This window comes from Mauremys reevesii, linkage group 8 (genome assembly GCF_016161935.1).
Source record: "Mauremys reevesii isolate NIE-2019 linkage group 8, ASM1616193v1, whole genome shotgun sequence".
Taxonomy (NCBI): Eukaryota; Metazoa; Chordata; order Testudines; family Geoemydidae; genus Mauremys; species Mauremys reevesii.
The window spans coordinates 83,692,250-83,764,338 of NC_052630.1; positions in this window are offsets into that span (position 1 = coordinate 83,692,250).

A 72,089-nucleotide genomic window follows, 5' to 3' on the forward strand; every position below is an offset into this window, starting at 1 on the left:
CACGCCAGCCCATCCTCCTGGCATAGCTGAAGTGGTTTGGGCTGGCTGTATTGTCAGCCCAAATAGGAGCAGTGAGTGTATTTTAGTCTGGGTCTCCCAGTATTATGAATCCAAATGATAGCAGTGCATGTGTTTGGTCCTGGGCTGCAAGGCTGATCTGTGCAGAAATGGAGGGTACTTGTAAGGAGGCTGTAATGCATCTGTATTCTAAATCAGAATCTTATGTCACACTTTCCTGGCTGGTGATGCATGCAAGCTTCTCACAGAGCAGGAACTCTGTACATTCAGCTGAACTCCAGGACAGTGCAGGACACTGGGACTGCCTCTATAGCTCATGAGCCCCCTCCATTTGTTGATGTGTAGTTAGCCATCAGATGCGGAAAAAAATCTCGATAGCATAGATGGATGGCTCTCCTGGATGGCCTGGAATAGAATTCTTGCCTCCTCTAGAACGACAGTGTGCAGAACTTGCTCTGCCTGAAAGGACTGTAAAAGCATAGCTAGTAACAGGGTCCTTCATTACAACCACCTCCCCCAAGGGAAAAACTGTGGGGATTTATAAATTATTTTAATTGATTTTGGTATGTGAATCTCACCATGATGTGTGTTGGCTTGGAGCATAGCTTACGGGAGCTTCTGAACAGACCAGTGAATTTTGTGTGAATAAAATAAAACCAATGATATAAAATATCATCCTGCGACCTTGAAGTGATGTAGCTCCTGCAGAAGGGTAGAAATCTTTCTCATGGTCAGACAATAATGTGCTCTTTCATTTTCCTTGGAAGCCCCTTCCATTTCTGCTAGGCTAAAAATGAATCAGTACCATAGGTGAGTGGACACTCACCCTATGTGCAGGAAGGAAGATAGTGAAGAACAAAATGATACAGGGCAATTTGGCCAAGAGCTTGAATACCAGAGAGAGCGGGACACCCCTAGACATTTTTCCCATACTCAATCCCTGCTGAGGATGCTGGCCCAGCACCTTGCCAGCAAACTCAGTGGAATGGGAGGACTTGGGTTCCTTTACCAAAACCCGCCTCTTCATGTCGAAGGGCCTAACCCCCCTGTCCACAAAGTGACACTCCCCACAAGTGCTGACCATCACACCAGCTCTTTGTTCATTACCTTTAACAAGGGTTCCTCCCCTTCCATTCACCTATTCCTGTTAATTTCTTCTTGTGACATCCCCACAATCTCTTCATTAGCACTTGAATTTATATTCAAATAGCCTCCTATTGTAAGATACACTATACACAATGGACAGCCAAGGGGATATGTTTCTCTCACCTCCTGTCTGGTAGAAGTCGGCTTAAGGCATATCAGCTCTTTACCTCCCTTTGCCTACAAGGCCCTAAAATATAATTCCCTACACACACACACACACATACACATACACACATCTCCTTACATATCATCCACACATATCTTTCACAAAGATTATGATGACCAGTGACACCGGTTTTCAGTAGAGACCTTGCATGACACTCTTTGGTGACCTAGAATGTAAATGCCAGGCCCAGGGAGGGACCTTAGGGCAGTCCTTTCCTTTGCCCCCTTCTGGGAGTAACACTGCACCTGGGCAGGCCAGGCTGGAAGGTGGAGACTGAGCATGCCCTCAGCCACATTACTCTTTGGTGAACTAGAATGTAAAAACAAGACCCAGGGCACCTCTGTGCCCTCAGCCAGCTGGCATCCAGAGGTTTTAGGGTCACCACAGTGCTGATTGCCTCAAAAACCTCTACCGGTTGACTTGCCAACACCATACTGACTAGCCACATACCTATAGCAGTCAGGGGTAGCCAGCTTCCAGGTAGTTATAACAATCTGCTTCTGGAGAAGCATGGCCCCCTCATGCATATGATCCTGGAGGGTCAGGGCAAGCTGCTCGCACAGTTACAAAAACATCTCTGTCTTCATGCAAAAGGTCTGGAGCCACTGTTGGTCATTGTAGGTCTGCATGACTATGTGATCCTACTAGTCTGGGCTTGTGGCCCTGCTAGAGAAGCGCCAGTCTATATATGGGAATCTGCTTTGATGGCAACAGGCATAAGCTGCATCAGCCAGGTCATGGATGACATGGCTGCATTCTCCAAACGGTGCCTTCAGAAGGAGAAATACCACCACCAAAATGCCACCAGCATCTCACAAATGCTCTGTCTGACTCCCAAAATAGCAGTGAAAGTGAGAGCCAGAGAAGGTCTTCCACTGCTGCTGGATCCATGTTGCTGGCTTTGGTTGCAGGGACCATGCTCACACAATGGATCAGCTGGGTGTATTGGCAGTAAAGTGCCATAGGATGAACAGACAAGGTCTCCCACAGTACACCATGTACCAAGCCCTAGAGAAGCTACAGCAGGGTTTACAGGGTGTAAAGAACCCTGAGATAAGTCCCTATAAGCAACAGGGTCTGACTCGTGTCAGCATAGCACAGTATGGACATGTCAGCATGGTTATGGGGCTCTCATAGCAACGTAGTGTGGACAGTTCACACAGCAAAACAGAACAGTTCCGCAGGCGTGGGTTTTACTAGGCAGTGTAGACATACCCTCAGTAGCAAGGATGGGGTCTGTACCAGTATCCAAATTCAAACTGCCCCAATATCGGAGGTTGGATTCCAGCCACTTTTTATCTTATTATTCAGTGAGTTATATATTTTGTCCTCAGTATGTGCGAGTCCCTTGGCAGATCTAGTGGTTACGTGTGTGTTTTGAATGGGGAACCTAGACTCCCTAGTTGCTTTACAATTTCAAGTCATAATTATGTGTTGTTTGTTTTGTGGTCATGCCTAGGAATCTGTCTTGGAACAGGACCCCCTAGAGCTAGGCAATGTACAAACAGAATAAGAAGACAGTCCCTGCCCTAATGTCCTCTGCCTTTACTTGCTGGCCCTTAATGTAGCAGGTTGGGCTTTTTTGGAAGGTTTGTGTTCTCTGTTGCCATGAACACTTCTTTTCACATTAATAGATGGTCCTAGCCAGTAAAAAAATGTATATACATCCATCCATATATACAAGCCCCATTAGGGCAGGAATGCTGCTCACACATGAGGTTGGCCTTTTCAAGAAGAAAGTGCACATGGGCAGAAACTGAGCACAATCTGCAGAACACCTAGGATCAGCAGGACTTGCTCAGTGGTAGGGAATATGTAAATGAACTCTGTTCCTTGAGTATACTATACCTGATTCTTGACCCATCTTTCTCCTTCCTCCACTGGAACTAAGTAATCCTCAGAACCTTCTAGCCTTCAGTAGAGGGAAGAGTTTGCAGCCAGCTTTCTCTCCCATTTAAATTTTGAAAATGGAAAAACAGACTCCTGCAATTAGAGCTGGAGGCATCTCCCATCTCAAATCATAGAGCAGCAGGTCATTAAGATTCCATCCATCAACTGGCAATTAGTCCCATTTTGATTTGATGCTGTGCGGGACTGCCCCATCATCCCATCCTCCCTCCATCACATTGTCATTCATGGATGTAAACTTTCATCCATATGGCCGTTGTCTTTGCTCCATCACTGGGGTCCATTTGGAGACAGGGATTTGGGCTGTACAGTCAGCCAGAGAAGAATCTGCTCCCCTTGAAGACAATAGGGGATGAACTGTAATGCTGCCTTAAGTATCAGTCATTAGTACCTGCGAGGTAGAGTTACAGACTCCAACTGAATTTATATAGTTGCTTCCAAAAGTGAAGCACCTCCTCAAGACAGGCAATAATTCGCTGGATAGGTCCTTAAACAATCAGCAAAGCATTTAGGCACATGCCTTGCTGAATCAGGGCTGTCATCTATTTTTATTTTTTAAGAGTTCAGGGCCTTTTGATTCTACAAAAAAGGAATCAATCATAAATGAACATACTTTTTAAATATAAATATTTACAAGAATTAGAGCATTGCTTTTAGAAGGTATTTGTTAGGAAGGATTATTATGAGGAGCACAAACTTCAAAAATTTCACAAAGGTTTACAGAGATATAATCACTAAAGTTTAAAAAAGTTCCACCAATCTGGTTTTATGTTCTCTTATCCCCAGCTGTAAATAAACTTTAATAAAATGTGTCAATAATCTGAAACCCATTTTAACCTGTCTCCTTCACTACCCTGATGGCTATAGTAATAATCTTCCTCTGATTGATCACAGCTGATCAGGGTCATTCACTGATAAACACATTTCAGAGGATTTTCCCTTCTATCTCAGTTAGAAATTCTTATCCTATAATAGTGTTTCCTGGCAGAAAATGCTTTTGACTCCCAATTTTTCATTTCTTTGTAGTGCTACTGGTAACTTTCTGGTTTGAACACACAGGGGTACATTCTGCCTTCAGGTGCACACCTATAACCCCGTTAGCATCAGCATGCAAAAGAAGACAGATTTTGAGCCAAGATAGTTCTCTTTGGAGAGAGAGAAATTAAAGGTCATTTACCAGGGAAAGTAAATAGGGTTGGTGTCCTTCTTTGTGATGCATTAAAAAGGCCTGGAAGTTACTTTCCTCTGTTTGTATATATATATTAGGTCCTTAGGTCTTGTCTTCTTTGTTTATTGTTTATTTTGGGAAGACTCAATGGACAACTAGAGAACTGGCAGATAATGATGTGATTGGTGTCATGCCATTTTTTTATCAGAATGTTTAAATTTCTTTTTCTTTGTTCTAAGGAAAGTGCCTTTGTTAAAGTTTAAATAGTTCTACCCCTTGAGTGATCTCCCAATCCCTGGATAAGTCCTTCAAAAAAAACAAATTGAAGAACATAATACTGGGTCCGGCCATGGTCCATCCTGCCTATATTGTTGGCTTTGGTTGCCTGTCTCTGGCAGTGGCCCACACTGGAGATTCATGGGGAGTGTACAGAACAGGGAAATTATGGAGTGATGTATCCCTGTCTTCCATTTCCAACTTCTAGTAGTCAGAGGTTTAGGGTTGTCCCGAGTATGGGGCTGCATCCCTGAACATTTTGGCTAATAGCCAATAACGTCCCTGAACTTATCCAGTTCTTTTTTGAGCCCAGTTATACTTTTGGACATCACAACATCCCTTGGCAATGAAATCCACAGATTAACTGTGCGTTATGTGAAAAAGTGCATAAGAACATAAGAATGGCCATACTGGGTCAGACCAAAAGGCCATCTTGCCCAGTACTCTGTCTCTGACAATGTCAAGAACTTCCTCTTATTTGTATTAATCCTGTTACCTATTCATTTCATTGGGTAACCTCTGATTCTTGGATTGCAAGAAAGGGTAAATAATACTTCTCTATTCATTTTTTCCACACCATTCATGAATTCATAGACTTCTCTCATATCCCCCCCTTAGTCATTCCTTTTCTAAGCTGCACAGCCCTAATATTTTTAGTCTCTCCACAAAAAGAAGCTGTTCCATGCTCTTGATCATCTCTGTTGCCCTTCTCTGAACTTTTTCCAAGTCCATAATATCCATTTTGAAATGGGGAAGTCAAAAGAGGAATAGCATTCAAAGGGTGGACTCTTTCTTATTTTTTATTGCTTTGCTAATAGTTTCTAATATGTTATTAGCCTTGTTGACTTCTGCTGCACATTGAGTGGAAGTTTTAAGAGGATTAGCCACGGTGACTCCAAGATCTCTTTAGAAACCATCAATATATATGTATATTAGGGATTATTTTTTTCAGTGTGCTTTACTTTGCACTTATCAACATTGAACTTCCTCTGCCATTTTGTTGCCCAATCACCTGTTTTGTAAGATCTCTGTAACTTTTCACAGTGTACTTTGGATTTACCTTTCTTGAATAATTCCGTATTGTCTGCAAACTTTGCCACTTCACTATTCACCCCCTTTTCCAGATCATTACTGAATATCTTGAACAGTACTGGGTCCCAGGACAGATCCTGGGGTGGGGGGAGAAAGCCCACTGTTCACTTCTCTCCATGTGAAAACAGACCATTTATTCCTACCCTTTATTTCCTATCTTTCAACCAGTTAATTCATGGATGAAAGCCCATCCCCACTGAAGTTAATGGCAAAATGCCCATTGACTTTAACAAGGCCAGGATTTCACCCAACTTTTCTAATATTTTGAAGGTAAAACAGCAATAAACCTTTTAAAAAAGTCATACACCATAAATCCATTTATTTCTTCACAGGCCACCTTTAGTGACATTTTAATGTATTGCAAAATAATTTGCACCAAAGGATATTTATGGAGAATTCATTAATACAATTTAATGTCAGTAAATACTTGCAAACTGTTCGTATCCACTTCTGACTTTACTGTGTGTCACCAAAGTGTGCTTGAGTAATAACATATGACTGCTGCCCTCTGGGATGCTCACAGTATGAGATGTGTATCCTATGAGGCTCTCTCTGTGAGAAAAATATTTAAAATATAAATATTAGCCACAAAATGTCAACATACCTCATTCAGTTTATGCAAGTTCAGGGACTGAGTAAGGGAGCTATTGAAATTTTAGTAAAAAGGATGTAACTATTAAAGTGAACAGAGGTATTCTTGATTTGCACGGGTGTCACTGAGATCAGAATTTGGCCCTATGGGGGGGATGTAGGGGGTACGTGGGAAGAATGCTCATGGTGATTGGCTTGTAGCGTGAAGCTCTGGCTGTGAATGAGGAGAAAATGAGAAAACTAAAATCTACTTTTTTTAGGGCAAAACTTTTGGAGCAAAACCATGGCCCCAGGCTGGAGGGGATGTGGAAGAGGCTGTATTGCCGAATTCTCAGTGGTTGGAAAACCAGTAACCATTTTCATGGGACTTTTTTGAAAATTGTCAATGTTTCAACAGCTCCCCCTCAACTGATACCCCCCTCAACTGATACCAAATTTTAATTTAAAATCAGTTTTTCCCCATTAAAAATTGATTTTATACCCCGATTTTAAGTGAAAACTCAAAATGTAGACCAATTCTGCTCAGAAGCCTACAATAGTTATGCTACCTAAAAGGGTGTGCATGTATTTCCTTCCACTCTCAATCTCCATGCCCCTCACAACCAGCCCCTCACAGCCAGCTCTGCTGGCTAATGCAGAAGTCTGTGCTCACCTGAGCCCTTTCTGTGAGGCTAGCTCTGCTCTAGGCTAGCTCTAGGGCTGGTGCTGCTTTTACTCACTGATCATATTATGAGTGGCACAAGATGAGGCCTGAAGTTCCTTGTGACGTCTCCTGCCTGTCTTCTTCACCTGTTCAAGGCCAACCTCAATCTCACAGTGTTCTAGGTTTTCAATTTGAAGACATCTGGCCTTTTCAGGTTTTTCCAGTTTCATTTCAGCTGCATGGAACTTCTTCATCTCAGTTGCTGATAGCTGTCTGAATGTCACTAGTGGCAAGGATTTTCCATTCCATGTAACACAGAGTTTGCTTCAGTCATGCCACAGAAAGACATGACCAATAGTTTGAAAGTTTGGCGATACAGCAGGGGAAGCTGCAAAATGTTGCTGTGTCCCATAAGACCAGCCACATCATAGCCAGCATCTCGGATTTCCCATAACTGCATCTTGAAGCTTTAAAAGTTTCATTTTTGCCTTAAAATGCCTCTTCGAGCATTACCTGTGCCCAGAGGAACAGTTTAAAAATGAAAAACTGGATTTTATAGCTTCAGATGAGGCTGCAGGGGACCTGATACCCAGCCACTTATGCTTTGCTCGAGTTGTATACTTCTATTCTCTTGCAACATAAAGGCCTGATAATTCAAGTCCCTTTGCATGTGGGACTACCAGTGTTTGGCTATGGGAGTTCTGGGCATGAAGGGCTTTCAAGATTGTTTACTGCTACCATATTACATCAGTTACATGCAGTTTCTCTTTTCTTATATAAATATTCAAAACATTTATTAATTTAAACCGTTTCTCAAGTATTAAAATGCTTCTTTTAGTGCAGGCAACGAAACATGTAAAGTAAGCTTTTTAACCATTCAAAGCCTAGCTAAAAAGAGATGGGTATTAATAGTGTCCTTCCATACTGTTCATCCATAGATTTAACAAATCTATTTATCTCTGATTTGTTGCAAAATGTCATCATGTTTTGGATATTGTCTTGGGGTACTGAATAAGGGCAGGTCTACACTAAGAGCGGGGGTCGAACTAGGGTACGCAAGTTCAGCTACGTGAATAGCGTAGCTGAATTCGAAGTACCCTAGTTCGAACTATTCACCCGTCCAGACGCCGCGGAATCGAAGTCCGCAGCTCCAAGGTCGACTCCGCCACCGCCTTTTGCAGTGGTGGAGTACCGGAGTCGACCGCGGCGCTTCCGGAGTTCAAACTATCACGTCCAGATTAGACGCGATAGTTCGAACTCCGAGAAGTCGAACTCACCGCGTCGACCCGGCTGGTAAGTGTAGACTAGCCCTAAGCAACTTGTATGATCATTTAGGTGGTACCACCTCACCAACATATACCTGCATTGTTGTTGATGGGAAATAAACTTCCATAGTAGGTGAATGAGGCCCATATGAAGTAATTCTAGATCAGGCCCTCAGCAAATAATTCAGGTTATTACATTAACAATGCATTTGTAACTTGGCAGGAAGAATCAATATTTTAATATTGGATTATCTATAGCAATGGTTGAAAAGTTGTTCTCAGTCAGTTTTCCACTGATGCCATGCACTGAAACGTGAAGAAAATCATAACCCTGCCCATTGCAAAAGGATGTTTGCTTTTTCAAAGATGATCAGTGCATCAGAAGGGCAATTACATTCAAGAAATGAAACTTCCTACAATGCTGAAAGTACAGGGTCATTTATTATGCTCACTGTCGTCTCAGGAAGCGCCACTTGGAATGCAATACTTCCAAACTAAATGCTTACAATGGGACTACTCAGATGGGACAGGGCTGCAGGATGAAACTACCATATTAGTTTAATGGCTTAGTGGTTAAAATAAGAGACCTCTGTATATTAGCTGCACATTGTATGTAGGTGCATCTCTAGTCATGAAGACTGACAGGCCCATTGCATTCAGATTCCCATAAAAGGACTGACAGACTTCCTGCTCTCCCATGGGAATGTGCTCACTGCTTCTGTTCCATTTTCCTGGACCGGATTTTTCATTCATCAAAGTATTTTCTATTTCTCAGTGTTTCTAGGGGGAAAGGGCTAATTTAGGATTTCCCTAAAGCTTAAATATTTGTTGGTAGAAATTCAGGCTTGTCACTGTGGATGCACAATAACCTTGCTGGTAATTATATCTGACTATGCCACTGGCTCAGTGTTAGGGAGAATATCTGCACCATTAGCTTCTAGAAAGTCTCTGACCTCAGCTCTACCCCTTTGATAAATTCTTTTCCTTTATATTAAGAGAGAGAAGAGACAGCTCCAATTCAGACACTCTCAAAAGCTTCCTTTGCCTTTATCTCTGTCCTGAGATAATCCACAGGGGAACGCTTTGAAAAAGTGTGAGCTCAATTGGAACATGTATGTCACACACATTATGATGTTACAGAAGAACTCATGGTTAAGACGTTGTGGGGTTCTTTTCTCCTCAGAAACAATTATCCAACAGATTATCAACAGGCCTTTCTTACTGCCATCCTTGAAAATTCTCCAGGCCGTAAGTAACACAATGTTTGTTCTCAACAAGTTTCCAAAAGATGAGGTCACAATGGCCAAACAGAAATGTTTCTGATGTTGGAGGGAGACCAGAAACACAAACCCTGTTATCACAGCCCGCCTACTCATCACAACTTCCTCCTGCATTTCCTCACAGTGACTAGGCAAGACAACAGAGCTAAGGTAAGAGGGGAAGAAAGGCACAAATCAGTTTCTAGTCAATTATCAAAACATGTGAGAATATTATTTTGATTTACACTGTGTAGTCCACCACCAAGCAATTTTAGGATAGTGGGATTATTAATCCCTGTACAGATTTTAGCATTTGGCACTAGCATGAATATCATTGGGAAAGCAATGGGAAAATGTAATGCTACAATAAAGCACTGGTACATCTTTCTATTTGTAAAAGTAGGATGTTGCCTACTTCTCTTTTGTTAGAACTTCTCTAGCCACTTGGAATTAGCAAAGCATCTGTATAACAAAATATGTGGAGCAACTGTAAACATAAAAGAGCATGTTTTGTATGTGAGAGAAATGTTCATTTCTTGGATGATAATTGCCCTTTGGAGGACGCATTTCTGAAAACAAGTCTGTTTTTTAAACTATGAAGAAGCTTTGTTAAAATACTCAAAAGCATTTGTAGTGCTCAGTGAAAGAATGCCTGTGCTTGTCTTTCTATTGCATGCTCAACACTTCCACTTTCCTGACTACAGGCTGATGTTGATCTTCAGTCTGCTACATGTCATGCTCATCTGCAGCAGCATAAGGTATGAGGTAAGGCTGAAGGAGAGAGAGCTGCCCTAATGAAGGGTTTATCTAATTTATCAGCACAAATGTACTGTCTATCCTCATTCATATTTTCCTTTCTGGGGGCAAATGGTCCTGCCCACATGATATCAATGGAATTTTCTAACTTTAGTGGGAGAATGTTCTTCACATAGATCACCCATTTCTGCATATACAGCCTATGCACCTAGGGCTAGGAACAAGCTGAGAGTACTAGCCCCAGCAATCAGGAATACAGATCTGTGCAGTTCTTTCATTACTGGTATTTGCTTTGCTCTTGCAGCAGTTATTGTGGATTTTTCATATTATGCCACCCACACTGAATGATAATAGAATTTGTTCACTGAGGCATGTTTAAACTCTGGATAAAACACCACAAGTAACAACAAATGAGAGAACTTGTGTAACATTGTGGCATATTGAAAAAAATCCCTTGTTCTTGATGTGCATAATCATGTAAGAATTATTTCTGTATGTGTGGTGTCCTAAAATAATTTTAATTGGAAAAAGACTTTACGGATTCATAAAGTGTCTCCACATTTCAGTTTCATAATTAACTTGAATACAGGAGTCCATATGGCAGATGAGCAATATTTAATAAAAATAGCTGACTGGCTTGCCAGGAAAAAAACGAAGTGATGTTATTGTGGAAAGATTTGCACGTTACATAATTCATGATTTTTACAGAAGACATAGGGTTATGCCTGGGAACTGTTTTGTGTTTAGATTCTAACCAAGATATACCACAGTTTCAGTAATGAATAATGCAGATAACACAGTGCCCTCAGTGAACTATAGAGCAGAAAAAGCCGCTGACTATCTGAAACAGCTCATTAGGGGAAAAAAATGATAAATGTGAGCAATGCACATTACCTTGATGGAGAAACAGAAAAGACGCCTTTTACTTTCAGAACTAATTTGTAAAAACAAGCTTGCAAATTTCCTAGTTCCTAAAGCCTGTAGGCAAACGGAGAGCTAATTAAACACAAATGATCTTTATTCCCCTCTTTTCAAGATAACTGGTAAAATATTTCATCATGAAGGTTTATGTAGTGCAAATGTAGGCCATCAGCACTATACTTCTAAAAATGAAACCAGGCCTGTGAAAGACACAATGAGTCTGACTCATTATAGCATTGCTGTTTGCAACTCTAGGCTGTAGTTAAGACAGTGTCAGCACTTTTATTATATAACTTCCTATTTTTGGTTGTTTATAACTCAGCTATAAAAATTCACTTCAGGCTAAAATTCAGTGTACAAGGACTCAGGTTCTGTTTTGAAAAATAAGTTTGGATATTCTAAACTTTTACTGATTTTATGTATTGTTTTATCAAACTTAGACTTCATGAAAGGTGCTGAATTGACACCTGGAGACCAAGATTGCCTACGGAGTGGTGATGGCATTGATAGACTCAGTCTAAACTGTACTGCACAGCTGGGACCACTACTACTGTTGAGAAATATGTTACTGTTCCCCAGAACTAATCAGTCTTTTGTTCTAAGTGTGATGGCTGCCAGCTTGGCCATTACACCAGGGATTTAACCAGCAATTTCCAGTGCGAAAAACATGATCTTGAGCTAAAGAACCAAGCCTCTGTAGTCTGGGCTGAAATAGACCCATAGACTCTGTGGATCTGGCACAGAGGACCAGTAACACTCATGCAACAAGGGAAAGTGCTAATTATAATTATCTTTTTGGAGACATTGGGCAGTTTTTATCTTGCAACTGGATCACCAACTCATTTTACATAGGTCACTGAATAGTCATGGTGAACACTTCCAGGAATGACATAGAGCAGTTGAGCTAGTTTTGAAAGTGTTACCAAGAGCTGAAGGACTGTAACCAATTTACCATTTCCTGTCCTGTCTAGCCAGCCCCATTTTTTGAGTTTCATATGAATACTATATACAGAATAGAATTTTGTCTTCTGTAGTGCTTTTCAGTCAGCTTATAAAGAAATGATGTAAAGGCTGATTCATTAGACAGAAATTATGGCCATTATGGTGTAGTAACAGGTCAATATATAGACTTCAACACTGCAATCTGTTTTATTAAATGAACTAATGGTAGCTAAGATACCACATTATTTTCAAGAAGTGCAATAGGTCTTTCACTCCTGTCTGGGGTAGTATTTGTTGTTGTTATAATTTTTTAATTTGTTTTCTCGTAGTGCCTAGGAGCCCTAATCATGGATCAGAATATCATTGTGCTAGACATTCTACAAACACAACACAAAAAAGACAGTTCTTGCCCCTAAGAGCTTACAGTCTAAGTATAAACAAAAGACAACAGATGAATACAGACAGACTGACAGGTGAGTACAGGGAAACAATGAGACGATATTGGTCAGCAAGATAGGCAGTGGTATTAGCATACTGCTGCCTAATATTGTAGAGTGTTTTTGTAGGCATCACAGATTTGTACATCAGAGATTCAAATCCCTAAGGAGGGATCTGAAAGAGGATAGTGAGTGAGTTCTGCAGATATTTACAGGGAACTCCTCCCAAGTGTGAGGGGGAAGGATGGGAGAAAGCATGAAGGCTGTTTGTTAGTATGGCTTTGAAATCCCCTGAGTTGGTAGATAATGTACACTAGGGCCACTAGGGCCAAATGCTATTTTGACAAAATGGATTTTTTTTTTTTTTAGGAAATCCTATTGTTTTTGATGAAATTTCATTTAGAAAAAAATGAAAAAAAGGTTTGGCATGTTTTGACATTTTTGGAATGAAAAGTTTTGATTTTTCATTTAAAAATGAATTTTTGTATTGAAATATATTTCATATACTAAATATATTTAAAAGAGTATAACTCAAAATGAAATGTTTCAGATTTGCAAAGCAAAACATTTTGATTGATCCCAAATGCTTTATTTGCAGAATTTCATTTTGTGAAATATTGCGAAATTTTGGCTTATGACCAATTTGCGATGACATTTTTTCAAAATCTGTTTTTCACACATGAAAAAACCATTTTCTGATCAGCTCTACTAGTAACTACAGCACATCTAAACTTTTAACATTCAGTTGCATTCCCATTACTATAAAATATTAATGTATAAATTCTCATTCTACTGACAACTGGTGTCTTTTCCCCATCTATACAGCTACTAGGATTAACAGTGCAATGCAAATACTACCTTATTACAAATCTCAGGGAAAGGAAATATCACGGCATACTTTCACTTCTTCCCTTTTCACAGTTGAATATATTACCCAAGCTCCTTTTGAAACAATCCCTTTGGAAAGGCATACTTATTTATTAATCAGAGGACAAAGTCAGATAGTTTTCTGTCTTTGGGTGTTCTCATTCCCCTTTAAGGCCACAGAAGGGGAAAAGAATCAGATTCTCCCAACAAAAAGTTTATTCTCAAAATCCCCTATAATATAGGACTTACTTCCCCTTTGTAACTGCCTTCTTTGCTTGATTCTTAGCCTGAGCACCTGTATGGAGGAGTCACTATTCCTCATATGACCTCCATCCACTCCACCTGTCTCACTGTCCTGGCAGGCTGATTTTGATTCTTTATGGCTTCCACATCTAAACCCCTCTCTTCTCATCTTCAGTTTCCCATGTAGGGTGACCAGATGTCCTGATTTTATAGGGACAGTCCCGATATTTCTGGCTTTGTCTTAAATAGGCGCCTATTACCCCCGACCTCCTGTCCTGATTTTTCACACTTGCTGTCTGGTCACCCTATTCCCACATAATTAACTTATTCTCCCTTCTGCCATCCAAATGTCCCTTTTATCCCTCTGTCACATTTTGGGGTGCAGTCCAGACCAGTGGGTGGCTGTGTCACTACCTGCCTTGCAACCTTGGGTGCCTCACAACACTCTGCTGTTATGAGCTCCCAACCTGTGCTACTTGCAAACAGCAAACAGCATGCAAGTCACACCCTGAGTGTGTGTCTATAGCTACAGCCCTATTCCAGCACCTCAGCAGCCTGTTAGCAACACTCCAGTTGCATTCTGCCTCTCAGCAGCCTTGGCTACTATCTGCAGGGTGACCCCAACACACTCCCAGTTCTGAATTTTGTCCCAAAATGTCTGTTTTGATGGTCCAGCTGCCTCCTGGATAGCTCAGATATTAAAGATCCATTGCCCCGGTATGGGTCAATATACAATAGTTTGTTACTTCAATTAGAATTACCAAACAGTTCAGTTTAAACACAACACTGGATTAGTTTTGATTTAAAAATAAAACAAGTTTAGTTAATTGCAGAAAGAGATTTTAAGTTAGTACAACTATTAGGTATTAAAATCAGAAACAGTTAATTAGAGAAATAAAGACAAACCCCTTTCTAGTAATTAAAACTAGATTTGGTTCAAGGTAATATCCTTATCACATGCTCCCAGAAACTGATCAGAACCCCTCCCAAAGTTCAAAGGCTGGTTCCTTTGTCATCTTAGGTGAAAAAAAGTGAGAGAGAGGTAGGAGAGAAAGAAAGAGAGATCCTGAGGTGTTTTTGTCCCTACTTTTATAGTTCAGTCACCCTTTGAAATGCATTTTCCTGAGGGTGACCCCTACATAAAGTTCCTTCCTGCTGTGAAGATGAAGACATGGAGTCTCAAGGTGAAAGAGGTCCCATGTTATTGCTTGCTAAAATGCAGATCCATCCGTTGTTGTCCCCCTTCATTGCCAAAGAATGTCCACATGATAGGTGATGTCCAATCAACTTTGTTGACAGCTGGCTAGAGGCATCAGCTTGTCCTTTGTCTTTGAGGGACAGGTTTATTCACTCCCCAGATTTATCTGATAAACACACTTTAGTCATAATTTTAGCTTATGTTCATAAATTTACATATAATGTTGCTACACACATTTCACCATGATATTATTGATCAGTGAGTTATTAATTTTCAAATGATACCCCAGAAAGCGTATTTTGTACAAAGATTATTATGATAGTATATTGGGCGTGGATACAGGGATGCATTTGGTCACACCCCCTTCTCCATTCTGTCCCTCCCTATTTTGCTCTTTGTTCCATTCATTTATCACATTCCATCCTGCCAGATTCACTTCCATCAAGCCACATATGAACACTAAATTCTCCTAAATTTCCTGCACCCTAGACCCCAAGCCCACAGAAGCCAGGAAGAGAGAGGGAATCAAAAGGGCCAGTTTGTTGCAGCTGGGATCTTTCCCCCATTAAGTTTAGGAGGGGATTATGTGTATGGGTGTCTTGTCTTCTGTCCCCCACACCTCTTGGAGTTGTTGCTGTGTGAAGGAACAGTGCTTTGTGTAGAAGAGGCAGATGCACATATTTGTTTTGCTGTCAGCTACTGCTGCTCCACCTACTGGTAGAGAGCTCCAAAAGATCCCCAGCCAGGCATCAGCTCCTGCTCTCTTTCCCATTTCAGATTTCCCTGCCTAGTGAGTGAGGTGGGAAAAGGAAACTCTCTTCCCTAGGTTAGATATTAGGAAAAACTATTTCACTAGGAGGGTAGTGAAGCACTGGAATGGGTTACCTAGGGAGGTGGTGAAATCTCCTGTTAGGAATATTTAAAAGTTATTATGTTCCTGGTGTTGTCAACTTTCTTGTCTTTCAAATTACAATTTAGATTTTGGAGCACACTCGAACCATATGGCAAGAGGTGGATTACACAGCAAATTCCAGGGCAGTACGGACTCCACAATAGCTTGGTAACAGGCCACAACATTTTACAGTAAATATAATAATCAACATGGGCCAAAGTTGGTCCTCGTTGTATTTGTCAAATCACATTATAATCAGTGGGGTTACACAGGAGTAAAAGAATAGAAATAATTGTAAGGGTACTTTCCAAACCAAGATACATAAGAGAAAATCAGTGTTAAGAACCTGCTGCCTATCTCTACTTCTTATATCTTTGAATTTTCTAACTTTTGTCATTTTATCCTTCACCTTTTAGAGAGGGCTTTTTTTTTCTTTTTGTTGTCCATGTTGTTGTTCTCAATATATAACTGACTCATTTCCATGTAATTTTCATGTAATTTACTCAGGAAAAGTGTGAAATGGTTTTCTTCCTGCATTGTAGATATTTCTGATTTGCAATTCATTAAACCTTTCCCTCCCCAGACATCTCCCTAAAGGATGAGCAGATTCCAAGGAAGGTTGTGCAAAAGGCATCAAATGCAGCATGTTTAAACAAACTTTTAAAAGAGGATCAAAAAGAGAAGAGCTGAAGTCATGACATTCATAAGGGTATAAACTTCATGAAATATATCCTGGCCAAGATTTTCAAAGGCAACTAATGATTTTGGGTGCCCAACATCAGACCTCTTTTCTGAAAGTGGATGCTCAGCACTTTCTGAAAATCAAGCCCCTTAAATGAGTTGTTAGTAGGGCACTCAAATATCAAGGGACCCCATAATAGTTAATAGCACATGAAAACCTCTATGATCTATAATACTATGTTTTGTGCTAGAGATAAAGTAAATTATGCTGAAAAATATGTGGGTCTCTCTATGTATGACTGTCCAGAGGCCCCATAAATAGACTTTTGGGTTTGATCCCTCTCTGGTAAATCCTCAAAATAGGGTTTAGATTATACTTGTGGGATCATAGGCCTTCAGCAAGGAATGATTTTCACCAGAGTGAAAACATTCAGGTAACGTTTACCCTAGCATTTCTGTATCGATGTTGTCTGACATGTGGGTTCACCTGACACAGTGAGCAGAAATTTCATGTCATTTCCTGGGATGGGATTCAAACAGAAAATGTTGTGAGCATGACCTTGAGAGGATGCAAAGGAGTGGATCTTCCTGGGCACAGAGCTCACTGGCGTGGATGATTTATGGATTTCTGAGCAGGAAAACTGCCTGCTGTTCTCTCCACTGTGTTCCAGGAAACAGGACTTTGCGTACATTTCCCACTAGTGCCCACAGCCATAAGCATGTTATGCACATTGTATACCACTCCCAGGGACTCCAAGTCATCAGTATTGGGCCCACCCAATGGAAGCAGCAAGGAGTTGCTGCGCTAGCTACTCCACTCAGATTTGGTCCCATGGTTCCTCTGTCATGACAGAGGGACCAAATCTGAGTGGGCGGGGGGTGGCCAGTGCTGCTTCTCCTCACCACTACCATCTTCTGTACCAGGACTCCTCTCCAGCCTCACCTGCAAAGACCATGGGGTCTCAAACCAAGGCCTACAAAGCTAATAGGCAGCAGACATCTCCAGCAGCAGCTATAACCTGCTTGTATGCCACTACTCACAACCAGTTTTGGACACAGACTTCAGGAAGTCCCACCTCAAAAAGTCAGAAAGGCAGCAGCCTCATGGCTCCTGATTGGATCCCCACACTATATTCACCCAAAGGGCATTAACAGAAGTGTCCAAGTAAGAGTATAACTGCCACAACCATTTCTGCTCCCTGTTCTTAAACTCCTGACTTTGCCTCCTGATCTGGACCATGAAACCTGACTCAGATTCTGAGCTTTCGTAGGGACGCCCGCCTGAAACTTGAATATGAACTCTTCTGCTCTCTCGGTCTCTGACCCTGCTCTGACCCTTGTTCCTGCCTCCCTTCTCAGGTTACTGACATCAGCCTGCTTCCAGTAGCCTGTGTCCCCTCTGCTCTGCCCACAGAACTTGCTCAGCAACAGTCTCAAGAACTCCAGTGAGTACCAACATGGGCAACTGACCAGGAGGTGGGGAGCCCTGGGGTGAACCCTGTGAAAAATTTCTAGGGGTGCCCTGTCTCATCTAAATGGAAACAACATTAGATGGCCCCAAATGCTGGCTAAGTTCTTGGTTGCACTAGTATAGCTCTCTTTGGAACTAGTGCAGATATGTACCCAAAGGCCAAGGTTGTTCTGAGAAGGATTGTACCTCAAGTGATAACATTCCTCTTCCAAGCAAGAAGGCAAACCTGCAAGCTATACCATTTTTATTAGCACAAAAGTTGCTTCCAGATGACCAGCTCTGTGGGCCATTGTGGAGTTGTGATCTTTCATTGTTTAGCTATAAATATTCATTAATCCCTCACACCATATATTGGTCACCTAAATCACATGGTATGGCTTCTGTTCACTGACTGGATAACCTTTAAGCTTTTCTAAAGAGAGGATGCATGGAGGGAATAATATCTGTACTCCCTCAGCCACAGAAAGTGTTATTGTTCTTGGCCCATCCATGGAGCACATCAGGTGGGGGAAGGAAGGCACCTTTCTCCTGCTTCCTCCCTCCCGCCATGTACTTGTGTAAGGGACAATCTGGCCCTACAAGCTACTGATGAATTATGAGCAGTGCACTGTGCATGTTCCCCCCCACATATATAGATGGGAAGGAGAATTGACTGACTACATCAATTTTCCATGTTGTTTCTAGAAAAAGTGACTAGCAGAGATAAGATTTTCCTGTTTGTGCGGCTTTGCACGGATATCCTTGAGTAAGAAGGATGCAGGTTTGTTAAGGAAATCCTTCACTTAAGAAAAAGGATATTGAGGGGTTCCATTGTAAATTTGCCAGCTGGAGGTTCAGAATCACATTATTTAAAGTAAATCTCTCTCTAATTTGCCACCCACTTCACAAACACCTGGAAAAAACAGGAAGAACTCTTCTCTTTTTTTTATCTGTTATTTACAGCTGAGCAACTCTTAAGGGAAAGCTTCACGTACTGGACATCTACCACAGCAAAAAGTCTGATGCAACCCTGCAAGTAATAATTGTCAGGGGAAATGGTCAGGTCATTGCTGGTCCACATGCATTGCCATGCTAATTAGAATGGAGCTGGTGCTCCATCAAAAAAGTGGAGAGATTCATTAGGCAGTCCAGCAGATGCTAATGAAACTATGGGTTGTATTGCTCAAGGAACAACTGATGGTGTGAGAGACGCTTTTCTTTTCTCAAGTCACTGGTTTTAATCTGTCTAAATCTGAAGTGGTCAAATTTCATGACCATCTGAGGGCTGCTCAATTGCCTATGTGTGCTGATGTGTCTCAGCCTGGTTCCTAGAAGAGATTAAACATAACAGGATCCAGCTTCACAAATGACACACTTATAAGAAGTTCAGTCCTATTAGGCCAAGGCTGAAGAACATTTCCAAGGTATTGTGAGCACAACTGCCATGTTGAATCTGTTGTGTAGCTAGAGGATTTCAGTCTTCAGTGCTGTTAATGTGGCCAACTGTGAAGGCACCAGAGTAGGAAAAAAAACCCCTGCTGCCCTTTAATCTCCTCTCCTTATGTTTCTGTCATCCATTTTGTTGCAAGGATGGTAAATGTTAATGATAAAATGAATGTGACAAAACTGTCATTTTCCGGTAATTAAAACACGTTTCAATTACCTGACCAACATTACTGGAGACAGTTTAAAGATCTAGTGATCTACCGGATTTGAGTTACTTTGAAGTACCTAAAGGAACAAGCAGGTATTGCATATATTGACTTTTGTGTCTCTCTCATAAATAGTGCTTCTTAAAGTTTGCATCTTACAAAAGCTATGGCAAGCGTGAATCCTAAATTAAATGCAAATAGCTGGTTGAATGTTTGAATACTGCAAGGAAGTGGGTAGTGTTGAAATATTACCTCTCCCCATTTACTTAATGCCGCCCACTCAAATATGTACAAGCTGTGGGATTGTTCTGATAGAGTATACTTCTGAAGTTTTCTGAAGATCACTTTCCCCCTCAAACTCATAATAGTGTTTTTAAAGAAAGACTTTCCTATGGAATTACTCATTTTAAGTCCATCACATTAATTAATTGCGCTCATGATTTCATTTATTTAAATCACTCCAAAGCTTACTGTATTGAGTATAATTGTGATTTCCCAAGCAGGGAAGCAATTATATGAATTGCTGAAATTTGAGCACCAGCTCTTTTTAGGGAAAACTATATCATGCTAAGGGAAAAGCAGTGTCACTCAAAACTGCATTAAAAGTTGTTTTTTGTCCTTGGATAGCTGTGTAAGTCACCTATAGGCTAAGATTCATAACATTATTTTATCCTTAGTAGACAATGATTAAGGTAATTGGTTTGTCTGACTGTGTATCTGTTTCAAAAACATCAAAACAAAACACGTAATGGTGTTTGAAGGGGAAAAAAGACAGTACAAAATTATAGCTGATAATATACCCACTAGTTTATTTTTTTGCATGACAGGGTTAAAGTTCAAGGTCACAGCAAATAATGCATTGTGGAAGACTGTAATTCTCTGGAATATCTTCTGATTATTTTCTCTTTTTTTTTAATATACTATTTTGATGCACCATAGTTTATCCTGGGCTCTAGGAGATATTAACAGAAACGTGTCCTTTAGTATAAGTAATCTGTCCCACAAGGGGAGAATATATTCTTCAAAATAAGAAGAGCTGTTTCATTTTGTAATAGGTTGAAAACTCCTGAGAAATAGCTGTTCATTTTAGAAAGGTACTGTAGTGAATAAATTGCCTCTTCTACTTTAAAAATCTAGTTATTGCTATAAAGTCTTGTTTCTTTGATTCAAGGATTTCCTTAAGGAGTGAATTGAAGGATTGGAAGGGAAGAAAATTCTGTTCCTATCTTGTATGTAATAAGCAAATAATGAAAGGAAACAACATCAAAGGACCAAAAACTGTGGGTTTGGTTTTATTTTTTAACACAATCAGCCTATTAATAACAATCTTTCAGATCCCCTTAGAAGAATTATTTTCTTTGGAGCTGAATGAAAATAATTTCTCTTTCTCTAAACTTCTGCCTTAAAGCCTAGCAAGTATCTTCAAAACCAGTCCCCTCACTAAAAGGAAGTGTGTGTTGGGGTGGGAGGGGGGATGGAAGGGAGCAACCAGGTGCCCACTCTCAGACTTGTTTTCACACCCAGGTAACATTTCACCCTATGAAGAGTTTTGTGACTGATGTGAGGGAGAAGAAGTGTTTGCTCTCATTTTAACTGTAAAACAATTGTAGAAAAAATTATTTGAGTTATGGTATAATTCTTTCATGATTTTTACCCCCATTCTCTATCTGACGAATGCTACATTTTTCAAAACATGCAGATTCACACCAGTTTACACTGTGCATCAAAATGTGGGCAAGGAAAATCATACCAGAAAGTCTCCCCTTATTGATTGGCTCTCTGCCATTGATGCCACCATGTGGCAATGTAAATGTCATTTACCATCAGCAAGGCGTGGGAGCAAGGAATCTTTAAACCATTGTGAAGTGGGAGGAAAGCACTGCACTCCCTTTGCCCTGGTGGATACGACAACACATGCTGCAAACTAGTAGAGAATGAGGCCATTAGAGTTCATGCTCCTACAAGTAACCCATCTTAGTGCTCAGTTTACTGCTCTAGCACTTCAAGATGATAGAACCTGATGTGCTGAAATCCCTAACTGGCTGAGTTGTAAGCTACATTGCTTTATTAATCTCCAAAGGAACAGTGCTACCAATACTTCCAGTGCACTGTTAAGCTCTGACAAGTTATTCCGTACCTTCCACAGTTCTCAGTCCCCTTTGAGTCCTGAGCTAAAGTTTCTACTAACTAGGCAGTTTAGCAACTCCACTCCACAGGACTCTGGGGGGTACGGGAAGCTCCTGGCCCACTACCGTCTTAAAGTTTTAGGTTTGTAGAATTGTTTAGCATGAGTAGTTAACACATTTCAAGGGACCTTCAAGGTGAAGGCCCATTAACATTTCATAATAGCTGAGAGGGGAGTACAGATCGTTGTAATTAGCCATAAATCCAGAGTATCTATTCGTCCATAATTTTAGTATCTAGCAAAGTTATGAATTTAAGATCTCAGGCTCAACTTTTGAAGGTGTTTTTCAGGTTTCCTTAGAGGATGAGGTCTGAGAGGTCGTATATAGAGCAACCACTTTGTGAAAAGTGTTCATCCACTAGTATTGTTCTTCTGTGTGAGTTCATTCAAGAGCATAGTGATTACTTTTTTTCACCCTGTGATGGGATGTACTAGGCCTTTTCAGGCCCACTGCTGAAGGCCTTGCAGCCCTACCACATCCTGCCCCAGGGAAGGAGCAGTGAAAATGGGTCTTCCAGGCCTTCCTAGAAAGCTGCAGGGAAGCAGCCAATCAGAGTGCAGCAAGCTTAGTTAAAAGCAGCTTTAGGGCCTGTCTGTGACCAGAGGAACAAGGAAGGGTGCTCCTTGCTGGTCAATGGAGCCCAAAGGAGAACCAAAAGATGGGTTCTGGTGACATTCAGTGAGGAAGAAGAGGAGCTGAGAACTTCAGTCCTGAGGTAAGGGTGAAGATAAAGGGGCTATGTGGGAAGCATCCCAGGGAATGCAACAGCAGCAGCAACTATTAATGGAAGCAGTACATAACTGTTGTTTATATGGTCCCTGGGTTGGGACGTAGAGTAGTGCGTGAGCCTGGAAACCTCACTGGTGAAATGGCCAAATCTCCAAGATGGGGACAAGTTTCATCACTCTGGAAAGGGCCATCCATTTTTTGGACTTTTACCCTAGAAGGAGACTGAAGGTAAGGAGAAACCTGACTGGGACAGCTGGGACAGCAGAGAACTGCTGAGGGCAAAAAGTCTCCCGGGAGAAAGCTCTGGGGGCAGTTCTCCCTAATAGGGCAGGGATAGACTTAAAAGCTAGCCCAGAAGGGGCTGAGAACTGAGTCCAGAGGCAGGGCCATAGGCGCCAATGGTCATGGCAATAGTCCTCATTGGACCTTTGTCACCCTGGAAGGTTAATCTATTTGTCCATTTCAGACTTTGACTTAGTTGCAGGGCTGAGCCACTGAAGACCCACCTGATGAAGGTAACAGCTGGCAGGGGGCACTGGGAGCAGAAAGAAAGAGTGCAGGATCACACCCAGCCAACAAGAAGTGCTCACGAGAGGTGAGTACACCCCATCACACACCCTAGACCGAAACTCGGTGGTTAATTACTTTAATTATGTATATTCCGTATACATTCTGCCACTAGAGTTCACTATCATCTCTGCTTTTTATGGCCTTCTGGCTAAGAATGAAGTTGTTCATATATAATTCACTAGCATATAATGCTTACTAGATGTCCAAATATGATACAGTTTTTGTTGTTTAAGTAATACAGGACACTAAAATGTGTTGTACTAAATTAAAAATTGATTTTGAGGGGCACTGATTGAATTAACCTTAAGCCAAGCTGCATGATATGAAAAACAGACTGTAGCAGGGTGGACCCTGCTCCTGCTGTGAAGGGGTTTAAAAAGTGGCCTGGCAGGGCTTGAGAACAGTGGTTCTCAAGGCTAAGCTGATTGGGGAAGTGGCTGCAGCTGAGGGCCACACCCCAAACAGAGCAACAGGGCCTTATAAGAAGGCAGGGAGGCCAGAAGACAGTCTCTCTCTGCCTTCAGAAAGAGATGGGCCTGGCTGCTTAGTAGCTAAACAAGGTACCTAGGGTGAAGCAGGGCTGGGGAAAGGCTGGGGAAGCTCCAGCCTAGAAAACCCCAGGCTGCGGCCTAGCAGAGGGCTAAAGGTACTGGGAGTTGCAAGGGGCAACCTAGGGGTAAGCAAAGGCAGCAGGTCCAAACCCCCTTTGCCGATGATGAGTACTGGATACTGCAGTCTGCCCCAGAGTGTGGGACTAGATAATGACTGGCAGTAGCCACTACTGAGGCAAAGTGGGGATAGTGGGGTGGGGGTTCCCCTGGGAGAGGGAGACTCAGTCAAAGGGGCACCGGGGTCCTGGGAGGGACACGGGGCCAATAGTAAACAGGTGGATCACTGGCCTGCAGAGGGTGCTCCGGACTGGAACAGAGCTAATTCCCAGAGTCACCAGCAGGAGGCCCCTCAGGGGTGAGTACGACCCTGTTACACGTGGTGGAGAACGTGGGCATAGCAGTCCGCCCCTGATACAAGGGGCCAGGGCAAGGACTGTGGGACAGTTGCCCAGAAGCAGAGACTTGAGAGATGGTGGAGAAACTGAGGCAGGGGGTGATGGATCCCTGTTACACCGGGGGCTTCTTTGCGGAGACTCCAGGCATTGTCCATGGGTGGGGTTTGGAGTCAGCACCCCATTGGAAGGGGACTGATGACCCACAGGGACTGCGGGAGGCGCAATGGGCCCTCCAAGGACAGATGGCCCAGCTGGTGGAGGAACAGCGGGCCTTGCGGAAGCTCCTGCGGCAGGGGTTTGGGAGGAACCGCCAAGGGCCAAGGACTTGTTATGTCTGTGCCAGGAGCGGGCACATAAAACGAGACTGTCCCTATGGGGCTGGGGGCAGGGTGCCTCACCCTGGATTGGGACAACACCCAGTCCCTCGGACGGCGCGCTGGGTAAGGGAACCCTGGCGGCTGCGGGCATGTTGGGCCTGTGGGAGGCGGGGCCACCTTTGGCGGGACTGCCTGGCCCCAAGGAACACGACCCAGGGCAACCCAGGAAGGGTTGGCCCAGGGAGGGACAGTGGGAAAAAGCAGGAGGCCCGGGCAACATCGAGGCGGGGAGCCTGTTGGCATTGCCGGGAGCTGGGCCACCTGAGGAAAGACTGCCCCCTAGTGGGGAGGGCAATGCAGCTGGAGGCAGCCAAGAGAGTAGCTGACTGGCCAGTGGGCCACCCAGGGAAGGTGGTGAAGACCGCAACTGGGACGGTGGGGACCCTGCGAGAGGGTCAGACCCAGACCATCACCAGAGAGGTCATAGACAAGGAGACCCAAATGGACTGGGCCCAGCAGGAGGCCGGGACCCAGGTGGGGATGGACAAGATGACCGTGGGAACCCAGACCCTGGGGGCGAAGGGTCAGGAAGATTACCTGGGGGACCAGGATCTGCGGGTGCAGCTGGAAGCCACAGAGCAGGCTTGGAAGACAGCCCAAGCAGAGCTCCAAAAAGTCCGCCAGGAGAAGGAAGCCCTGGCCTGCAAACTGAAGGACAGTGAAGAGGTGCAGGCATGGCTGGCAGGACACCTCTGGGTCGCACAGGCCCGAAGGCCCCATGATCCCCTGGGGTAGAGGTTTTAAGCGGGGCGGGTGTTTGTAGCAGGGTAGACCCTGCTCCTGCTGTGAAGGGGTTTAAAAAGTGGCCTGGCAGGGCTTGAGAGCAGTGGCTCTCAAGGCTGAGCTGATTGGGGAAGTGGCTGCAGCTGGGGGCCATGCCCCAAACAGAGCAACAGGGCCTTATAAGAAGGCAGGGAAGCTAGAAGACAGACAGTCTCTCTCTGCCTTCAGAGAGAGATGGGCCTGGCTGCTTAGTAGCTAAACAAGGTACCTAGGGTGAAGCAGGGCTGGGGAAAGGCTGGGGAAGCTCCAGCCTAGAAAACCCCAGGCTGCGGCCTAGCAGAGGGCTAAAGGTACTGGGGGTTGCAAGGGGCAACCTAGGGGTAAGCAAAGGCAGCAGGTCCAAACCCCCTTTGCCGATGATGAGTACTGGATACTGCAGTCTGCCCCAGCGAACGGGGGCTAGATAGAGACTGGGCAGTAGCCACTACTGAGGCGAAGTGGGGATAGTAGGGTGGGGGGTTCCCGAGGCAGGGGAAACCCAGAGAGAAAAGGGGTTACTGCTGGGGGCAGCACCTCATGTGAAAGGGCACCAGGGTCCAGGGAGGGACTCGGGCCAGAGGACAGGCGGATCACCGGCCTGCAGAGGGCGCTCCGAATGCTGGACTGAGCTAATTCCCGGAGTCACCAGCAGGAGGCACCACGGGGGTGAGTCCAACCCGTTACACAGACCACTTACTGTATCTTAACTTTAAGTAAGGTTTGTTAGCAATGTAATAACTGCTTGTAATAGCACCAAAATTACATACGTATAATAATAAATTCTTATTTTAAGTCATTCCATGAATTACATAGGACTGGTAGAGACCTCCTGTGTCATGGGGTCCAGTCCCTTGCTGTTGCAGGCAACCCTGTCATATAATCCTATTCATAAATTTATCATGCTCGATCTTACTAGGAATACAGAGGATGAGAAAATGCAGAAGAACGATAAAACATACCCAGCTTAATCCTGCCCTAGTTAAGTTCATTGTGACATTTTTCTTCTAAATAAAATATAAGAGACTATTAAGGCCAAAAGAGAAGAGTTTGAAATTGAAAATTCAATCCAAATTAGGCAAACAGAACAGAAAATGGTCATTTCCAGACAAGTTGTGAGAATGAGAGAGAAAGAGAGGGCAAAGGGGAAATGTGAGCAAATAACTAAGCTATCAAGGAAAATAAGAAATTCTGCTCAGACACTAAGGGTTGCTGGGACAACAGGTGCAATTAAAGTTGATATGGAGGCTGAAGAGAGCAAAATGAATCTTAGCATCGGTCTTCATGATTGACGATGAGGGAGAAATTTCTATCTTGAGGTTACTTTTTCGCAAGTAATCAAGATATGGCACTATCCGCAATAGAAGTCTCTAAAGGAAAAGTGATGATGAATCACCTCAAGAAACTCAACAGCCATAAGTTACCAGGACCTGATAGCATTCATCTAAGAGTTTTGAAAGTAGAAAAAATGAAGTATCTTAACTACTAATGAAATTAGGTAATATACCATTCTAAACACCTATGTTCCTGAGCATTCAAGGGTGAGCCACTTGATGTCTGTCATTCTTTTTTAAATAGGGGCTAAAGATGTTATAGGCCAGAAATTATAGACCAGTGAGATGTAGTTTAGTGTCAATAAAATTAATTAGATAGTAACACAGCTATAAACTGATGAGGAGAAGCTAGCATAGCTTCTTTAGAAAGGAAGGGTATCTTGTGAATAAGACACTGGACTGTAACTCAGGAGATCTGGGTTTGATTCTTGCCTCTTTCTGTGTGATCGTACGCAAGCTACTTCATCGCTCTGTGCTTCAGTTCCCCATCTGCAAAATGGAAGTGATAAAACTTCCTTTCTCTCATCCCTTATCAGTTTTTTCCATTTAGATTATTATTATTTATGCATTGTTTGTATTACCATAGCACCTAGAAACCCTAGTCAAGGACCAAGACCCCATTGTGCTAAGTTCAGTACAAAGACAGGGGTTATTTCTTACTAAGTCTATGCATAGCAGCTAGTGCAAAGGGGGCAGAGATTTTGGTCAAGGCTGCTCGATATTATGGTAATAGCAATTGACATTCTTCAATGATTATTTATAAGTCTTTAGAAATCTTTGAGTAAAGCTAGTTTGAACTATCCTTCTTTAAGAAAGTCTCTCACAATAAATCCTATAGGTTGAGAGGTAAAATTCTATTGTGGATAACATAGGAGTAAAGAGTTTAAATGTTCATTTAGCTGCTTTCTACCCTGAGAACAGTAAGGGATCAGTATTGCATTGGGACCTGGTGGGGGTAAAAATTGGGAGACTGAGTAACAAGTCCAATTTAGGCTTTATCAATTTTCACCTGAATTTATACAATTTCACATAGAATTATTGTCACTTATAGTGTCTGGACATACATTTATGCCTGACAAATAAGACACAAGATAGAACTTGATAAATGGTCCCACGCTACCACATGCTGGGGCACTGGGAAGTACTTTCATCTTCCATGATAGTCATTGGCTTCTCTGATCCCTGGGTCTGGTCCTTCAGTCCCATTCCTCAGTTTCTGGTCTGATATTTCTCCAGTTTGGGCTCATGTTCACTTAGGTCTTTTATCTATTTCTACATTACTTAATCTTTATCCAACTGGTTTTTAGCACACCATCCTGTTGGATTTTACGTAACTCCTACATTATGCATGCAAGCTCCAATTACACAAATTCTGTATTTTTCCTGCTGGATTTGCAGTTTCTGGGTTAAGTTTGTGTCACCCTGCCATGTATTTTCTCAGAAAAAGGAGGTTTTTATTTATCATTACATGTTTATCTTTTACTTACATCTTCCACCACATGTTGTTGCTGACTGAATAAAGATAACATTTTAAGTAGACTAGCAATTCTCAGTACTAGAAGAATTAGCAAACTCATACTTATGCCAGCAAGGACTTGGCCTCAGTGTTACCCCATCTGTAGTCATTCACTATCCATAATTACAGATAATTAAAACATAATTAACAAAGCTTTTAATTTTACCATTTAGCAATCCTTCATTTTTGTAGTTCATTGTTATAAGTCATATGTGTAGTATCCTGTGCTACTCTTTAATCTGTTTGGGGCCAGGAGTTTGGAGAGCATGCAAGGAGTCTTTAATATCAACATTTCTTATCTTTGTTTTTCATTCAAAGTCCAGTTTTGTTTGTGAATCATTACAAAAACTTCACTAGAAAATGTTCGGTGAATGTATTTTGGGGGATGTCTCAATTTCAGGGTCTTTACATTTAGGTGATTTTAATGATACAACAAATATATATTATTCAAGATAATTAATTGTCAGACAAAAAAAACCAAACGGTTTTCAGATGGAACAAATGTTCAATGTAATATTTAACTTAAAATTCAACCCTTACCCCCCAAGCCTCAACATTGGAAAGTATGAAAATGCCCAGTTAAAATCACACCAACTTTTTGTATTCTATTGTGCCTCAGACAATCCAAACATTTGAGATAGGTGATCAGAAAAGAACACAGGCTTAGCTCATCAGTGATTTCCCTAAGCAAGGCTGCCCCTTAGCAATTGTACATTATTTTACATATAACGATTGCATACTGCCATATACTTGAAGCTAGGGTGACCAGATGTCCCGATTTTAAAGGAACAGTCACAATTTTTGGGTCTTTTTCTTATATAGGCTCCCATTACCCCGCACCCACGTCCCGATTTTTCATACATACTGTCTGGTCACCCTACTTTAAGTGCTTACATCACAAATACTCAGAAATCCTAGTGTCTTCAGAGCAATATGCCAGTGGCTACCGTACTGGCTAGGGATGTGGGATTGTTCTGCCTGATCTGGAACAGAGTTTTTCATCCCAAACAGACACAACCTGGAAGCACAGGAGTGTGGCCCTGACATAAAGCTAGTAGAGAGCTTTATTGGGTACAGAGTGCTGGCTGGAAAGGCAGTCTTGGAATCATGAACATATCTCCTGCTATTTGATTCTACTGTGTTACATGCCTTGTAAGTAAACAAGGTTGCACCAAAGAAAATACCAGACTCCATTGTCAGTGGCTCCGTGTGCCTCCTGGAAGTGGCCGGCATGTTCAGCTCCTAGACGCAGGAGTGGTCAGGAGCAGGGCCGCCCAGAGGATTCCGGGGGCCCGGGGTCTTCGGCGGCGGGGGGCCCCTTCCGTTCCAGGACCCGCCGCCAAAGTGCCCCGAAGACCCGCAGCGGGAACCCCCCGCCGCCGAATTACCGCCGAAGCGGGACCCGCCGCCAAAGCGCAGCTCGGTCTTCGGCGGTAATTCGGGCGCGGTGTCCCGCCGCGGGCCTTCGGGGCACTTTGGCGGCGGGTCCCGAACAGAAGGGCCCCGCGCCGGTCCGGCTGCGCCGGGCGGCGGAGGGTCCCGCTTCCCCCCCGCCCCAGCCTCTTACCCGAGCGCGTCTCCGGCGGGGCCAAAGCTCCGTCCCGCTCAGAGCCGCGTGGTGAGGGGGCGGGGCGGGGGGCTCAGCCCGGGGCTCCCAGCCCCGCCCCCTCACCACACGGCTCGGGGCGGGGCTCAGGGGCTCGGCCGGAGACTCGGCGCTTGATGCGCTGAGGCTCCAGGAGAGGGGCGGAGGCGGGAGCCTCCGCTCTTCTCTTGGGGGCCCCTGCGGAGCCCGGGGCCCAGGGCAAATTGCCCCCTTTGCCCCCCCCCTCTGGGCGGCCCTGGTCAGGAGGCTCCGAGCACTGCTGCTGCCTGTGGTGCAGGTGCCAACCTGAGCAATAGCTCTGCAGCTCTCATTGGCCGGGAGCTGCAGGGGCATCATCTGTGGATGGAGACAGCGTGCAGAGCCCCCTGGCTTCCCCTGTGCTTAGGAGCCAGAGGGACATGCCAGGCACTTCTGGGAGCCACTTGAGGTAAGCACTTCCTGGAGCCCACACCCTCACCCCCCTCCCGTGCCCCAACTTCCTGCCCCAGCCCTGAGCCCCCTCTTGCACCGAAACACCCCTCACTCACTCCCACACCCCAACCCTCTGCCTGAGCTTGAAACCCTCTCCCACATCCAAACGCCCTTCCGGAGCCTACACTGCACACCCCGTCCCATACCCCAACCCTCTGCCCCCAGCCTGGAGCCCCTCCCGCACTCCAGACCCTTCGGCCCCACCCCCTATCCCAGAGCCCCTCTTCCGCACCCCTTGCCCCAGCCCAGTGAAAATGAGCGATGTTGGGGGAGAACTAGTGATGGAGGAAGGGCCCCAGAAAAGGGATGAGACCTCAGGTAGGGGTGGGGTAGGGGGAGGGGCAAAGGTGTTTGGTTTTCTGAAATCAGAAAGTTGGTAACCCTACTAGCCCCCAACTATTCAAATATCATGGGTCATGAACTGCCCCCCCCAAATTCCAAGATTGGCTTAAAAATCATGAGATTTAAATATATACATATAATTATTTGTCTTCTGGTTTCTGAGCATTTAGGATTCATGTTTTCAAGCTCTGTCCTACAACCAGGATGGCTAGAAAAGTTTTTTTTCCCAAATAAAGCTGAAGTTCTCACATAATCACAGGACTACAAGAACAGGAATATCTGTATCTATATAACTGTGATGCAATAAAAGCACAAGAGTTGACAACACTAGAAAATATTGCAAAAAATGTAAGCACAATATAGGAGCAGACTGTAACAGGCCCTTGCAGTGCATTGCAGAACAAGCTGGAGGAATATACAGGCAGCATCTTCTGTATGGTGTACCCCTGTGAAGGGCCATTCAGAAGTGCAGCCTTTGTGCTGAAGAAAGCACCAGAACTGCTTGTTTGTTGAATCAGTTGAGTCTGCGCATCCCTCTAAAGAAAGCAGGGATTCCAGAGCCTAGCCTCACCCTCGTCAGCACTAGCCTGCAAAATGAGCCAGCAACACCAGGGGGAATAGTCTGCGTTATATCCACATCACCCGCAATGTGGGCCAGTGGCTATTTGCCAGTATCGAATACACGGTCATGCATTCTCCACTCCTCAATTACTGTAGCTCCACATTTTTTCATGGATTGATGCCTCAAAATTGAATGTTTTTAAAAGACTTCCTCAGAGCAGATGATTTCTTGCTGAATCAGCTGGCCTGGTGTAGACTCAATTTTTACAGCTGTCTCAGCCCTTCATTCTAGAGAAGCCTGAAAATATTTAGCAATGACTCAAGCTCTATGGTAAATTACTGTTGCATTTTTGCAGAAACAATATTGTTGCTACAGCAGTGATTCCAAATTCCATTTCAAAAATGTGTGTTACTTTTCTAGCTATATGAAAGTTGGCATTAGAATGGATCCATTTTTGTTAATTTATATTTTGTTCCATAGGAAATCTCTTTTTTTTTTTCAATTTAAAACCTATTGGATATTTTAAGAAAATCATTATCATATTAAAATGCACCACTTTTGTTTCCCAGAAAGCTTCTATACCAAAACAAAAAACTAATCCTTTCCATTTATTGGGAATCAATCTGTAATCCTGTTGAGTTGGTGTAGTTTTGTTTTTTATGCCTAGTACAAGTCATAAACATTTCGGAATGTCCATTTCAGAAGTGTAGGTTCTAAAATCTATTTATTTTTTAGTATTTCATGATTTATTGTTTCCAGTTTTTAGAGTAATGGTGAACTGAGAATTGCTTTTCAATATATCAGTCTAATTCTGCCACCTTTGCTCATGCTATATATCTTATTTGCATATTTAAGTGCAAATCTATATTAATGCTACTCAGTGTCAGAAAACATTGCTGAATTAGGCCCTATGTTAATTAGAAATTGACCTGCAGTGGAGCACTGTAATAGGATGGCTTGTCCTTTTAGGGCTAGAGGCTTTGGGTTAGTCAACCCTGTTCAAGTAACCTTCCCCACTACACCTGTGCAATATTAGACTTAGTGTTGGGTGCTGGCTGGGAAGTAGGGTAGACATGATGTCTGGTGATGGATAAGGAGCCGAGCTGGAGACATGAGCTGATTAGGATCTACAACCTGCCTGATAACCCTGGGTAGGGGAAGAGTGTGCTGGCACCTGGGTAGTGAGGTTGAAGGCCAGGAACTGGGGTCCAGCCTGCAAAGAAGGAGGCCTAAAGACTAAGTCTGGCTGGGCTGAAGATTTGGCTGTTTTGCTATTTTCTGTTTGACTAAGTGAAAGACTGTGAGGCTCTGAAAGGGATTGGACTCTGTTATGTGGCTTGTCTGGAGACCAGGTCATGTCTGTGGCCAGAGTGATCCATAGAAAACACTGGGTAAACTGAGGCACATCTGCTGCAAAACCACTTCCAACCATGAGGGCATATTCCAGGAGGTCACCTCAAAATTCCAATCCAGAACACCAAATCCAAACATCCTTTAAGCTCTGTGGAAATTTGGAAACACATTCAGCTCTGGATCCACTTGGTTGTATCTCTTATGTTAATGGTGTGGTTGCAAGACAGGAATACAGTCTCAGGAATTTCACACTTTAAAAGGGTGGCTGAGTTCTTCTGCTGTCCCACCCTGTTAGCACATGTTGGAATACTGCAGGAAACTGCTGGTGTATTCCTGCTAATTCATTGCAGAAGATAGAATTCATTAACTCCACTTTGGGAAAAAAATGTAGGATGGGATTGGCTTTTTGGACAGGAAGAACCTGGTGTCTGAGCTGAACAGTCCTCAAGTAGTTCTCTTCAGCCAAGCCTGAAGAGAAGGTTTGGGCTGCTATTTATGTATTTGCTCTTCTTAGTTGCTTTGAAAATAAAAGAAAAACCCAGGAAAAAGATGAGCCATGACCCTATGCATCGTGTGAGGAATGTTTTCGAAGGAATGAAAACTTCCTCGTCTATATTTAAAGAGAAGTTCTCTTTATCTGAATAATTCTTTAGTGATCCTGTAGAAACAATGTTTAGACAGCTGGTGCTCAGTGACATTATCACACAGCTACCTAGTGCTCTCGCCAGCTGTTTGTTGTACTGTATTCACTTGTTGTGTCTCATCTTATAATTACTTACTTTGCATGTTCTTTGCAGGAGGGACATTCTGTACAGTGGGGCTCAGGCTTCTAGATGTAATAAAAATAAATATTAGTAACAATAAGAGGCAGTGGGCTGGAAAGCCATATTCTCTAATAGTTATTTAAGAAAAAACACAGAATAGACTAAAGCCTATTGATATACTGACTTAATCTTGATCTTGTAACTTGTTCTGTATGGCAAGGCCCCCTGCTGTGTGGAGTCCATTGAAATCATGTATGAGCAAGACCTGCGACTGACATACTGCAAGATCCAGAACTGAGGTCTTAATGATAACATCATTATGCAGCACACCACACACATTTCATTCTAAACGTCAGTCTCTTGGGTTTAAAAAGATGGCAGGTGTTCAGTTTAAAGACACCCTCTAGAGACATGTCACTCTACAGACAATCAAGTTTTATTGTTTTACTGAAAACTTTGTCTATTAATAGCTAGAATTAAATACAGTCATCTCTGATAGTGCTAGAAATACAGTAGTTCTTGTACTTACTGCAAAGAGCCCTGATACTGCAAGTTGCTGAGTGCCACCTGCACATAACTCCCCATGTCAATAGGAGGTGAGGCCATACAGTGCCATGAAGGATTTAGCCCTCAGTTGGGAAGATTCAAGATTGTGCATACAATAACTTCTCCCAAATATCAGACAATTTTCTTAAAGATGCAATATTTACTGTCCACAAAAGGCCTACATCAAGTGTGACATAAAGACAAAGATCTTACTTATTCCATTTAACTATTATTTCACGTTAAAGGCCTCCATTAATGGAATAATACTAACTGTAAGGATACAGGGACTAGAACCTGGGTCTGCAAAGCCCAAGACAGCTGATTTTCCCACAGATGTTACCAGGAGATCACATACACATTTAGTCAGGGAGTACTGTGAAGAATAGACTCTCTCCAACAGTACCATTGAAGGGAGCCAGAATGACTCTATCCTGTGGCCCTGATTGGCTAACCACCCTATTTAACCCTGGAGGGTGCCCCAGGAAATTATCTGGGCAACAACACAGACTTTGGGCCTGCTGTGACTCCAGATTTCTGACCTCTGATCCCAACCTGACTCGGACCCTGACTCTCGTCTCCTGATTCCAGCTTGGTACTAGCTCTAATCTCTTGACTTTGACCCTGGCTCTAACAAGTCCTCTAATCCCTGCTTGCTAATTAATATCCCTGAGGAGTGGGCTCTGCCCAGCTGTGACTGCAAGGCCAGACCGCTTATGCTCTGGTCCCTTACACTAACAAGTGCCACAGGATCCTTTTGAGGCAGTTGCATCTAAGATGTCATTGTTGACACCAGGAAGATCTTTCTGCAGAATAGTAATATAGTATTTTGGTGGGTACGTCTCTTCTCCAAGATGGAGCTGTAAGCCTGAAAAGAATGTACCTAACTGGGAGAAGATAATCTTCTCCCTAACTATGCCTTTTGGGGAATGAAAGGAGAGAGACAGACTCTGTCCAACAGCACCTGCCCTTCAAAGGTCAACTTTTCCCCCTTATTCACCCTGAAACACTGAAAATGAAAATCTCTTCATGTACCACCTTGATATGAAAACTGAGGAACCTCTTGGGGACCATATCCTTCAGTCCTTTACATATATTTATTGGCCCTGGTGTTTGCTCCAGCTGAATACTGCTCTGCAGTCTGGAAGTGCAGTTGCCACACTCAGCTTGTTGACACAGAGTTGAATTTGGCCACTTGTATTAGTGGCTGTTTGAACTATACACAAACCTCCTGTCTGTACTAGTCCACATAGTTCTGCCAGATCTTCAGAACAATTTTATTACTAATAACTGTGACAGATAAAACCCACCTGTTACATCTCTGTCAGTAAACAACACTCAGTGCCAACTCAAAGGTCTGCTCATATTCAAGGGAGAGATCCCACTCCTCTAGAATGCGGTGTGATAACACAGCTGATACTGCAACATCCCTATGCTACAGCAATTCACTCAGTCTGGGACAAGAGCGCTAGTAGCTCTTTACTATGCATGGACACTCAGTGCCCCCAGTAACCTGAAAATTATGTCCTTACAGAGTGGAAGTATCATTGGGGAAGAGCATAACACACTAAAACTCAGTGATCCGTTGCTGCACCTGCCTCTTTGTCCACTTGCTCACAAATCCTGGACCAGGCTCAATAGACTTCTTTCTGGCTTGATCAGAGTTGCTACAACCATTCACTGGCATGATCTGGCTTCCTCCCCACATTGTGATTGTGGGGCAGCACTGCAGACAATAACTCGCATAGTGAAGGAGTGCCTAACCCGACAACTGATCCACACATCTAGCCACTTTCTCTACAGAGGCCATCCTCTGGCTATGAAACTTGGACACTGAAATTTGCATATGAAAGAAGATGATGAACCACACTTAACTGTCCTCTGGATCATGTGCCTGTGCATAGTTGACGGTAAGTGGGTATCATGCTTCTTTAGAGCTGGATTCAGAAGAGCCAGGTTTTGACCTTAAAGTGTAGTTCTACCTTCATATCCAGACATGCTAAAGTTTGGAGATTTACAAACATATGCATTTAGGGCCCAAATTTGAAAAAATACAGATGCAATTGCAAAAAAATTGCCGGCACAAACATATTCTTATGTTTATTTCTGCTCTCTCCTTTGAAGGTGCAAACAATTTAAAGCTGGCTTGAAGATTTTACCTTAGTGTCACAAGATCTGCATGTTCTGTTTTGGAAAGATCAGTATTTGACTAAATGTAAATAGATTTAGCAAAACGCATAGGGGACCTGATTTCCTATTTACACGAAGGCCACAGCAGTGTAAACGGGCCTTAGTGTAAATAAGAATGAAGCCCAAATGCTCATAAAGGCCAGTCATGAGTCAATGCATAGTGACTTGAAATGTAATAACTTGGGTGTGAAGTTATGCAGCTGTTTAGTCAGTGATTTATGAATTGTTTTCCAAGTCCATTACCGCGCTTGTTTTCACAGTACTATAAGTATGTGTGTGTGGCTCTGTACAAGTAATGGCTCTGATATTCACAGCCAGCTTTTCTCATCTCTCAATGACACTTCTGCAAAATGCATTAGGTAATTTTTGTGTGGCTATGCCATAGTAATGACCCACAATTGCCCCAACTTCCCTTAGGCTCTGAAAATCATGTGCAATCATACTGTACATAGAGCAAGAGAATATGTTTTAGCCACGTCATTATACTGATGGCTCTCCCTAGACAAGAAGTGGCAGCAAACATGAATGAACTCTGGATAAATGTTCAGATGTCTCTAGTAGTGTCTGGAGATTCCATTCAGTCCCTAGAAAACAAAATTAGGGACATCACAGTTAAAAATGTATGGGCTGGACACTGTCCATCTTTTGATCTAGTAATTCCTCCCAGGCCCAAATCTACACTTAGGCCCCAATTCTGCAAGTTGCTTAAGCACGTGCTTCATTTTAAGGATGTGAGAAGTCCCACTAGTTTGACTTAAAGTGAGGCTTAAAGTGAGGTATGTGCTTAAATACCTTGCTGAATTGGGCCCATAGAGATAGAAGGATAGAAACAAGTGTAAGCACCACTGAGTATGGACATGTGCAGAGGAGCCCTAAAATAGTGGTGAAGCTATTCCTATGAGTCTTTCAAAAAGCAGCCCCAGCAGAGACACCAGTGAATTTTAGAAACTTGGTCCTGTAGCTGCTTTTAGTATTCCGAAGAATAACTTCAGTGTGAAATCTTCAACAGCTTTAGGCTTATAAGGTGTGCACACAGCATATTATTTCTACTGAATGGGTAATAAAAGCTATACACTATGGAAGTTAAAGCTTATTGTAAAATGGCTTATGAAACTGAATGATCAGCAAGAGCTGAGATAAGTTGGTCTGTTTTTGTTTGGTTTCAGCATATGAAATTGTTAAAATATTCTAATTACACTCCAGATAAAAGGAGATACAACTATACTATGAGCAGCTAGATCATTAACTGCTTCTTTAGAAAGGCTGATCTTGAATTTCATTCAGGAAGCTTTTGGCTGAAGAAATTAAAGGCTATAATTTTACTCCTAAAAGAAAGTGTGTGTTTCTAGGATTAGCTATAGAAAACCTTACTTTGAATTGCACAATCATGTTGCACATAAGCTGTATTTCATTAAAGAGAAGTAGATCAATATTTCTCATTAAAATGCACATTTCAATAACTTGTGCCTGTAAATAAATGAGGGATGTTTTTCTTCCATTCTTTCTTCCTCTTTTCTGATACCTATGAGTCTCAATTAGTGATGTACTAACTGTATGTGCATCTGCCTCACAAAATGTCTCTATTTGTACAAAAAATTGCCCCATTCTTTAGCTCACAAAAGAAATTGAGATCAAGCTACATTAGTAAGAATCATAGGTAGATCAGTAAATAGAATTGAATGAATTCAAACACAATAAAAAGGATTTTATCTTTGCTTCTGACAGCTGATGGATCACATCTGAGGGAGACAAAATGCAACACACCTAAAATGAAGTTTACAACAAATTAAGTAATTTAATAAAATCAGTCAACTTCCCTAGTTTTGCTGATAGTTTTATCAAGAGAATTCAGTAACATTACAACTAATCTGAAGAGGAGAGAATTGGATGAGAATGAACAATGCTGGTGGACTCGTGAATCTGATATTACCTGTTGGGATTTCAAATGCCAAGTTTAATTATTTTGGGGGTGAAACTAATTTTGAAAGAGTGCTGTGATTCATTCTTTGACATACAAAAGGTACCTGTTTATTTTTTTGCCATAGCTTTTAGGAAGAAACATTTCTGAAATAGAAAAACTATTTTTGGCATCAGGCATACAACCAAATAAATAAGAGCCAGATTCTTCTATTTTTACTAATGGTTGTTAGTACCATTGTGTTGTGAGTAAACCCATTGACCTCAGTAAGAGCTGTTGGATTTAGAAGCCTAACTACAAACTCAACTCCCATTTAAAAAATAAATCTTGGCTCCCATTCCTATCTAAATCTAAAGCTATTTTCACTAGCTAAACTTCCTTTATGGCAAATACTTAAACTGTATTAGAGAAATATGATCATTTTTTCTTGCTATTCTTTTTTGAACCCAGAAAAATACCCAATCGACCAATTTTAGTTTCACTATGGAACTTTGAAAATAGACTGCAGTGGAACATTCTAGAATGGGTTGAAGCATATTTCTTTGCTGTATTTTATAGCATATGACAAGTGACATAATTGTGCTTTCACAACTCTATAATGTTTCCAGAATAATTAATATTTAGTAATGTAAGCATGGGAAGTTCCAGCCCTGCTCTGAAGAAAGTAAATACATGTTATGTACAGTTTAGATTTACCCCTTTCATGGAGTTTGGGTTTACAAATTATTTTAATGATAATAACATACACATAAATATCAACCTAAACTTTTCTCCAAGATTGGCTTGTCTTCTCTGCAGGACCTCTCTGTCTTAGAACCTACTTGCTTCTCCCTCAGGGCCACAGAAAATGTTTTATATTCTTGTTGGAACTAATTTATTCCACCTATTAGAATATGACTCAGCAGTAATTACATTACACTTCCATGTATGGTTCAAGCTCCTGATAAAGTAAGATCCTGAATGACACAATAGAAGAGCTCTGTATCTTTCTATGCAAGGTTCTGGACTCTGCCCTCCTGCTACAAATAGATTTTAACCTGAATAAATAAAGCATGTCCTTATTTTTAATTAAGTAGACATGCTGCATTACATTGCTAAACTGTGTGTCACTGACTTTAATTTATATGAGCAGCTTTTATATTATATTACTGGAAATTAATGTTACTGATCTGCTATGCAAAATTAATGAAATCTTGAAAAAAATCTAGTTTTTTATACATATAAATTACTGTTCGAGTTATAGTTTTCAACAATCTAATAAAGTGTGTGAGATTTCTTGGTTGTTTTGCCACTCGATTTTTATTTTTCCTCTGTAGAGAAAGGATTTTTTAATTCTAAAAATTTTAATAACAGTAACACTTTGGACTTACAGAATACTTTTCTTTTGAGGATCCCACTGTTTATTGGTTTTTCAGCCATAAATCAGACAAGATAATATGAAAACAATGTGAAGCATTCACACTGCCATACACAATATATCATCTCTGTAGAGGAAACAGGAACAAAAAAATAAAATCCCAATCTAAAATGTATCCATTTTTTCTTGATTTTTAGTCTTGGTGTATGTCCACTGTCTATATATAGTGGTGGGATTTTCCAAAACAAAAAACATCTAAGATCATATTTATCTCCTTAGTTCCAATAAATCATCTAATTAGGATGTACGTGAGTATAATGCATATCCAACTGTGAGAGAAAATAGTGTTTTTGTATATAGCTGGTACAGGGAATCTCCAACTATTCATATTTTGATTATGTCCTCTGAATCTAAAATCCATTCAGAAACAAACTTTGTTAATCCTAAATTCCATTTCTCTGAATGTTTCAGAAGCATCCAGAAAACTTTAGATAATCCAGATTTGCCTGTACTGTCAATGGCACAACTAAAATACTTGCCTGGTCAGTGTGATGATATTGTAGGTAGGTAAGATATCAAACAAAATATTGATTAATTTGGTGTGAAAATAAGATCTATTAACAGAACGCATCTAGACCTTTGTTCACATACATACATATACAAATTTTAATAAGAACAATTTTACCAGAATATTTTTTTCAAAAGTTGGAGGCTTGTTTTGTTCTATAAAGTGTTTGTCTTAGGCCCCTGTCCAATTCCCCATGAAGTCAAAAGAAAGACTCCCATTGGCTCAGTGAGAGCCGAGTGAAGGTTTGGAGGAAAAAAGTTCCCGTAAAAGAATATGCATGAAGCTGTCATTGACATTGCTGGATTCAGTGGGAGTTATGAATGTAGCTGGGGGAAAAATTGCAGCCACGAATGGGAAAATGGTTAAAATAGCTCTTGATTCCCTAAAATCCTCATCCAAAGCTCATTGAAGTCAATGGGAGTCTTTCTGTTGAGTCCAATGCACTTTGGATCAGGACTCAAGCTGATATATAAACATAGTTGTATCCTGGGAGGTGTGGGAACCATATGGAAATGCTGGTTGGTGGAACATAAGGGAGGCTGGAAGCAAAATATGGAAACAAAAACTTGGTAATTTATAAGTAAAAATAAAATGTTTCCATGAAGCTTTACAAAATTGTTTAGTGCTATTGTCTTTCACTTAAAGCAAAGACGTGTGATATTTAGCAACTCCATGGACCATGCTCACAATTAAATTGTCATTCTTTACCTACAGTTACTCAAGCAGTCATGCGGGTGGGAGGAGAATTCTGTCTGACCTGTGCCCATGCACCTCCCCAGCTCACTGGCCATTTGGTGATGCCATATCTTATATCCAGGGTTGGCCTGTAGATTAAGGTTTCCAACATCAGTGCAGATTCAGAAATGAATTCCTTTTGTTACATATATCATGAAATGTATTCCTATTTATTGTCACTTTAAATCTTCACACACAGGATAATTTCCAACAATAAAATCTCTTAGCATCTGTGCGAAACGCTGCTTGCCACAAGAGTCCAGGCAGAAACAGCTTGATATATTCTGTTTCCATGCAAAACACCAAGATTTTGTTCCTCCTTTTAAAAGCACAGTGCAGCCATGTCCTATACATTGTTGTGAGCATAAAGAATAAAAACATTTCCTGGTTAGAATTCTGCAAGTCACATCTTTGAGAGATTAAGCCTCCGTATACAGGAAAATATCAGTCCTTTGTTCTGATACAGTTCCACATAATCTAAATGTTATGAATCTCTGCATGTCCTTTAAAGTAAACCCAAAGTTCAATTTAATCTAGTTGGCATCATCACATTTTTATACCATTACCATAATTACATTTGCACGCACAACTCAGTTACCAAAGATATGGATCATTACCTGTGCAATTTGATTATGAAATTTAAATCAATATATTTTATATAATTACTGTTAAGGTTACAGTAAATTTTATCACAAACCACATTATATATTACTGTCTTGGTTTATGCCTTTTAGTAATTCACTTTATTTTTGAAGTAATTTCACTAAATGGGAGAACATGGCAGAGTAAATCATGCTTTAGCAAGTGAGGCTAAATAAATTATACAACATATTTTGATTTTTATTATCTGCATGTGTGGTGTTGGGCTTCATGTTAACAAGGAGACATAATTCATTGCATTCTTTTATATCTGTGGAAATGGATTTTCAGGAATGAGTTTATAAAAGGAAATATACAAGCCACGTTAGGGCCGAATTCTGTGCTGTCATAGAACCTGTGTAATCCCATTGATTTTAACAATTTTGTTCAGAGTGCAAATTAGTACAGATTTTTAGCTTTAAATCCTGAAATACTGATTTGGAGACTGTAGGATTCAATGAGAAGAAATGATTAATACAAACAGAGTATATCACACACGTCACCTACCACTTTGAAGATGGAATGCAGAAGCTTTTTAAAGGTACATATCTGTCTTCTAAAACTGATTAGGACCAGAAAGAAAGAAGATTATGCCTGAGACCAAATTCTGTCTAAATTGACTAAAGGTGATGCATAATTTGGGTCAGAATGCTTACAGATTTGTATTGGGCCAGGCTATACATATAGAAGAACCAAAGCAGTTCTTCTATATTGTGGAGTTTCCCTTGGGCCTTTAATATCCCATTCATGATGAGGTGATTATTCGATCTCTCAGCTCACTTCAACAAATCTTTTTTCTTCAAAATGGCTCCAATTCAGGAAAGCACTTAAGCATGTGCTTTACTTTAAGCATTGGCTTAAATCCCAGAATGTTTTCCAAAATTGGGGGTGTTTGTCCCCTTTAAAAATCAAATTATTGACAGAAACTGGAGGCATGCTCCATTTCTGGTGGGAGATCATGGCAAAATGATATAATGCTGTATATTTTAATCCCCTGAATGTCATTGCAAAACAGTCTTTGTACTGTTCTTTTATTTATTTATTTTTGGCCAAAGTCCCATCACAAGCCAATGACAGTTAAGATCTCCTGACCCCCAGCCCTGCAATCATTCTACATCATTACCGTTATACTACATGCCTGATGTTGGAGGGAAGCAATTTGGAACATGATATGTTGGAAACATTATAAACATTATAGTAACATATAAACGGTAGTACTGCTAAGATCACAAGAATTACAGTCCTGGCCATTTAAAATTCCTCCTTCATTGTAGGGGATTCCTTGAGCTATGGGTGAATTCCATTGCAAGACTAGTCACAATTCAGTTACTGTCAGGCATGTTCAGCCACTAATCTGGCTGTGATCATCCTGTTGGGCCAATTCCCCAGTACCTTACTCAGGTCCTTACATGGGAAAATTCCCCACTGACTTCCTGAAAGTTTTGCCTAAAAAAGGTATCACATTATGACAAGGGATCTCCCAGCACCTCCACACATAAAGCTGTGATTTGGAATTTTATTCTAAAGGTAATTCTGGCTCTCCCCTATAAACTGTTCCCCAACAGCTTTGTACTTCAACAGCCCTTGGTGACATCTTTGGTCTGGCGCTGCTTTTTGTTCTGATTTTGTTGCTGGCCTTTTCAGTGTATTTCTGTATTACTCTGAGGCCCACGATGAGCAGAACACAGGACTGTTTGGGCCCAATGGGTTATGTTTGAAAGGGTAGCATTTTGTTGTGCAGGATGATTTTTCCTTGCAGCCCATCCAAATATAGTCACACCAATATGCCACACGCTAGCAGGAGGTTGGACTGGAACATCTGTTAAGCCCTTTCCACCTCCAGCAGTTGCAATCTTTTATTTTATCATTTAAATCACATTCCTGGACTTCACAGCATGAATTAATAAATTATTCTATAGAAAGAAAAATATTATTCCTCAGGTTGTATTAATTCACTTTCAAAGGGAAATCTGCAGAAATCTACCCTGTTTGAATTAGAACTGACTGAAAAAAACCTCCACCTCAATATAACGCTGTCCTCGGGAGCCAAAAAATCTTACCGCGTTATAGGTGAAACCGCGTTATATCGAACTTGCTTTGATCCGCCGGAGTGTGCAGCCCCGCCCCCCTCAGAGAACTGCTTTACCGCGTTATATCTGAATCCGTGTTATATCAGGTCACGTTATATTGAGGTAGAGGTGTACCTCATCTGTAGCTATACAAATAGTGGCTGGTCATGGGAATAGATTTTCTTCATTGGAAGATGGTCTAACAATACAAATTAAATGAATATTTAAAAGTCTGTTATAATTTTCTTTGTTATTATTTATCTACATAACAAACATGAAGTAATAAAGAAAATGGATGGAGGAAATTTCCAATCATGTACAGAGGGAGTGTCACAGGAAGAGAAATCAATTTTTCTTGCTTATCACCTCTGTTCATTTGTTAATTCTTATGGTTTTAGCCTTTTATCTGTGATCAATATACCATTAACATCAGAGATCATGACACACAAAACCAGGTTCTATTATTATGTTGAGTTGTATATTAGTGAGCCTTGAGCCATTCAGTCATGACTTTGACCTGCAAGGTCATTCCATGAAAAAACACATATTGCCAATAGAACAGCTACCTGTGGCTAAAATTGGATTGCTATGTCCTAGCCAAGTCTAGCCCTTATTTGAGCCAAACTGTGACAAATATTTTTCTAACTGAAATATAGTTGGCATATTGAGAGCATGCACAATACAGACTGTTTGAAATGTCTGGGAGAATATCCATCAGGATGAAACTCTTACTGCTCAATAGGGATTTTTATTTGTTTCTTTATCATTTTAGGATGTTGCCTGTTCATAAGGTAGGTTTTAGATACCTTGGGAAAGATTGGCCCTTCCATGTATTTAATAGACATTTCATGCTAACTAAACAGCAGCAGTGGAACTCACCTCTGTATTGCATACAGAGATCATTCACTAAAAGAAGTGGAAGTAAATAAAGATACTCCAGGTAGATTTAATCATTGTGGAAAGGTGCTGGCTCCCATCCTGTTCAGCAGTGTTTCCCAAACTTGGGACGCCGCTCATATAGGGAAAGCCCCTGGCGGGCCTGGCCAGTATGTTTACCTGCCCTGTCCGCAGGTCCAGCCGATCGTGGCTCCCAGTGGCCGCGGTTCACTACTCCAGGCCAATGGGGCCTGCGGGAAGCAGTGGCCAGTACGTCCCTCAGCCTGCGCCGCTTCCAGCAGCCCCCATCGACCTGGAGAGGCGAACCGCGGCCAGTGGGAGACATGATCGGCCGGACGTGCAGATGGGGTGACCAGATGAGAGACATGAAATATCAGGATGTGGGGGGTGTGAGGTACTGGTGGAGCAAAAAAAAACAAAAAAAACCAACCCAAGAGTTGCTGGAGATAGGAAAAATTGGTGGGGGCTGAGAACCCACTGGCAGCTCCATGTCCCACCACCCCGCACCAGCTCGCCTTCACTCTGTCTCCACCTTCCCTGAGCTGGCTTCCACAGCCTGCTTCTCCCTCCTCCCTCCAGTGCTTGCAGTGCCATACAGCTGATTCGCGCAAGCCTGGGAGGAAGAGGGGAGGAGGAGCAGGAGTGTGGCATGCTTGGGCAAGAGGCGGGGCCAGGGCAGGGATTTGGGGAGGGATCCAATAGGGCAGTGAGGGGGCGGGGCTGGGGATTTGGGGAGGGATCCAATGGGGGAGGGAGGGGTGGAGTCGGGACAGGGCCGGGATGGAGTTGGGGCGAGGGGGCGCGAACCCCCTCCACCTGTGTGCCAGATGGCAAAATATCAGGACAATTTGCGTCCCAACCGATGTTCAGTCGGGACACGGGACAAACAAGTAAATATTGGGACAGTTCCGATAAAATCGGGACGTCTGGTCACCCTACCTGCGGACGCGGCAGGTAAACAAACTGGCCCAGCCTACACAAGTGGTGTCCCAAGTTTGGGAAACACTGCTGTACAACACCAGCACTCTCCATGGATCCATTGATGAACTTGCCTCCTTGTCCACTTGCTCTTGGAAAGGTGACTTTATGCTACTTTTGCTCTCTCCCAGTGCTCCATTTATGTCCAGTCCCCAGGTATAATGCAGAACAGTCTGAAGGCTTCTCTACATTACACTGACTACCCACCGTCTTCCTGGGGCTATTCCAGTCTCTGGAGATTACTATGGAGTAAAGATGGCTCAATAACAGCCCCTACACTTGGGTTTGCGAGGAGCGAAATAGAGAACCTGCTACATAGCCTACATCACCAAAGGAATCCCCTACACTGGAAGAATCTTCCTGTTGCCTTTTGAACCATGTTTAAGAGAACTTTGCAGTTCCAGATTTAGAAAGGCTAGATTCTCACCCATTGATGTTCATATCCTAATTTTTTTACAGTAAAATCAACGCAATGAGTTTTTTCCAAAATTTTCAAACTGTGGTGCTTAATGCTAAGCACCTAAATCCAGATCCTCAGGTGCCTGATTTCAGTGCATTTCAATGGGGAGATAAATCCTGACCAATCAAGCCAATCCTGAAGTGGCCAGATCCACAGGCTTTGTGGTGGCATGATCTAGGTTTCCAAATCTGGATTTAGGTGCCTAGCTGTAGGCTTTCAAATGTAAACATTTTGGCCTTCATCCATTTGCTCAGATTTGAGATGGATGGGTCATCATGTCATCAGCATGTACTCCAGTTCTATTGTCTGAGTTTTAGTATATTTATTGTTAATGTACATCATTGACTAGCAAAGGTAGAAAGACTAAGAACTAAATAACAAAGGAAAAAGGTGCACTCCCCAGATATCTGCTTCAGTTTAAGATAAATGTAAGGCCTCTTGTTCCATTTTAATCACTGTGGTTGAAGGAGGATTTTACAATAGTTTTAATAAAAGCCACTTAGTCTGAACTTCCACAGTGATGCAAACATTTAAATAGGACATTCAACTTTGTTGAACATCTTTGCATGTAGTGAAATGATAATGGTTTTATTCTTCAAGGGCATATTTGTCTTATGTTAAGCTCTCTTCTTATATTGGTGAATGCTAATCTATTTTTAATAAAACTAGTCTGGGCTCAGTTGATTACGGTATCGTAGGTAAGTGCTGCACAATAATCCAGAATGCCTGATAAAACCTTGTCTAATATCTTGGGATCAACTTTAATTAAAGAAATAAAGGCCAGATCCTCAGGTGGTGTAAATTGGCGTTGACTTTAATGGTGCTATGGTGATTTTCACCAGCTGAAGTCATAGAATATCAGGGTTGGAAGGGACCTCAGGCAGTCATCTAGTCTAACCCCTTGCTCAAAGCAGGACCAATCCCCAGACAGATTTTTGCCCCAGAGGTCCTGGCCCTATGCATCTGCAACAGGACATCTTAAACTGGTTTATTCTTTCAATAATAATGAAATGTGTCCTGCTTCTTTTCATGGAGAACTGCACATTTATGAAAGGACTGGAGTACATATTAATTAGGGATCAGGTCTGCAGCGGATGTAAATTGCAGTGACTTCAATGGCGATAGGGCCAGCCCCTCAGCGGGTGTAAATCGTCATGAGGCTCTATATCACTTTTAAAGACTCTTTAATATATAACTCTAGACTTAAATTGTGTATGCATGAGCCATGCCACTTTGTAGGGCTTGTATATTTAACTCATCTCTAGAATACTTGCACCCATTGCTGCATTTCTATATTCACTGGCAAGCAGAGGAAAATTATTTTTTTAGCTGTTTCCACTGTTGCCCTCAGAATCTTCTCCACAAAGTATCTCAAAATGTTTTCAGTTAATAATTCCAATTGTAGGTGATAACGTCAGTTTTGCCTTTCAATAATTACATGATAGAATGAAAGTTTGATTACTGTACAACACATGAATAAAAAGCTGTCTGCTTAGCTGCATGCTCAATCATTTCTACAGATTTTCCTTTCCTACAGAAAGGGGATAAGATAAGTGGATATTGGACAATTAGACCTTTTATATAAGGACTAACTAGAGAACTGCAACCTTAACTTACATACCAACAGGTACTATACTATACCACTTATGTAATTCATTTTGTGGATATTAAATTTCTGTCTAAGAGTGAGTAGCATGTGCAAATTAACATGTTTTATCAAATCTCTGTTTATCATTATATGGCCTAAAGCAGGGATCAGCAACCTTTGGCCCGCGGCCCACCAGGGTAAGCCCCTGGTGGGCTGGCCAGGTTTGTTTACCTGCAGTGTCTGCAGGTCCGGCTGATCGCAGCTCCCACTGGCCACAGTTCACCATCCCAGACCAATGGGGGCTGCGGGAAGTGGCGCGGGTCAAGGGATGTGCTGGCCACCCTTCCTGCAGCCCACATTGGCCTGGGACTGTGAACCACGGCCAGTGGGAGCTATGATTGGCTGAACCTGCAGATGCTGCAGGTAAACAAACCTGGCCGGCCTGCCAGGGGCTTTCTCTGGTGGGCCGCATGCCAAAGGTTGCTGATCCCTGGCCTAAATCATCGTCTCATCCTCTGAAAGAGTGCTGGGAACCAACAGATAAACCAGCACTCTGATCATTTAAATGCCAATTAATTTTCCCAAGTGGACATGAATGCCTAAGTAGTGGAATCGAATTGGCTGGGGAAAACTAAAGAGCAAATTAGTCCATTAGCGCAATGTATAGAATATTAGGGTTGGAAGAGACCTCAGGAGATCATCTAGTCCAATCCCCTGCTCAACCAACTAAATCATCCCAGCCAGAGCTTTGTCAAGCTGGACCTTAAAAACCTCTAAGGATGGAGATTTCACCACCTCCCTAGGTAACCCATTCCAGTGCTTCACATCTTAGGAAATAGAGTTTCCTAATATCCAACCTGGACCTCCCTCACTGCACCTTGAGACCATTACTCCTTGTTCTGTCATCTGGTACCACTGAGAACAGCCGAGCTCCATCCTCTTTGGAACCCCCCTTCAGGTAGTTGAAGGCTGCTATCAAATCCGCCCCCCCCCAATCTTCTCTTCTTCAGACTAAATAATCCCAGTTCCCTCAGCCTCTCCTCATAAGTCATGTGCCCCAGCCCCCTGATCATTTTAATTGCCCTCTGCTGGCCTCTCTCCAATTTATCCACATCCCTTCTGTACTGGGGGGACCAAAACTGGACACAATGCTTCAGGTGTTGTCTCGCCAGTGCCGAATAGAGGGGAATAATGACTTCCCTCGATCTGCTGGCAATACTTCTACATGGGAAAGCACAGAAAGTGAAGTTGGGCAGAGAGGCAGACTAGTGGAGCCAGAACCAATGAAGGATCTCTGGGTGGAGAGACCCCTTCCCTCTCCTCAGCCGAGGAGGAACTTATGTAGTAAAAGCTGTGGTGTGTGGGTCAGTCAGGTGGTGGAAAAAACAATTGCATGATGGTGTTTAACAACTGACCATGTCAGATTAGTTTATGTAGGCAGCAGAAGACAGGAGCAGGACTTTGTCTGTAATGCATGCTTATGACATTTCCTTGGGATGAATACAACTATCTACACAAAATACACAGTCCATTACTGGACATTGAAACAAAAACTTTATGAACAATATCAATCAGAGACAACCAGTTTCTTGATTTTAAAGTCCAGAGTCTGTCATATTTAATTTAATTAAAGCCCTTAGTGAACAAGTGCAACTAATTTTGTAGTCCAATAGTCACCAAAGGCATGCTCTGGTGAACTGGCAGAGTGATTGAGTTCCAGAGATCAGGTGCTCTTAAATGAATATGCCCCATTTCTGGTCTTGAACAATGAAACTCCAGGCACAAAGCCCAAGACTAAGCAAATACATCTTATCTGCTCTGTTGGGAATCACAGACAAAAGCAATTGGTCACATAGCTGTGTTAATGAGATTCAGAATGGGCCCATAGAGTGAAATCCTATGGAAGTCAATGAGCAGTGGCATACTGTCCACATATGCAGCTCATACATTGCATGCCTCAGGACTGGCTGTGTTCACAGAACAATTCTGTCTGACCCCTGAATGCTTATGGAGGATGCCATTTTATAGGATAGCATGACCTCTCATGCACTATACATGCATGCAAGTGTAGAATGGCATGCCTTACTGAAAAGACATACCACCACTTCATTAGGGCCTGGATTTCACCCTGAATGCCCTTACATCATTCCCCAAAGAGTTAATAGGAGTTTATTGCACATCAAGGGGATAACATACCTCATGATCTACACTACCAACAAAAACCTCTGCAGAAGTGAGTCTCAGAGCCTGGTTGAAATGACTTAGGCTTGTGGAGCTTGTGGTATGGAGCTAAAAGTAACCATGTAGACATTCCCACTCTGGCTGGAGTTTGAGCTTTCAGATCTATGGGCTGCGCGGGAGGGGGTGTCTCAGAGCCCAAGCTCCAGCCCTAGCACAAATATCTACACTGTAGTATAAGCCTGATTTAGTTACCTGGACTCTGAGACTTGCTGCTGCCGGGTTTCTTTTGCAGTGTAGATAAAGGTGTACAGATGCTGTTAAACTGTTTAGATATTTCCAAAACTACCTAAAATGTTTGACCACTGTCCAGACATACCCTGGTACAAATACAATGCAGACGTGGCTATATGAACCTTCTACATTTTTCACTATCTAATGCACAGTAAATTCTAATTTATCCTCCTTTTATATACTGCACTCTGGGGCAAAGAAACCTACTTAGATAAATAGCAAGGGAAGTGTTCACTCTTCTTATGTTAAAAGAGCAATCAAAATTGTACCAATTTTGATTAAACAATTTTGTCTATAGCCTAAGATTAATATAAAGGTTTCCATGATTTATTTCTTAAGTCCAGTGACGTGTAATGCCATACACACTTTTTAAATGCCAGAAAAAACTAGACAAAGACTTCCTTGTCACCAGAAATACATAGAGCATTCTCAGATGATAATGGCATATTGCCGTTTGGCGCTTGTTTTCATCATCTGTGAGTGAACATATATACCTTGCAGCCCTGAGTGCGTTGTTATGTAGGCCCTGATCCTACAGTTGGCTTCATGCAGGCAGACCCCCCCTGCACCTGTGCAGAACAAAATTGAAATCAAATGCAGGATTGGGGTCCTATCCAGGACTTCAGTATAGAATATGCCAATTATACATATAATGGGTTACAGGTGCTAAGAATGAACTTTTAAATATTTCTATTTTTACTTCATTCAATTTTCATTCAGCATCAAAGAACTCACAGCATTATGTACCCATACCCTTAGATACATGTTTTTTTCCTTTGGAATGGGGGGGAGGGGCCGGGGAAGCTTGTTTCATTTTTCTGAGCTGTCTGATGCTCTTTAAAAGAAAAATGATTGCTTCCTAATAATCCTTTCATACATCTGGGTTGATAAGGAGAAGTTATTTACAAAAGTGTGTAATATCAAACAGTACTTCTTTTCTTTCTGATATTCTGACTGACTTATTCCCACAAATTTTATAAAACAGATGAACTAGTTTTCTTGTGCTCTGTAAAATAATCATCTCAAGCACATTAAACAAGATACAGTAAGAATAATAAGCAGAGAACATGATTACCCGCTCATTTCAAATGCACCTTTTCATAACCAATCCTCTGCCAACTCTTTATGCTGTGTGGTCTTGATGACGTTTTCCAGCATTTTGGGGTATAGATATTGATGGCATGATGTTAAATCAGTACATTGTATTTAGCCAATAAAAATATGATAGAGTGGATGTTGAATGTATCTGTAAAGAACAGTGGCATGTCACCTGAGGCCATGACTCTGTAAACTGCTACTTGTTGGGCAGACTTTTGGGCTTGAGCAAAGTGATTTGATGTCAGTGGGGCTCCATATGGCCTGGGGTTCCATCCTTGCAGGACGCTGTGGAGGATCATGGTCTCAGGCTGTGGCATCAGCCTTTATTGCAAGGCTATTTCTCATTGTGTGGGTTTTTTAAATGTATTTCACGTTTGATTTCATACAGTGTTAACATCAAACATATGAAGCATTTCTCATGTAAGCTTCAATAATCCTATATCCCATAAGATCAGACAGAGCATTTTGACATATATGGTGAAATCCTGGCTCCAATGAAATCAGAGAGTTTAAAGCCAGAAGGGACCACCAAATCCCAGGTCACTCGTCTGACCTTTTTGTATATCACAGGGCAGCAATAGCACCCACATGCTAAACCCAACAAGAAGAATTAGACCGAAATATTACAGCCACCAGGAGACCAAATTATTATGTGCCCCAGACAAAGAATAGGAGGGACCAAGGTGCACCGATGCTCCTATTGACTTCAGTAGGGTCAGGATTTCACCTCAGTATCTTTGGGTATGCCTACACGTGGAGGGAGCGGGTGATACTCGTGCTAGCTCTCATCAGGCTTGCACACTAAAATAATGTAGCTGCTGCAGTGGGAGGGGCTAGAAGCTCCGAGGGTACGCATTCAGGGTGACTAGCACCCCTCTCCCCCAGCAGCCTGTGCTGCCATGGTTACATTCTATTTGTAGTGCACTAGCTCAGTGAGAGTTAGCATGTGAACGTCTCCTTGAACTGGGACTCACAACTCTAGCTCCAAGTAATGCTCATTTTCACTACATCTCTTTACACTACTCTGGCAGAGTAAGATGGCCTGAAAAAGGGAATAAGCTACAGTTACGTTCATTTTACTGCCAGTGTGGTGTCAAGATGCCTTAATGTATATAGGACTCTGACCCCTATAGCTCAGATCTATGCAAAACATACCTTCTGTTTTGCATAGATCTGAGCTATAAGGCCAGATTCCTAAGAGGCTTAGTGAAAATGAGACTCTACCCCTACCAGTTCCATACTAATTTCAGTGTTTTGGGAGGATGACAAAGTCATTTGGTTGCTGCCTGACCCTCCACTCAGGCTTGTTTTTTAATGTTTTTTCACCTTCAGACAATGCGGAACATCTTTCTTAGACTACAATTGAGTAAATACTGCTTTAAATTTTCCACCAATATTTGTTCTTCACTTTAAGTACATTGTGCCTGTTTTGTGTTTGCTTTTCATTAAAATTATAGCAACAATGTATTGATAGGAATGATACTGGAAACCGAGTTTTAAGAAAAAAATTGCAAAGTATACATGGAAAGTGAATTTGGAATTCATAATTGTAAAAATTTAATTCTAAAAGAACATACCAAGACATCAATCTTGCAAACACTTAAGCACGTCCTTAACTTTACAAGGTGAATAGTCTCACTGAAATCAGGTCCAAAGTGACCTACATGCTCAATCAGAACAGCATGACTTTCCAATTTTGAATATTACAGTCTCACATAAAAAACTGCTTGTGAAGAATCTACGGACCAAAAAAATTACTCTCAGAAATAATTATTTATGAATATTTTAAAAGAAATAAATCTAAGAATAATGTGATCTGTTCACAAATTATTTGCAAATAGAAAATGAAGCAAAAACCCTCAAATATATTATTCATTTTGAATTATTCTCCCAGCTCTTAAGACAAGAAACCTACATTGCTCAGAAGCATAATTGTAGGGGAGGGGGAATATATGAGGGTCTGATACTTCTCTTTGAGTTTGTTCTTGATTAATGCCTCACAGTACTTTTTCTGGGGATAAAGACATGATATATGAAGTTAGAGCTACAATCCCAAGTGAATGCAAATTTGAAGCTGGCTTGTCATCATTCACATAACATATATTGTAACAAGATATTTTAATGGAATATGAAAAATATTGCCAGCTCCTTGAGGGTTGCACTTTAGACATACTGGGTCATGCACATCTTTCAACATTTTCAGCCTTAAATGCCACTATTAGATTTTACATGTTGATTTTTACTTTATCTAATTATTTAACCATATAAACATCACATGCTTCATTGGATGGATTATGAACCTGAAAGCACTCCACAGGTGGAATTTCCAGGGGACTCAATGGACTTTCCATATTGATAAAAGCAGGCCCTATATATCTTGAGAATATATTTTGACATACATTCATTCATAGCAACTAAAAATACTTTGTGTTCCTAATTTCTTTAGGTATAGCTAGTTAAACTACTTGTTGTGAATTTGGTTCCTTTGCTGATTAGCAAATTATTTCTGAACAGATCCTGATTTGCTTTAAACAAATTTGTTATGGTTGCTGCTTCAGTTTGGGGGATAGTTTAGGCCATCTAGATAAATTGGAAAATCTCCATCCCTTCCAGGGTAACAGAAGTCCAAATGAGTGTGGAAGGCTTTATCTATCTCTTCCCCTGGGATCACAGCCTTCTTGGAGGGTCTGTCAACCTTCTCCCTTCTCTAGGATACCACAACAATGCCCCCTGCTGATCCCTGAGAGTCAAAGGAGTTCATGCCCTCCCTCTTTCATAAGCTTCAGCCTTGAGGAAATGAAGCAGGAAACTGGTGTGATCAGTAACACTTCCCTGCTCCTCTGTTCCCTAAAGCTACTTACTTTGCTTTATTAAAAACACTCCCCCCCACAGGGTAGCATGCCCAGCCCTCTGGCTGTCATTTTCCATCTTCTTTACAGGCTCTTTCACTGGCCTTTTCACAAATCACTCCCAAACGTCAAAGATCTAGAGTTCCTACCTGTTTCTAAACCCACTTTCAGTATAGATTCATGGCAGGTCTCTTGCACTGAAGAAAAAAGAGATCCTCATTTCCCTGCCCAGGTAGAGGTGGATGGGGGCATATAACAGCAGCTAGGAGAAACAGAGTAGTGGGTGGAGTAAGAGTTGAAACAGGCACAATTAAAGTGATGGTGACAGTGACATGATGATGACGGTTATGGGTGGAATTGATGAACTTGGCAGCAGGTCACTGAGGCCAAGGTCATCACTTCTGCCCACAACCATCATCATCATGTCACTGTCACCATCACTTTAATTGTGCCTGTTTCAACCCTTACTCTACCCACTAATCTGTTTTAAATTTGCTGTATGTGGTGGTTATGCCAGTTTCAATATAAAGCTCAGGCCATTTTTGGACTTCATAATACATCCGCCATCATGGGGTCAATTTGCTTTTGTCACTTTCTTTTAATAAAAGTGGTAGGCCCGTAGACCAAGTACTGTGATAGCAAACTGTCTCCAAGACTGTGCTGAGCTCTGTGATATGACTTGGGTTTTATAAATAATTGAAAACAATAAGTGGCAGAAGAGCCAGCGGCAGAAAACACACAGCTCACCGTAGTCTATCTGTGAGCAGCTCCCCTGGACTATATAAAACCAATAATCACCAGCCCATCTTCCTTGGGTACTATAAAAGCTAAAGATCCCATACTGCCTTTCCTAAATGAAAACTAAGTAATTGGCAGCAGTGACAGCTGCTGGGAGCATGCCACTGACTGTCTCTGTGCTCAGTGCTTCTCGCCTCTCCTTATCCCCGCCACCAGAACCGACGACCGATATATTGCAAACATGAATGACTGGTGTTACTGTGGAACACAAAGAACTCACTTGTTGCCTTTTAATTGAAAATAAAAAGCGGAAGCAGTGCCAGCAAAAATGCTGTTAATGAGGCACACTATGGGGCTCTGATTTCAAAAGCTGAAATTTGCTTAAATCAAAATAATAAGGAATAATTCTCTAGGATGCCACTGAGAATTCAGGCAGCCCTTGATGTTTCCCTCCATCCCCGTCAAGCTCCATACATTGCGCACCTCCTAAATGGAAACTTACTACCTACCTCACCAACTGCTGTGAGAATTACTAATCAGTCAATTTTTGTGAAGTGCAATGAAAATGAAATGCTCCCCCTAAGCGCTAAATATTGTTATCTTTTCACAAACTCCTTCTCCCCCTCTAGCCTTTCATCCCACTCTGCTTCCTTCTTCTCACTGTATTGCTATATACTTCTGGGATACTGAAAATACATGTTTTAAACTGCAAACCAAATGGAGGCTTCCAGCCTGCAGAGTGGGCTTTCCTTAGGGAGCCAAGGTCTGATATGTCACCTGCATTTCCTGCTTTTGTGCAGCATTTGCCTGACAAACTTTTCCTAGACACTTTTATAGAGAACCCCTAATGAGACATTCTTCTCCAAAGTTCTCTCCCACACTAAAATGCCTCCAAGCAATATCCCAAACAACAGTTAACTACCTGACCTCTTACTTTTGGATTGACTCTTAACTATTTGAGGGTATGGCCAGGCACTTACAACCATCCCACGGGGACACAGACTCCCTCATTAAGTCCAGTGTGACCCTTTGTTCTTTGAACAAAGATAAACAGATTCCATTTTTAGTTTGGAACCTTCTTCAGATTTACTGATGCCTTAACCCCTAGATCGCCATAGTGGTGGGCTGGATAGCACATCTTTTGTTAAAATTCTACCACAAAATTGAAGGAACATTTGGGATCAATTCCCTGCTTCTAATGGAGTCACCCTTTCTCTGCTTACGCATAAATCATCCTATCTCACTGCCCCTGTTTCACTGTGTTGGAGAAACCCCTCCCCCCTCACTGCTCCAGGTCTGGGGAGTAGAACGGGGCATTGGCAGTATTGCCAACCCCAAATGTTCAAAAATCATGAGTCAGGCTCACCAGAAATCATGGGATTGGCTTTAAAATCATGAAACTGTGTATAAATAATAGATCTGGTGTTCTTTTTATTTACCTTCTGCTTGTTTAAACTCCTGAGAGTGGTTAAGGTGTATATTCACTCAACATTAAATAACTCCCACTATAACATTGAACAAACACATTAGTTGGCAGCCTGGGCAATTATTTAGTACAGATACCATCAATTACTTCATTTATGTGATAAGCTCATGTCAGTGGAGCATGTACTTCATAATGAATGCGTGTACAATCTGCCCTAGCTCTGCCATTGTAGAGTTATTGCTAATCTAAAGAGAATTTGGGGGGAAAAAAACATTCCAAAGAGATTTTCTTTTTCTTTTTAATTATAAACTCATGTTATGAAACAACTGGGCAGCTCCCTCCTGAGGAGGTTTATAAGCACCGTGTTTTATTAGGACACAGCAGCCAGCCCCCATATAGTTACTGGTTCCAAAAAGTCAGTTGAGAATGAATAATGTCATGGGAGTGATGCATCCTGAGTGACAGAGTTAAATTATCGGACACAGCAGTGACTCAAATTATTTACCCATGTTAACATGACATAATATAAAAGCATGGTCATCATCACAAGTGATTGGCTATGGGGGTAGTTGAAAGATTGAAAAAGGGCACCGCCGGACTGAAAGACTTTACTAACTAAAGTAAAATTAATGCATTTGGGGAGTTTTGTTAGCCACACCAAAGCCTAGGCCAAGATAAAAACTAGCCAGGATGGTGAGTTTTAAAATCATGTAGGCTCCCCTCAGACACACACTGCCACCACACTAGAAAGCTACTACCAGCACTGTAGAATGGTGTGTGAATAATAATTCAGAGAGCCTTCTTTTGGATCTTTAAATGAGTTCACTTTTTCTGCGGTTGGACCCCTTTCATGTTTGCTATCAATGAGTTTATTGGCCAATTTTAAGCAAAAATTGGAGGATTTTTGGAAAAAAGTAAATTATGAGCTCTATAAATGAGAGTATTGTGTTAGGTTATCTATTCAGAAAGCAGAAATATACCATGCGACCTACATATTTAATCTAAATAGCTCAAATTTATATATAAGAATACGCACTATGAAGTACTTACAAACAAGCTGAAGATTAAGAATTATTTGCAGAAGTTATTTGGCAAATTCACTGAATAAATTATTTGTTATGAATTATTCACCCAATTCTATCACTTACCCTCCTCACCAAGCATTAAAGCCATCCGAACTTGAGCTTTATTGTTAACTGCTATAATTATGAATTCTAATTAATTCTTAACCTGTTGTCAAGAGACTGCCACACAACTGAAATGACTGCAGCATTTCAAAAGTATCAGTGACACAGATAATTCCCTTAACACAGAACATGACATTGATGTAGGCTGACAATGAATCATTGGGAACAAGTAAAGCAACATAATAATTTGCAAGTAAAACAATTAACATTTGAAATGTGAAAATTTTCTGTTCTCTGCAACCCTGAAAACAGTAAGTTGCTGAACTTGAGTAGAGTGGAAGCAATGACGATCGGGCAGCACAAGGAAAAGAGAACTTTTGTCACTACATCTCCTATCTCCTTGTGACAGCTGTTAAAAAATGTGCCCAACATTATTTATTTCATAGCAAAGTGCCAACAGAGCTTTGAGATAGGATTCTGCAAAGGATGCTTGGTCACTCGGGGGGAGGCCTGCTAAAAATATTTTTTTTAATTATAAGAGATTGCTGTCCATCATGCTCACACCACTGCACACAGTGCTGGCCTACAAAGATCTTGGGGCAAGGTTAGTGAGATGACCCTTTGCAATACAACCCACATTTAGCTGACTCCTCTTAAACAAGTGCATATGTAGAAATGGAGCCTGTATGCCCATTCAGCCTCCTGCTGCAGAAACTGACCCCACTTGCTTCTTTCAGCCTTTTATGACTTAAGTCTTTAGGGTGATTTTATCAGGTCTTGTTTATACCTGTTTATTGTGTCCTTACTGTAAGATTATTTGCTTGGAGCCACTTAAATTCTTTTTCTCAAGTGTGATGCCCTTGGTATGATAACTCCAGTTGAAATAATCTTGTCACAGTAATTGCTGCTGTCATTATCAGTATTAAGATTCATTTTTATTTCTTTTTGTGTCTATGTGTCTGCTTAGCGCGCCTAATCAGGCTATTTGTGATCTGAGCCTTCTGGCCATATGAAATTCTTGAGTCCCACAGAAGCTTCATTCATTGCATATCCAGAGAATTGGTATCATTAAACCCTCAAGAAACATAGTTACTGATGTAATTAATGTAATGAGAAAAGGTCTGATTATGGTTACAGACATGCATTCTAAGATTTACTGCATGCTGCTGAGTATTTTGTCATGTCCAGGTAGGCGACAATTTAATCAGGTGCCCTACTCATCTCTTATGCAGAGGGAAGGTCTCTGAAACCAGGTTCAGAACACTAACTACTCTGTAGGGTAAATAACAGATCAAACCTTTTTCAATAAAGGCCAGATTACTCTATGAGAATAAGGGGTTAGCAGTGACAGACAGGAACAATCTCATTGACTCCACTGAGAGTCACTGCTCACCAGTATGGTGACATTCATACTCTGGCCCTAGCCATCCTTAAATAAACACTGTAGAAATATTTAACAATAAACACTTCTCAGTTTACTGAGGCCAAAAGATTTGCTTACATGCCCCTTGGGTGCTGTTACTTGTGTCAGTATTTCCTGAATGTGAGATCCTTGGAACGTGACTCAATATTCAGCTTTTCCTAGTGCATCAGTCATGGCAAAGGTGTCCAAGTAAGTTTTACTGGGGTTGACTCCTCTCATTCTCTCCAGGAACTCACAAACACCTCAGGGTTCTATCATCCCTGTCCGCGTGACTCCAGTCTAGCCAACTTCTCACTTGCTAACCCCTGCTGTAGTCTCACTCCAACTAGGACAGCTATGGCTTTTTTGCCCCTTCTCAGGTGACTCCAGTTTAATCTGGTTCTCACAGGTCTGGTCCCAGCTGCAGCAGCAAATCCTCTGGCATGTTAGCCAACAAAAGAAACCATCAGCCCGGTTTATGACAGAGTCCCTACTAGCTTCATTACTTGCAAAGGACCCAATCATCTTGCACCTTTTATAAATAAAGATGAGGGTAACTGGTTTAGGTGAGAGCAAATTCTTTTTAGAAACACCTTCCACAGCAGATCAAACAAAAGAGACCTGTTTATTATAAACAATAATTTCACTTAAACAGCAACCACTTCTGTATCTTACAAAAGCAGCCAGTTCAGTTCCTTCTTTTCTCTTACAGATTACACCAACAATCTCTTCTTTGGAGGCTCATCTGCAGAGGATCCTCTAACCCCTACATCCAATAGTCCTTTATGTCATACAGAAATGACTGCCGTGACTGAAAAAAAAAATCTAATATATCTACCCTTTCCAGGTTTTGACTAAATTTTCTTTCATATTATATTACAAATGTTCATGCTCCTTTTGGATCATTCAGAAGAGATTAGCTTCATAATCATAGTAGCTAGACATGGAGTATGGTTTTGCTCCCATTATAGTAAAAAAAATGGTTTTGCTATAATGTTGATTTCAAAGAGAATAGATTCAGGCCTCACAAATCCAGCTAGGTCACCCCATCTCTCTGCAATATGTTCCTTTATAGAATATTTCCTAGTCTATAGCTTACATTTTCCAGTCTGTACAAGTTATTGTTTCTTGGTTTCTATTACATGTAAGCATATTCTAAAAATCTAGATGTTCTGCAGCATTTTTGTCTTTTCCTTTTATCCCTAACATATACAGAATATCCATGACAATTGTAACTGCCCTAAGTACATTGCAAAAATATTAATCATCAAATACTCCTTTGTTCAAAATTAACCAGAGCAAGACATTGGAGACTTCCATTCTTTAAGAACACCAGATAAAAACAAATAACCCTTCAAGCCATGTTTTCTATTTTAACATAATGTTAAAACAATTCCAACAGAAATAATAACTCCTTGTTGCTAAAAGTCAATATGGTTGTTGGGAAAGATGTCACTACTGTAAAACTTGTTTTGCAAGAAACTAGTAAATAGTTAAAACTACCTTGAATGTTCATGGCTGTGCATGTTGCTTGACTGAAGTAGCAAACTAATTTATTTTCACTTGTGATCTTGCAATAATTTCTGTCAATCAGGATGGAATTAATGAAAAACCTCAATCTAAACAGAAGTGCTGTGCAGCGTGTATAATGTATACACTCATTGAAAGAGGCTGAAAAGATTGCAGTCACACAATTAGGGTAACATTTGACAGCTTTAATCACTTTGAATCTCTTCACATCACTTTTAAATGTCAAAACTACCTCCAGAGGTCTCATCAGAACAAAGCATTACTTAAATTGCAAATGAAACGATCCAAATTCAGCACACCATTATTAAAAATATAAAAAAGCTCCACATTATTTTGTGAGAAACATTCACTTCTACCATGCAATACTGAAATGAGCAAAACAGGAAACAACTAAAGTTCTTTTTTTGTGTGGTATTCATGCTAAATTCACTCCCCATTAGCATGTCACAGGATGTTATATTCCACACTATGTTATGTTGTCTTTCCTAAGCAACTTAGAGTCCTTGGTTCGATATGAAAATTATAATTACACTAAATCCTTGTAACTCAATGACAACAGAGCCATTGCTGAAAGCAGGCTTTCATACTGATGTCATGTATTAAAGAGGCATTTTGTCCTTTCCATTTGTTTTTTTCTCAGTCCCTCTCCTGCGACATTTAGGGTGGCTACCTGTATGGTATATTGCAATCTTTTCTATATTGTTTACTTGTGTGCAAGTGACAGGAAGTGAAAGGGTCTAATATTTTGATATGAATCCTATTATATATTGTTCTGTATGTAATGTATGAGTCATAAGATTTAATAATTTAAAGCCACACTGTCAATTAGAAATCCAACCTGCGTAGACTGTCGGTCCTTCATCAGTTAAGACAGCCAATTACAACACGTCTTCTAATCTTCTCTCGCTCTGGCCATCCTTCACCATGCTTGTCCATATCTCCTTGTTAGGAAATCATCCCACCTCTTTGGAGGCCAACTGCATGGCCATTTCAGTTCTCGTGGATACCACTCAGATATAGCTGCAGTCCATCTGTTGTCACTGAGTCGGGCCACATGTCCTGCCCACCGCATTTTGCTGAGCCTGCTTTCAACAACAATATCTCGCACTCCAGACTGCTGCCTAATTATATCATTGGGGATGTGATCGCGGAGCGAGATGCCCAAAAATGTTCGTTCCATCACTCTCTGTGTGACAGACAGTTGATGTTCTTCAGTCTTCATCAGCGACCATGTTTCGCTGCCATATAGCATCACTGGAGTCATGGTCAAGTTAAAAAGATTTGCACGAGTTGTTTTGCTGATCTTTTCTTGGTGGATGTCCCTGATGTCGTTAAATGCGCACCATCCAGCTTTTTTTCTGTGTGACAGTTCGCCTTTTTTGTTATGGCGCATGTTGACTTCCTGGCCCAAATAAACGTATTTGTCGACCTCTTGGATCTGATCTCCTTCAAGAGTTATTTGGGTTCCTGGCAGAACATCTGATCAGTTCTTTAAGCATTCTCTCAAGCTGGACTGTATTTTCAGCTATCAGCACTATATCATCTGCAAACCTGAGATGGTTTAGCCGCTTGCCGTTGATATTAATCCTGCCTTTCAGGTCTGCTTGTCAAAAGACCAATTCAAGACAGGCTGTGAATAATTTTGGTGAAACTGTATCTCCTTGTTTCACACCTTTCTTGATGGGGATTCGGAGGGGAATATCAAGCAGCGATATATCTGTGCTCCAGCCAGAGTCTGCTTCCTTTAATAATGTGATATATTTTGCGCTGATGCCCTGTTCTGAAAGAGCTTCAAGAACGGCGTTAGTCTCCATGCTATCAAACGCCTTCTTGTAATCCACTAAGGCAATGCACAAAGGGAACTTGTATTCCCTTGAACACTCTAGTAGTTGGTTTAGAGTGAAGATGTGGTCTATCATGCTGTAATTTCTTTGAAAACCAGCCTGCTCTCTAGGTTGCTGTTCATCCAGGTTTTGCGACAGTCAATTTGTTATTATTTAGGTGAACAACTTATAGACATGCGAAAGCAGACAAATCGGGCGATAGTTCTTTAGATTTTCTCGATCGCCTTTCTTATGCAGCAAGATGGTATTGGACACTTTCCAACTTGATGATATCTTCTGGATTTCCAGGTAATGGCTGAACCTTTGAGCGAGAGCTTTCCAGAGTTCCTAACCTTCCGCCTTATGTACTTCTGCTGTCAGACCATCTTTGCCTGGAGCCTTCCCCTCTTTCATTTGATGGACTGCATGACAAACTTCGCAGATGAGAACTGGGAGTATGTGTTCATAATTTGTTGAAGTGATGGCACTGGGACGTCTATACGGGATACAAAGAGCTGGGTATAGAAATCCCTGCAGATTGACTCCATCTCTGTTTGATCGGTTACTGATTCTCCATCCTTGTTCTTCAAAGCCGATAATGATGACCTATACAATGCCAGATCTCATTTGCATTTTTTGAGACTTTTACGATCTTCAGCAGCCTTTAGGAGCTTTTCGGTTCAAAATTTCTTGAAGTCTTCCTTCAGCTTCATTTGTAAGAGCTTGCAGAGAAGGGAGTACTCAAGCCTGTCACTGTCATTTCTTTTCATTTTCCTCGTCTTCTCCAATAAGGTCTTTGTATTCTCTGAGATTTTTCCACTAGCTCTTTTTGGTCTTTCACACTCAGCTGATTTCATGCACCATTCCAGTCTCTTGCTGATGTTCTCATAATCGTCGTCTCAGTCATCCAGGAGGCTCCAGTTTTCCTTCAGGATTTTCTCATCGAAAGTTACCAGTTGATGCCTTCTGTTCACCATACACAGCATCTTTTTCTCCACCTTCACAGTGAACGTGAGTCTAGCTCTCAGTAGGCGATGATCACTACCAATGTTAAATGATGGCACTACTGAAATATCCTGCACAATATGTCATCTATCGATCAGAAAGTAATCGATTTCATTCTTTGTCTTCATGTTTGGTGCGATCCAAGTCCATCTTCCGTTGGCCTTCTTTTGGAACCAGGTGTTACCAATGAACATTATCCTTGTCTCTGTCAATATAGCTAATCGTTCTCCTCATACATTTCATTCTCCAATACCGTACCTTCCTATGAACTTTTCGCCTTCTCTCCCTCGTCCAACCTTGGCGTTAAAATCTCCCATCGCAATCGTATATGTGGAACTCTGAGTGAGGGTTTCCTCCAGCTCCTGATAGAATCCTTCCACATCATCATCTTCACATGCACTTGTGGGAGCGTAGATCTTTTGAGGGTGCTGTTTCGGTTCAATCGGAAGTAAAGCATCCCAATACACAAATGGCATGAGATGATTTTCGAAGACCATTCCTTGTTTATGATGAATCCGACTCCTGCAACTGTCCTCGTGCCTGCTCCTTTTCCTAGAATGACCATGCTTCCATCCCTCCAGCTGACTTCCATCTCCTTCTTTTGTCCTGTTTCGCAAAGACCCAGCACATCACAGGCTGTTTTTGCCTTTTCCTCCATGAGATGGTTTATCAATTCCTCCCTCGTCAGTGTTCTGCAGTTATAAGTGCACACTGAGAGAGTTGTCTGGTTTCCTTTTGGCAACCTGGCACCTGAGATTCTTTTCATCCTCTCATCGATCGAATGCCTCACTGCCTCCAGAGTGGGGATCGAGGGACCTGAAGAGAACTGAGACTTGGTTTTCTGTGTTGTTTTAGCCATTGTTTTCAGCCATTCGCTGGCTGGGCTGTCAGTGGTGCATTTACCTCCTCAATTTAGCTAGCTTACAGCCTCATAAAGAGGGATTATATGCCTCTCCGCAGAGGAAGCAACCCTCTCGCTGGGCTGACAGTCCACCACCTTGACAGCATGGTTAGACCTGCCGGAGAATGCACTCCGCTACCATAGCTGTCGAACAGCCAGGGTCACTGCTGCGCTACATTAAGGCGTCAAGGTAGGATTTGCAGCAGAAATCCAACTTAAAAAAAAAATTAAAATTGTTCCAGGTTCTGTCATGTCCCTGAGTCCCCCAGCTAATTTCTGTGGTTTTATAATCACATTCTCCTTATATATATATTTCTCTTCCCTTTTGCTCTGTGAAAGTCCCACTCAAATATGAGGGGAAAGTGATAAAATAACAGAATATTCACAAACAAACAAATGAGTTCGAAAGAATTAGGGTTGAAAGAAGTCTAAATGCAAGAGCTGGCAAATGAAGTAGGAATCCAAAAACCTTGTGCTATTAAGAGGAATAAGTACTCTCGAGGGAGGTTACTGATGTGATTACTGCTGTAATGAGCCAGTGGAGCTTTGTATGGCACCATCATATTCCTGGCTATTCTTGTGGTTAAGCAAGGAACTAAGAACTAGAAAATTGGGATTCTAACCCCAGGGTTGTCATGGACTTCCTCTGTGACCTTTGGTAACTCTTTTAGTCAACATTTTCTCAACATTTTGGTTCTCAAAAGTGCTGACCACTCAGAGCTCTGAAGTTGCCTTCAGTGTTTTCTCATCTCTGAAAATCAGGCCACTAAAGTAGGTACTTAAGTACAAATATAGCTATGTAACTTTAGGGGCCCAGGTTTAAAAACGTCCTTAGCCTATGTGGGCCTCAGTTTCCCTGTCTGTAATAGTGGAATAATAATACCTACCTTACTGAGGTGCTATGTGTAGCTTAATTCATTCATATTCTCAGAATGCTTTGAGAACCTCAGATTGAAGGTTTGATCTTCAGTGCAAACCATGAAAGGTGGAAGTGGAGTAGGGAGAAAAGGTCTTTATTTAGGGACAAACAGGTGTGATTTGTCACTGACAGACATTTAAATATGGCCTTCCTCCAGGGCCAAGGATGAGCATTGCACCCAGTCTAAAAAGGCTTAAAGAGCATCTGGTTTGAAAAGCTGACCACTTACATGTGGACTTGTAGCCTAGAGACATCACATGCCATATGTCTGTTAACAGGTCACTCAGTTGTGTTTCTTTTCAATCTACCTCAGTGAATGGCAGCTAGTTTTCTCGCTCAGCAAGCAACACACAGCATGTGCCGCTTTGAACAATCCTACACTGCAGGGAATATTTTGCAGAAGCTGCATGATGAGATTACCAAGTGCTTACTCCTTGCTCTCTTTGTCCTTGGGTTTATTGCCTCTAATAATGGGGCAATATGATGCATGCCGTAAAGATCAGGTTATTCAGTCAGGAGACATGTTTGCTATGTTGCTTTTGATATTACTTGTTGTGATTTCCTAAGCAAGCCATTCCTTCCTTTGGATCCAAAGTCAGCAGTCACTTTACCTGAATATTTTAGCAGATGGTCATACCCTGTGAGAATTTGCAAACACAGTGTGCCCTGCCTGGGAGGCAGTATGACATGGGGTGAAATTAGGGTTGCACTAATTGCACAAACCTGAACACCCTTGCCCTGCCCCCTGCCCCATCCCTTCCGGAGGCCCCACCCCTACCCTGCCTCTTTTCCCGGGGCCTACCCCCTGCTCACTCCATCCCCTCTCCTTCTGTGACTCACTCTCTCCCACCCTCACTCACTTTCACCGGGCTGGGGCAGGGGGTTGGTGTGTGGGAGGAGTTGAGGTCTCTGGCTGGGGGTGTGGACTCTGGGGTGGGACCAGAAATGAGGGGTTCAGGGAGAGGGCTCCAGGCTGGGGACGAGGGGTTCAGAGCACGGGAGGGGGCCCAGGGCTGGGGCAGGGGGTTGTGGGAGGGGGCTTGGTGTGCAGGCTCCGGGTGATGCTTACCTCAGGCATCTCTCAGAAATGGCAACACGTCCCTCCTCTGGCTCCTAGGCACAGAGGCAGTCAGGGGGCTCTGTGTGCTGCCCGCACTCACAGGCACCGCCCCCGCAGCTCCCATTGGCCATGGTTCCCGGCCAATGGGAGCTGCAGAGGCAGCATTCGGAACCCCTGTAGCCACCCCTGAACCAAGGAGCCAGACATGCTGGCTCCTTCTGGGAGATGCATGGAGCCAGGGCAGGCAGGGAGCCTGCCTTAGCCCCGCTGCACCAGCGACTGGACTTTTAGTGGCCCAGGCATTCTAGTAAAAAAACAGACACCTGGCAACCCTAGTGAAATCCTGGTACCACTGACTTCACTGGGGCTTGCTTGGAAAGTTATAATTCTCGTTTTATCACTGCCTCATTTTGTGATCTTATTTGTATAGTCACTTAATCTCTGTGGGCCTCACTTTCTTTATCTGTAAAATGGCCATAGAACATTAATATTCCCCATTGTATTGGTCTGTGAAGATGTGCTATATAAGTGCAAGGAATGGTTACAATTATCAAGTGGTACTGACCAGAAAGGATCTGATCTTCTATTCAGGAAGTGTACACAGTTTCTGGATTTGAGCTATGGCAGCCATTCAAGCTAAAATCTGCTTGTTTACTTTCTTTATCTCATAGTGTCACATACAGTAGCATGTTTGGAAAAAAAGTGATGTGAATGAAAAGTCCTCCCCCAGAGGCAAACACTCTAATGTGAATATATATTATTCACTAGCTTGTGAGCAAGAGAAAGTAATTACAGCAGAAAGGAGGAAATGCAGCATCAGCATCAGTATTTGATGTGATGCAGAGCAAAAGCATATGGATATTGAAGGTCAGGAGTTGAATAAACTTAATATCAATGGTAGTGATCAAAGGCCTAACCAGATCAGGCTTGACTGTGCTTGGTGCTGTACACCAAAGTCCATGATTGAAAGACCTTATAATATAATTAATGACTTATTAGGAGACAGGTTTTCTGTTGTGGGATGCAGAACCATAGACAGACACATGGGGGCAAATAGACGTAGCTTGTCTGCTCATTCCAATGTGAATTCAGCATTCCTGAAGCAGGTTTGAGTGACACAGTGCTGGCACTGATCCACAGTACAGAACAACTAACTTGCTTGTGGCAAAAAAACATACTGTAATGGTAAAACAGAGCTTCCAAGAATGGGTTCAAAATGAGCATGGACTCAGCAAACACTGCAAGAACAAAACAAATGGCAAGTGGCATTGGCCTACAATACCACATACTGTCTAGTGTCAATGGCACTTACAGAATGTATCTTCTGACTCTGTATTCACTATGTATTCCATGTATTGATGCTATAGTCATATGCCTAAATGACAGATTTAGAGCTTACATTTAAACAACCCCCAGTTTTAATGTTTTACTACCTATATAATTCAGCAAATACATATACAAACAGACACCACTTACCATATTTTCTTGGTGATAAAAAGCTGTAATCTAAACCAACATAAGTTGTGGTCTGAACAGTACCAGCAATAGAAGCAATGCTGGCAAGGAAAAGAAGCTATACTCTGTGCCATTATGGAAATTCTGGCTCAATGTGACCCCCCACATTCCTTGTCAATACGCTCTAAAAAAAATTTCAACTATGTCCAGCTACCAGGGAACATCGCAGCTACCAGGAAACATTATTTTCCCACTTTTACTTACCTGAAAAAAACTACTGAGGCAGTGACAATTGACCACTTTACGAGACACCAAGATCTCAGATTATTGTACAGTATGCTGTCTTTCATGATGATGCAGCAATTTTGTACACATATATTTGTATAATGCTATTTTTTTTCATGCCAGTCCATTCATCCATCCATTCACCACATTGCTGATTGCAATATTCTACATCTGCTACTGTATGAGTGATTTTTTTGCTCTGTTAGTATGGTATTTTACATCTTTTTTTTTTAAGTGTACAAAAACTAAGCTTCTTACCACTCAATTGTAATTCAGAACTTCTTGAAGAACTACAAAAGACAAAATTATTAGCTAAAGAAACAGGCATCCCCAAGGCTGATTTCCTGGTGAGGAGGGAATTATTTTAATAAGTGTGAGAAAGAGGTTTAAAAATAAATCTTTCCCACTGGGACAAGAACTGAGCACAGTATGAATCAAAGTTTTAAAGTAAACTAAGCAAGATAGACTGTTATACCGTTTAGTGGACCAGCTTCTAAATGATACTATACAGGCTTTCAGGATGTAAAGGACCTTTCTTCAGGGACGTATTATGGATATCAAGTTAAGGTTATAACCTGCTTCCATTACAAAGACCTATGTTAGCCTCCCCTCTAATTATGATTTGGACCCAAAAATTGCCAGTTACTCTAAAGACAAAGGAGAATATTTCCATTAAGTTTGAAGATAATTTATTGCACAGTCTTTCAGTCAGAGGTTATTTAACTATTGCCCTGATTTGAAATTTTGACTTTTGTCTAATATTTCTTTGTCTCCAACTAAATCAAGAACAGTTTTTTACTATCCATTCCAACTTTCAATTCAGTTTGAAGTAACTGAGAATGCATGCACTGGCTCTCTGTTAAGAAACCAGACTGTAATTAATCAAATTTCCTAACTGTTTTGGTGGCAGGTAGCTTTGAACTCAATCCTCCTCCCAGTGATTTCATTGGGAGGGTTTTTTACTATGGATTTCAGGGAGAGAAAGATCAGATCTTTGGGTATGTGTTACCCTTTACTGGATAGTTGCAGGTTAGAGAGTATATGGGCCAAATTCTCTGTTGTATAAATGGGTATAGCACCACTGAATTTAATAGAGATGTGCCTCCTGGCACCAGCAGTGAATTTACCACTATAGGTGTGTGTCTGTAGTCACTAGAGTTCCTTTCTACACTCAAGTGATATTTGTGAAGTTGAAGGATGATGACTTTGGTTTTAGCTCCATAGATGTATGTAGTTTCATTAGAGATGTGGTATCCTCTCCATAGTTACAGATTGACTTGGATTTCCTTGTAATTCCAAGAAGAATACATATATATATATATATATGTATTCTTCTATATATGTATCATTAAACTCATGATAACATGATCTGTCGCCACCTTGGTCTGTTGTGGGCTGTTGCTTTCCAGTTCCTGTGGTCAACCTGACATGCTTTCAAGTTTGACGTCAGTGTGTCTTTATATAATTTGTACTGGACACCATGCAAATAATCATTGGGACAGAGAGAAAGAAAAAGAGACTGGGAATGACTCTGTGAACCAGTGTTTAGGGAACCCACGTGGGAGGTGGGAGATCCTGGGTTCCATTGCTCAGCCATTCTTTCATCATTTATCCAAAGTGCAACAGCTTCAACAGGGGAGACTGGCAGAATATCCCATAACATAGTGATTAGAGAACTCTCTAGAGAGGTGGGAGCATCTCATTCAAATCCTTTCTACTTCCTGGCAGAGTGGGGAGAATTGAAGCTCTCTCTCCCACATCTCTAATCACTGGGCTAAAAGTTATACATGCATACCGCTGCCTCACTTTAGGCATCTGGATAACTACCTCCTGCCTAAGAACCCCTACTTCCTCCTTCCAGCTGGATTTTTAATGGAATGCCATCCAGTAGGCAGCCTCTGAGCACACCTTCCAGACTGGGCCCTGCACACAGCTTCAGTGGCTGAAAGCCTGTCTTCCCCTGATTTTTGACTTACTGTGGGGCTTAGGCAGGAGGTAGTTATCCAGATGCCTAAAGTGAGGCAGCGGTATGCATGCCCTGAGGCACTTCAGGTATTTCTACTCTGAAAAACCTATGTGCTGAATGAGTTTAGGCACCTGCAGGGTTTGGCATATGTTTTGTGGGACACAGTGGAGCCAAAATGGGATTTAGGAGCCTAAGTCTTGGGTTTTGGCACTTAAATACCTTCATGACTCCTATTGCAAGAAATTAAGGGTTTAGGTGGAAAGAAAAAAGCTCAGTGGAACTGATTGAAATTCATAATTTCTGTCCTGTGGGAAATTCCAAGATCCTGAAATTTGGTTTTGTCTGGAATAGGAATGTAAAATCAAAATCTCAGCAGTTTTCACCAAATATTTTGTTTTGATAAGGTCCATTGAAATTAATGGGAGTAAGGCACCTAGGCACATCTTCAGGCACCTCAATACCTTTAAAAATCTGGACCATAGAAATGGGATTTAGACAGTTTTGAAAATTTTACCTGAAGCCATAAAATCAAATGAGATCACCTGGGGAAGGTTATAGAGAGGAAGAGCTAGCCAAGGGTCTGAAATAGTCTGAAAAGTAGGTAAGGAAAAAGTGTCTGATGAGACTCGAAGGGACAGATAGCCAGATTACAGTTAGTAGGCTAGGGGAGATATCATCTTTGAGGTTTAGGACAGTGGCTACTTCCTCTCTAATTGTTAACTGTAAGCATGATGTGAAGGACACATTCTTCAAGTCCATGCAGTAACAGAACTCCAGATATAATGAAATACATAAATAGGTCTTTTAAAATAACATTAAATCTAAGCCAAAACAATAACAGCCAGGAGTAAACTATTCTACAAAACTGGCTTCTAAAATCACAGAATAATGGAGTGATTCCTTCTTCAAAACCTGCAGTGCAGGGACTAATGACTATCTCCTAAATCCAGAGATTTTATTTCCCACTCCTTGATGACAAGATCAGGCCTAGTTCCACTGATTTAACCAACTGGGATCCAAGGATAATATCTGCCCACCCTTATTCCATGAAACTATAACCCACTGCTAACATGAATGCTGTCTAGGAAGCGCCAGGAAATAGCTTCAGATTCTGTTAAAAGGTAAATTAGAAATCAAAGCAACCATGCACAAACTAATCAACAATGTAATATAATAATCATTTCTCTTTGGTTCTAGTTATGTATGTGTAGTTAATAGAAAGAATGAAAGACACTGCTGTTGCCTCATTCAGTAATATTACTTTCAGCTGCAAACTACACTCAGCTGTAGGCTATAATAGAGTTTGTTACTAACAGCTCTTGTTAACCCAAGCCTGGGATATTTGAAGTAATTCATGAGTGAACTCCAAAGCATCATTACTGTTAGAAAACGAAAAAGAGTAGAAGAAAGGCCTGAGAAAAAACTAAAAGAAACTAATTCTATAGAGGCATTCACATAGACTATAAAGATTTGCTCTGGCACCCTCCTGCCTCTCCCAAGCCAAGCCCCTAGAAAATTAACCCGCAAAATTTCTCCAGAAGGAACCCTCTCCTTCACAAATCATTGGCATTATCCATCCAGTTAGCAACTGGCTAAGTGTAGATGCAGGATATAAGTGACAGGGCCATCAGGAGAGAGGGTCAATAGATTATTACTATTTTAGTATGCATTTATTTAATCGTAGGAAAAGGAAATCACTGGTATGAACTAAGATGAAAAATAAACCCAGCCATGTCCTGGGGAGAAAGCATTTTTAATGATTGAATTTCTTTGTCTCAGCTCCCCTGCCTGTAGTATCCATCTGGGATGGACAATGTGACAAAAGTCTCTTCCAAAAATTAAAATGTGAATGCTAAATACATTTGTGAAGGGAAAAGTGAGGCTATACTCCCCTTTAGCAGAGCAGCTGTCATCCCTTCTCTCCAGCTCTTTTCCTTTTCTCTTCCCACTGTGCAGCATTACTTAGTGTAGGGTCTGCCAAACAGGAGGTGAGAGATGCTGGACCCCCTGAGGATTGAGAAAGTGGAGAGGTTGACTGTACACATTGAACATGAATGGTAGGAGGAGATGCTAGTCTACTCTTGTTCCTTTCTGCCATCTAAAGGTATCTTCTAAAGCATTCTATAGTGCTTTTGAGTGGTGGGGGGTAGGGGGAGAATCAGTAAGCCTGAGTTTTATTACCCACTGTGTGACTTTGTATAAGTCAATTATTTTGCCTCAGTTTCCCCATATGTAGAGCTGGTAAGACCTAGGGATGGAAGGCACCATAGCAATGCAAAGTTTTCTTTATCAGACTTGGGACTGAGATGAAAAATCTGATTCCAAATTTAACAGAGCAAAGTTTGATTCCAGCATTTAAAGCAAATTCTAACTATTGAGGGTTAGGAGGAAATCTTACACAGGGACAAGTCGTCTCATAACTGCCTACTGCAGGATTTCTGGCACCTTCCCCTGGAGCATCTGGTACTGGCCACTGTTAGTGACAAAATACTGAATTCAGTGGACCCCTGGTGTGATCCAAAATGTCAATTTTGTTCCTCATTTTCCCACAGTTTGAAGCTATTTGGTACTAATCGATCTCTAATTTGTATTCATTAACTCATATACTTATTTGTGAGGAGATTCCCATGTTCATAGCCCCCACTCTATAATTGTCTTCATGTATCTGAAAGAAAACCCTACAGTGATAGACTTCCCTCTCCTCCAAACAGATTCTGGAGGAATAAACACAATTCATAATGTGCAAACCTGAAAAGGTTTTATTTAAGACATCCTTATTATTATTTATTTATATGACAGTAGAAGGCCAGAGGTAACAATTAAGATCGAGGCCCCATTCTGTTTGGCAGTGTCCAACACCCAGATAGACCAGGTCCATATCCCAAACAGCTTGCCATCTCGTTTAAGAAAAGATGCTACAGGTGAGTAACAATCCAAAAGGAAAG